This window comes from Tenrec ecaudatus, chromosome 6 (genome assembly GCF_050624435.1).
Source record: "Tenrec ecaudatus isolate mTenEca1 chromosome 6, mTenEca1.hap1, whole genome shotgun sequence".
NCBI classification, from domain to species: Eukaryota; Metazoa; Chordata; class Mammalia; order Afrosoricida; family Tenrecidae; genus Tenrec; species Tenrec ecaudatus.
Genome location: NC_134535.1, coordinates 79,035,280 through 79,104,804, shown reverse-complemented (window position 1 = coordinate 79,104,804; position 69,525 = coordinate 79,035,280). Strand labels below are relative to the sequence as shown.

The 69,525-nt window shown below is 52.3% G+C and overlaps 2 protein-coding genes across 2 annotated transcripts; one reads left to right on the top strand and one right to left on the bottom strand.

Moving 5' to 3' along the window:
• Positions 1-15,867: 15,867 nt before the first annotated feature.
• On the top strand, positions 15,868-32,308 carry PDE1B (phosphodiesterase 1B). The gene is made up of 15 exons (XM_075551537.1): positions 15,868-16,349; positions 21,542-21,655; positions 22,579-22,761; positions 22,951-23,017; positions 23,588-23,704; positions 26,009-26,149; positions 26,710-26,810; positions 26,921-27,046; positions 27,166-27,267; positions 28,304-28,424; positions 28,621-28,702; positions 28,985-29,093; positions 29,567-29,697; positions 30,359-30,481; positions 30,952-32,308. Exons 1-14 carry the CDS (start codon positions 16,297-16,299, stop codon positions 30,463-30,465), a joined length of 1,554 nt encoding a protein of 517 aa, XP_075407652.1. The 5' UTR covers positions 15,868-16,296; the 3' UTR covers positions 30,466-30,481; positions 30,952-32,308.
• A 460-nt stretch (positions 32,309-32,768) lies between these two features.
• On the bottom strand, positions 32,769-42,261 carry PPP1R1A (protein phosphatase 1 regulatory inhibitor subunit 1A). Its single transcript, XM_075553282.1, has 8 exons — positions 42,178-42,261; positions 37,830-37,890; positions 36,825-36,862; positions 36,440-36,503; positions 35,375-35,530; positions 34,378-34,484; positions 33,505-33,623; positions 32,769-32,844 (listed from the first exon to the last, which is right to left on the bottom strand). The coding sequence occupies exons 1-8, from the start codon at positions 42,259-42,261 to the stop codon at positions 32,769-32,771; spliced, it is 705 nt and encodes a 234-aa protein (XP_075409397.1).
• Between the last annotated feature and the right edge of the window lie 27,264 nt (positions 42,262-69,525).

The window sequence follows — 69,525 nt, the reverse complement described above, 5'->3', positions numbered from 1 at the left end:
TAATAAATTGTTTAAAAAAAAGGGAAAAAAAAAGAAAGGGATCTTATTGCCCTTTAGCACTGTTTGAAAAGAAGGAAGCAGCTGCGCTTTGAGCCTCAGGACCTAGGGCTACTGGACAGAAGTGAGGGAGGGTTAATCCAACTCATTTGCTATCAGGAGGCCAATACCTAATAGCCTGCCTCTTGAACGAAGTGGTCATTTAATGTTTCTCTCTTTGCCCTCCTCTGCCACCCGTTCTCCTCCCCACCCCCACTTCCAGGCTCACGTTTCCCTTCTTTGGAAACTATTAGACTCAGAGTGGTAAAATATTAGAGCAAGAAGAGAGCTTTGAGTTTCAGTCCAATCTCCTTATTTAACGGAAGTAGCAGGTACAGAGAAGTGAAGTCCAATGACGTATCTAGGCTTACTCAGTTAAAGCGGAATCAGGACGAGAACCTTTGTCATTTAACGTGCATGATTTGTTCCACATTATCAGAAGAGCTCAGTTAGACCAGCTCCAGAGCACTGGGAGATTACCACTATAGGTTGGCCCTAGTTTGGCCAGTTTCCATTTAGGGACCAGACCAAACCGATTGCCTTGAGTCTATTTTAGCTCAGGGCAACCCCGTGGGTATTACAGAGTAAACTATGTGCCATAGGGTTTGCAATGGCAGTGACCTTTCAGGAGATTGCCAGGCCTTCCCAGGTCGCTCTGGGTCGACTTGAATGTCAGCCTTTCAGTTGACTGTCCAGTGCTTAACTGAACCACTCAGGCAGCCTCGGCTAGGGGAGCCTTCTTAAATCGAATGTCCTCATGCCTTTGTTCGTTCTACTTCAACAAAGTTTGACTTTGGGAAGAAGCCACCCCAGGATTGAAATGCATTCGCGTGGTTGGGGGAAGACTTGTTCTTCTAGTCGTGCTCCCCACAGGGCCTCGTACCTGCCATCAAAGGAGATGAAGCTGAATCCCCCCCTCAGCCCCCACACCTCAGTGGGTTGTCAAGTCCTCGCTCCCTCCCACCTAAATAGGAAGCAGGAGCAGCAGGCCAGGTTGAGGAAGTCAGAAGTGAAGTTTGCAGCTGAGTTTGCAGCCCTGGAGAGACTAAGGAGCAGGCTTTTCTCTTGTCATTTTGGAAGGAGAGGATTGCGAGGCCGCCCCTTTAAATAGCATTTCCGTAGGAGGCAGATCACATCCATCCGTCACCTGCTGCCAAAGCATCATTTTTCGTCTCAAACTCAAAACTTGTTGGAAGGATTTATGGGGGTAGAGAGTGAAGAGGCAGGGGGCAGCTTAGAAGCCGAAGAGGAGAAAGAACTGAGGTTGGGCAGAAGGATACTGAAAAAGATGGGGGTAGGGACCAGAGGAAGAGACTATAAGAGACGAGCTTTTAAGCCTTTGAATGGAACAGGTTCACCCTGCTCTTAGCACTTTAGAGGTGGGGTATGGCAGAAATGAGATTGGACTGCAACCAGAGGATTAAGGTTGGGGGTAAATGCCAGGATTAGTGAGCTAAGAAAGAGCCACACCGTGGAAGAGGGGCTGGGAAAAGCTTGGGAGCCTCGCCTCTGGCGTTTTTTTCTGGACTTATTTTCCCACTTGGTAAGCAAAGGGAAGTAGACTGGATGCGCTCTGAGATCTCTCCCAGGAATAACAATGTGGTGTCAATTTCCCATTTTTTATAGGGCCGAGGTGAGTTGTAATCCACTGGGTGGCAGGGAGCTTGGTTTGGCTCTGGTTAGGAGTTGACATGGGAGGGCAGGGGTGAGGGCATGCTCCTGGGCTGACAAACAGGGCTCCTCTCTCCACATACATCTGTCTGCCTCCTCACTTCTCCTTTAAATACCTGCTCTAACCCCAGTCTCCTCATTAACAGATCTTTCACTTTTGTTCTAATTTGCAATTCTCTTGTAGTTCACCCAGCCCATTCTTTTTTTTTTTTTTTCAGTTGATAAGAAATGAGATTGCTCTTAAATTTCGAGGTTTGGATTGTGACTCGGGAGAAAGATGAAGCTTTCTGTTCCTGTAAAGATTTACAGCCTCGAAACTGGTCCCTATGAGTCAGATTTGAGAGCACTGAGAACCATCTCTTAGCTGGTACTTTTCCTCAAGCAAGGAAAGGGAAGGGGCGTGTTCTGAAGTTGGATGGGCAGAACAGGGAAATCTCAATCATCTTTCCACTGTTTTCTCCACCTCTGCTATCTCCCTTTACCTCTCTACTCCCTGGGAACTGGTTCACCTGATACTTCTGTCCTTCCAGGGCTGAAAGTCTGACCTAACTCGGCAGTTTTTATGTCGGAGTCTCAGCTGTAATAAGCCTTTTCATGTTGGTCTGCTAACAGCCAGGTCAGTGGTTCAAAACCACCAGTTGCTCTCAGGGAAAAAGATGAGGCTGTCTACTCCACAGAAAGATGAAGCGTTCTGCTCCCATAAAGATTTATATGCTCAGAAACCCACAGGGGCAATTCTACCCAGTCCTGTAGGGTCACTGAAGTTGACTTCTTTCCTCCCTCATTGCCAGGGGGTGTGCTCTCCAGATATTTAGAATATATAGCTTTTCTGATAGCCCTTTCTTCCAACCTCTAGAGTTCTTGAAGTTAAAATTTACCTTCTGAGATTCAGTATTAGTGGCCTGTTTGGACTCCAGCAGTTATACATACACCCCCACCTTCTGTTTACATCGGATTTTTTTCCAGTGTTACTAAGGAGAACACAGAGTCAGACAGTGGCATAGTGGGTTATGTGTTGGGCAGCTAACCACAAGGTCAGCAGTTCAAATCTATCAATAGTTGCTACTCTAGAAAAAGATGAGACTTTCAATTTCCCTAAAGATTTATAGTCTTGGAAATCCACAGGGGCAGTTCTCCCCTGTCTCATAGGGTCCCAGTGAGTCAGAATCAACCCAATGGCAGTGAGGTTCCTTGGGGTGGGGGTGGGGGGGGAGGTGAACAGTCCTAAGGAAGATTGGTGGCTTCTTCAATAGTCTCAGGTAGGACTCAGTCAACTTTTGCTGTGTTACAAGGTCTAGTTCATTTACGCCACACATATTTATTAGACAGGCCTTTAGCTGTTAGATTCTTTCACTCAAGACCAGTAAGAGGCAATGAGCCATAACAGTGCGGGAGGGAGGGAGATGAGTAGCAGGGATGATTTCAAGGCTATGTGGAGTCACGTGTACTCAAGGCCTGACCTGCAGGGGTTTGAACTTGGGATGAATCCCCACCTGGCAGAGGTGTCGTCATTGGAGCCCAAAGCAGTGGAGGCAGGTCTGAAGGTCTGGTTGGGGGAGCAGAGAAGAGGGGTGGGAGGCCATCACAGTCCAGAGCAGACCCTGAACTTTCCCTCAGGGCCTGCTCTGAAGCAGGGTTCACTCGGCCAGAATGTCCAGGTTCTCCTGGAGAGCTCTGGGCTCATCCCTACCCATCCATCACGGGAAGCACACGCGGCTAGGCACACGCGGATACAGGAAGCGCGCGCGGGGACACGCACGAATCCATACACCCCGAAGTCCTGCGCACCACCTGCCCTGCACTCGGTAACACACACACACACATACCCCCGCGCGGGGCACACGCAGCCACTCGCCCGGGGTGCACCGCTCGCCCTTGGCCTCTGCTGGGCAGTGTGTGCCCCCTGCTGCCGATCGTCCTCCGGGAGGGGGGAGGAGAGACTGTGAGGAGTGAGAGACGGGCGGGCAGGAGAGAAGGGAGGGGAGAGGAGGGAGGGAGGGAGGGGGACCTGGCCCGGGGAGGAGAGAGGCGAGGAGGCGGCTCCGGCAGCGCGCAGCGGTGGCGGCGGCGGCGCTGAGCTGGGACTGGGAGCCAGAGCTCGGCTGGGCAGCGGGGACGAGGAGCCGCAGACCGCAGCTCTGCTAGCTGGGGCCGAGCCTAGCGACTCCAGCCTGGCTGGGCCACGCCAGCCGCAGGTGGGAAGGGGCCGGAGGGGGGCGAGGGTCTCCGGCGAGGGGTCCGGCTGAGCCGCGGTCCTGTCTCCTCCTTGTGTTCCCTAGACCGAGGCTGAGCATGGAGCTGTCCCCGCGCAGCCCTCCGGAGATGCTGGAGGCGGACTGCCCGTCACCCTTGGAGCTGAAGTCAGCCCCCAGCAAGAAGATGTGGATTAAGCTCCGGTCCCTGTGAGTCCCTGACCGGGGAGCGGGGGGGGGAAGGGACCTTAGGGAGCCACAGAGGAAGGGCCGGCGGGGGCGGCGGGGGCTGTTGGTGTGAGCTGATGGATCTCTCGGGCACACACACTGGCAGGTGCAGGCAAACGCGGCCCTGACACGCATGGCCCGGCCACATGTGCCAGGCATGTGCGGAGCAAGCCAGCTGTTCCGAAGGGGTTTAGGAGTTTCAAAGCTAGCGATGCGTGCGCCTGCGGACCCCCGGTGACCCACGCACGCAGCGCAGCGGAGAGGCGGCACACTGTGTGCGGTGTGGCAGGACTGCAGCCGGGCAGCGTTCAGGAGGTGCCAGGCTGAATCACACGCATTCGTGTGTGCAGGGTTGTGCAGATGTGGCACACCGCATGTGTGTGCGTGCGTGTCCGTGGGTCACAGCCACGCGGAAAGTGGCTGCACACAGCCGCAGACCTAGTGCATGGGGCTACTTGCGCCAACCTGTGGGTAACAGCCATTGCCTCTGGGATGGGTAGTTTCTACCTCCTGCATCCGACAGAGGGTGGGGGCCCATACCTGAGGCCTGGGGACTCACTCTGCATGTTAATAATGGGGGACCACCTGGCAGCTGGCACTGGGGGTGGAGGTAAAGGTTGATTGACAGCATAAGAAAACTGGCTTAATCAAAGGCTTTTTGTTAGCGTGCCCCAGCATCTCCAAGCACATTTAGGCATCTTTTTCTTTTTGTTGAAAGGCATGTGGGAAGTAATATATGGGGGAAAGGACTTGGGCGTCCCCTATCCCAGCCTAGGGGATAGGGAGGAACTTTTCTTCCTGCTCCTTGAGGAAGACAAGCCATCTAGCATGTTTCTCTCTCACTCTGCTACCACGGGAATGTCCGCAGTCTGTTGACTCTTAATCAGAAAGCAAAGCAAGGGGTTCATCTCTCTCCCTGAGAGACGGCAGAAAGAGAGTGTGGATGTTAAGGGAGAAAACACAGTAAACTTAGTCCCTGAATTCATCCCCTCCCCACATCTCCTCAATAGACAGTGCTAATGCTTTCCATTTCTGGATTCTGGTGGTGGTGGAGACAGGGTCCAGGGACTAGCGGATGGATAGAGGCTTACGCCTGCTTTGCTGTTTAAATACGTCACCTGTGGCAACAAGGTGACACAAGGGTCTGATTTATATGACAGCTGCTCAGAGAGGCCTTAGGGAGAACTGAGGCACAGTGGGCACCAAGGCTTGGCCTGCAAACGTCTTTCTCCCTCCTTCCCTCACTGCCTCCAGCCAATGCAATTTAATGGGCTTTACAAAGCACCGCCTGGGAATGCGTTCTGGAATGAAGAAATGGAAAACCTGATGGAATTGCCTTTTGTTGAAAGGAGCTCTGGGTGATCCTTGATAGAAAAGGGTGCTCTGTTCAGGTTAACTAAGCCAGGCAGAAGGACAGTAAGGAAGTAGCTGACCGCCCACAAAGGGACAGTGTCCCGCTTTAGAAAGGGGAGAATCTGAGGTGTCTCAGGATGGTTTCCCCACAGCTCTAATAGGTCATAATTTACTGCCCTTGTTTCCATCTCTGATGAGCTGACTCTAAGAGAAGTGTTTGTTTTTTAATCCATTCCTCTATTTTACTATTTCCCATATCTTACCAGTCTTTCCTGAAAGCAAATAGCTATTTCTTCCTCTCTGAAAAGTGCCCCATGGTGTGAGAAGACACCCCCCCCCCAAGAAAGTATTGGAACCTGGAGAGAGGAGGCGTTAGAAGCAGCTGTCCCTACAGAGTGTGATAGCTGAGGTGTCCTTACATGAAATTAAAGTGGACAAGGATCACTAATGCTACTGATTTGATTATCCTGGTCTTCACTCAGTCCAGCTGTCCGTTTGCTCCTTAAGGAAGCTAGGTACATGTGGTAACTTGTCTGCTGATTCTTGACCACTAGAAACACAATCTCAGGTCCTCTTTCTCGGAGCAGTGAAAGATCTCCACACTAAAGTGGATCACAAATGGATGGTCCTGTCCCAATGTTGGGGTGATTTTGTCAGTCAGAGAAAGGGAATTAAAGGAAGTTAGGACTTTTGCTGGGTAGGAGGGAGAAGTTCCCCAACTCTTAAGATTGGGTGCTATCTGAAGAGAGGGGCAACCAAGGTTTTTATTCTTTTAAATTGAAAATAGAATCCTCCCATGATCACCTGTCCCCAAATGGGCCTGAGAAGGGATTGCTTAGTCTGGAATAGAAGGGTGGACATGATTATGTCAGGACTGGACAGCGAATAGAAATGAGGACAAATGGAATATATGTTTATTCCCCCTACTCAGCATATCCTATTTTCCCCTTCTTAAAAATTTTAATCTAGGACACCTACACTAACTTCAGGGCGGCGAGGCCTGGTGCTTTTACCTGTGGGGACCCCGCACTAATGTAATTGTGCAGGGCACTTTCTTGTTGGGAAGGCATCTAGAAATTCTGCTTCCCACATGAGGACCCTGCCAGGGTAAATTTAGAATCTGGAGCAGAGGAGGGAACGTATGAGCTGGAGCGAAGGTCTCTATTGTGCGGTTTCACCTGTATGCAGGAGGAAATTTTATTAACTAAGCAGATTCATAAGCTGAGGCATCAGAGAGGTCAAGAGAAGCAATCTGGAGGTGATGGGGCAGCCAGGATGATTTTCAGCATTTCTGCCCCTGAGATGAAGGCTTTCGCTGGCAGATCTCTCTTCTCTGGAGCAGGCCGTAGCAAGTGTGGGGGAGGGCCAGGAGAGGCAGAACAGACTTACTGTGTCCTTTGTGAATTGCGAAAAAATAGAAACAAAGATTGGGTTGTCATTCTTAGCTCATTCATCCATTCAACAAGCACTTACTGAGTGCCGCCTGGACCAGGTGGGACGCTAGATGTGCGGTGCTAGACAGCCCTTCAGGCATTGGTGAACAAAATGGTTATGACCCTGGCTCCATTGGCTCAACTCCCTCAAGTGGCTGTGTGAACAAGGGTGGTGGCATCCATTCCTCATATTCTGCACCCTGTCGAGTGGTGGGATCCTACCACCCGGAGTCTGCCTGTGGAGCCCTGGTGGCACTGTTAAGTAAGCCTTGGTGTGCTCACCAAAAGGTCAGTGGTTCAAACCCACCAGCTGCTCCATGGGAGAAAATTGAGGTTATCTACTCCCGTAAAAGTGTACGGACTCAGAAGCCCTGTGAGTTGGAATCGAGTTCCTGGTCATGTTTTGTTTTGTTTTCCTTCCTTTGGTTTGGCTTCCTGCCCGATCTTTTCCTTGGGGGTGGGGGGTGGTGGTTAGAGACTGGACTTTGCTTATCCTTGGGAATAGTAGAGACACAGTCAGTTCCTTTCTTTTCTCCACTCCCCACCTATACACACTCAGCAACCCCCAGGCCTACGGTCAATGTCCTGAGCTGTGATTCAAGGTCATTGTAGCTGAGCTGGCCCAAGGCCTCAGGTTTTTTCTTTTTCCTTTCATCCTGTTTTGTCAGAGGCTAGCATGGTACCTGGAGCATAACAGACATTCACTCGATGCTGTCGCTTACAGGAAAGAAGGAATGGGTTCATGAATATATGTGCTTTTCTCATGGAGCCCAGGATTTCTCTCTGGTCCTTTAGTGCGCATGTCTCTGTGAGCAGAGGGAGGGGGAAGGAATGGGGATGGCAGAGAGAGGATGTTGCTTTTGAAGGGGGATACCTAAAGAGTGTGGGGTCTGGAGATAGCAGAATAGAACCTGGAATGGAAGGAGTTACAGAGAGACCAGAGAGAGGCTGTTGTTTGGATTGTGGGAACACCATGTGCTAGGATATAATTTTGCATGTCGGACACGGATACATACGTGTCCGGGTATGAAAGGTTGACACATGCGGGCTGGCGACATTTTGTGTCCATCGTCCCTGATGGCGTCTCTTTGTTTTTGTATGCCTTACTGGCCTGTGTGATGATATGTGTGGCGGGAAGGTATGCACTTACCTGCAATTGCCCTCCTGTGTGAGTGAGATGATGATGAAGATGTGTGAGTGTAGGTAATAGGATAATACTTATGTGTGATCTTATTTGGGGGGAGGGGCACACTCACATTTTGGGGACAATCCTGGGGGGCGGCGGGGGGGGGGAGTCTGTGATCCAGAAGCAGCAGCTAAGGGGCTGGACTGAATGCCTGATTGAGTGTCCTCCTTTTGTATACGCTCTGTGGGCCTGACCAGTTCTGAGAGTCATGCCGCTGCCCTTCTCTGCACAGAGCCATGAGGCTGTGCAGTGATTGCGGGATAAACTCCCGGGACCTCCGGAGAACAAGAGCATCATCTCACCCAGGCCCTGCTGGGGATGGTCTTTAACGCCTGGACTAGCCCCTCCTCTTTTATTTCGGGCCATGCCATGACAGGAACAAGCTCTCTTCTCCTCACTACCTCCTTCCTTGGATCATTCTTGCAACAAGGTGAAGAGGAGAGAGAGGCAAGGGGAGGGCAAGTCCAAGCAAGTAAAACCAAAGGAGGAATCGAGCCAACCTCTGGTCATAAAAAAAGAACCTCGGTTGGTGGCGTTGGTTACGTACATTCATTGGGTTGCTAAGTGCAAAAGCCAGCAGCTCTTCCGAACCCACCAGCCCCTCGGAGGGAGAGCTGTGAGGGTCTGCTCCTGTGAGCCTTCACCCTCTACCCTAAGGGCAGTTCTCCTCTGTCCTGTGGGCTTGCTGAGCTGGAATCAACTCAATGGCCAGAGGTCTTTGTTTCTTTCTTTCTGGGTCCTAAAAGGATTAGCCGGCAGGAGGGATGCAGGTTGGGTGGGGGTGAAAGAAGGTAGGTACTGGAGCTGGGAGACTTGAGTTAGAATTCACGGTCTAATTATCAGCTGTGTGAACTTGAACTTGCTTTCCTCCCTGCATGTCAGTTCCTCCTCTGATGTCATTCATAGGAAGAATCCTCCAGCAGGGGCAAGGGATGAAAATGAATGGGAGACTACTGACTGGGTTGGAGGAGACAGATCAAGATTCAAGAGGGAGGCAAATACTTATGTAATAGGCTTGAGTCCTGGTGTCTGCGACGTGTTTTGGGAGAGATTGAACATGAATGGTTGTCGGGAGCAGTGACGCTGAGACATCGTAGGCGAGGCAGGGCTAGGTGAGGGCTTCTTACAAAGGGTGTGGGTCACAGAGGCCAAAAGACAAGAGAGCCACCTACTCCACACTCATCCACTAGAAGTGGATGGGACAGTCCCAGTTTGGACACATAGTGGGTGTCAGAAGTCTGAGGGATGTCATACGTGGGTGGTGTCAGTTTATCCCAAGGCCCTTGGCCTGGGGTTATTAGGTATGCCCCACACTATTTTAGGGTTATCAGGTATGCCCCCACACTATTTTGGGGTTATCAGGTATGCCCCACACTATTTTGGAGGCTCTTGAAAGGCCCTTAGAACCCAAATGCCATTCTGCTTGCCCGGGAGACGGGTTGAGGAAAGAGAGAGGCGATTCTACACTCGAGGTTGCCTCTGTCACTTGGGCAGGGGAAAGTGTGCGAGGCTGGCTGCTCTGGGCCTGGCAGACGAGGTGAGAATCCAGGAAGGAGAGCAGCCTGGATTCGCTGGACCCTTTTTGTCACCAGCTCCTGGCCCTGCTCTGGCCCAAGGAGTTCCTCACGCTGATGAAGGGAGCGGCGGCCTCTTCAGCTCCTGACTCTGTTCCACCATCTCCCAGATTGGGAGCAATGGATCTTCCTCTCTTTGTAGTCTTTAAAGAAATCCTTGAGGAATTTGTCGCCAACTCCCCTGCAGTCTTTCCTTCCCTCTCCTCTGAAGACTTCTAGGTCTGCTCCTCTGCCCCTTCCCTTCTTGGAGCTCGCCTTGCTCCGGTTTCTCTTTCTCTGCCAGGCTCTTTTGATTCTGGTGCATGTCCCGGGTCTCTTTCTGTCTCTCCCCTTTGACTTAGCCTCTTCCTCTCACCTTCAGTTCACCTACTCCTCTCTCCTCCTGCTGGGAGTCAGGAAATCCCTCACCCAGGTGCTGCTGTGGGGATGATGCAGGATCACTTGGCTGTGGGCACCCTTGGGGGCCTTCGGAGGAGTCCAGCCTCTGTTGCCCTTCTCCGCTAGGCCTGCCTCTGGCCTGTTCCGTGACCTCATCCTCCCAGCTCCTCTGGAGAGGAAGCCAGGTAATTGCCTTTGACTCTCAGGGGGCTGATTTTCTCAGGTGTGGGTTCAGTAGCTATTTCCCAACTCTCCTTGGGACAGTGGCAGAGAAAGAGGGACAAAAACAGGGCAGCAGATGGGGCGGAGGTGAGACGACTGGGGAGACTGGCAGCTGTGCGATAATGAAACGGGCTCCCAGGGGAGCAAGACGTAGGGGTCAGAGAGCATCCTGGGAAGGGTTATGGAGAGGGAAAGGAGACATTGGAGTTGTTATCCATTCAGCACAGGGGGGGTCTCTAATGCCAGCACTCTTGTCCTCCTGAATCCCCAGTCCTATTTCTGCGCCTCTTCCTGCAGTTCCTGCTGTGTCTAAGCGCTTATCCATGTGTGGGAAGAAAACATCAACTCAGGGTTCTACTTCTGCCTCCTGGACCTGGCTGAAGTCCACGGAGGGAGCTGGGGTGGGGATTAATGGAAAAGCAGGCTTGATGGGAAAAGGGCCAGAGCATAGGTCTGGGAACCTAGCTGGGGTGAGCTAGAAGGAGGGGTGGGTGGGTAGGCGGGTGGTATTTCAGGTGGTCTGTTGGATAGGGCCAAGCTCCCAGGTCAGTTGATTTTGCAGCTGCAATGAGAAGTCATATTTGCAAGTAATTATGGTAGCTTCAGTGGGGTGATTAGATTGCCAGCTGGTGTTGGCACCATTTTTCGACTGGGCATGGAGCTTGGCTGGGATGTATGTGTGTGGGGTGGGGGGAGTGGGGAGCGGGGGCTCAGCGATTCTCTGGCAGGCAGGACCCTGGGGGCTAGGAAGCCTTCTCTTTTCAGTTCTACGCCTTGCCTTCCCTTCTCCCCTGTTGATCAGCTCTTGCCTTTGGCTGAGGAGCTCCTCCCTGCTCTCTCCGGCATGCCCACATTGTCCAGAAATTTCTTGGGGCCTGGGCTGAGGGAGCATACACACCAATAGTGTTGCCAAACTCTCTGATCCCTGACCCCCTCCCTACCACACCCACCGCAGCTTTAGAAATTCCAATCTGAAATATAATCAATCCAATGGCACGAGCCTTAGCCCCCAAAGACTTCTTTTTCCTCTTAGTTGTTCCTTTTCTGCTTTTTTTTTTTTTTAAGTCAAGAAGAGCTGCTCTTGTTTTGCTCGCCGCAAAACGGATCGCAGACAGTGGTGCAGGAGAGCTTCTTGGAAAGTCCATAGAAGTGAGGAGGTGCCGTCGTCGAAGCTTAGGCTAAAGAAGATTGCTATCCATCTCCTTCAACGTCAGGTTAGCGAAAACAGAGAGCCAGTTAGAAAGGGTAGAATCTGGGCATGGAGACCGAGGCTTCTCACTTCTCACCCTGGCACTGAATCTGAGAACCATAACGTGCTTCAGATAAGGAGCACTCTCGAGGTCATGCGGGGTAAGGCGGAGGTTAGGGCTGAGACCAGAACCAGATCCTGTTCACCTGCGATCTAGTGCTACCCCTTTCACACCTGCAGCCTGTCCCTTGCCAAGCCTCCGACTTGCTTTCCCCTCCTAGGCTGCCCTCAACATCTGTTAGGTCCCCTGGAAGCAGTGCATCTGCTGGCAACATCTGTGGGATGTCGTTTGGAGAGCTGGGGAGGTGGTCTGGGTGGACGGTGGTTAATGAAGGGAATGAAATGGCCCAGGAAAGAGAGGGAGGGCCGGGAACTGGAGCCTCCTTGGCAATTTGTCCTTCTCTGACCACCTTCCTTTCTCTCCCAAGAGCTGGAGCCTGGGGAGAACGGATCCAGTTTGGGTGCTGGGACACCTGGGTTCTTATTCATCTGGGTGAGCATCCAAGCTGCTTAGAGGATCTGCTTCCTCCTCTGACCTGAATGGTGCTGGGCTGTTGCTGCAGCGGGAACACCTGTCAGAAATGTCTCCCCTCCCTGGCCTTTCGCTCTCATCACCATGTCCCTCCACGCTCCTGGTTTCTCTGGTTCACTCCCAATTGCTGGCTGCTAACCCCTTCCCTCAGCTCCCCCGTTCCTGGCTCATCCCAAGCCCCTCTGTCCAGTGTCTAGAGAGCTCCTCCTCATTCTGCCATGCCAACCTGAGCCCTGCCATCTTCCAGGATGGTACCCCAGCTCTATCACCAGGGGGCTATTTTTATCTCCGGAGCCACCCCCGCCACTCTGCCCAGCCAGCTGCCAGAACTCAGGCTGCTTGCATAGCCGTGGGAAGCCAGGGGAGTGAGAGGAGCTTGCTGGGAGGTAGAGGTCTGCTCATTCTTGGCTTCTGCTTTCTCCCCAGCCTCGGCTTCCACTGCCTTCCTGGTCCTTGTGGAATAAGGAAGCATGGAGAAGCCCTGGGCATCTGGAGTGAGGGTGGGATGGGGAGACCAGGGCTTTTCCACAAATGGCTCAGGCACCATTTGGAACTTGGATGGGAAAAAATCAAGGGTCTCGGGCCCCAGGGTGGATCTGTGGGACTTTGTTCATCGAAGATTCTTAGTGGACATTCGCTGAGATAACCAAATCAAGGATCGGACTAAGTAATACTCTTTTGTATTCTCACATTATAGTTCTTTGAAAAAAATCATTTTTTGGGGGGGGCTTGCACAGTTCTTATCACAACCCATACATAAATCCATTGTGTCAAGCACATTTGTTGCCAACATTTTCAAAACATTTTCTTTCTGCTTGAGCCCTTGATATCAGCTCATTTTCCTCCCTCCCTCATGAACCCTTGGTAATTTATAAATTATTTTTTCATGTCTTACACCAACCACTGTCTCCCTTCACCCACTTTTCTGTTGTTCATCCCCCTTAGGGAAGGGATTATATATTGATCGTTGTGATAGGTTCTCCCTTTCTCCCCCCCGCACCTTCCCCTTCCCCTCCTGGTGTCGCTACTCTCATTATTGGTCCTTATCTGTCTACTTTATAGTTAAGCTATTTTCATATGGCAGCTCATTGGATCCTTGGAAGAATTCTGAGAAGCATGAACTTTGTTTTAACCCATTTTACAGATGAAAAACTGGAGGGCAGAGGGATTTGTTCAAAGTCAGACAATGTGGGAAAATCTAGGCAAACATGTCCTGTTTTTAACAAATCTCATTTCCCCCCTGTGGGATTTAAGTGATTTTCCAGGTTTTTTTTCACTTTATATGATTTGGAGCTTTGGCATTCGCACACCTCCTCCTCCTCCCTCACCTCTCCTTTGGTCCCCACCTGAACTCCTGCTCTTCAGTGTGGGGCGGGGAACATTGTTAGATGGCCAGGGCATTACTGTAGAGGCATGCACCTTTGTGTGTTTAAGCTAAATGTAAGGGCCAGAGCAGCACCAGTGCTGTGACCCTTTGTTGGGGTCGTCACATCTAGGACCTGTCTCCCAGCCAGGTAACAGGCTCCTTGACTCAGACGAGAGTGTGGGGTGTGGGAACGTGTGTATAGATGGACTTTTTCTTTCTCCCCAAGAAGGACAGTGTCTGTCCACTGCTACTTCTTATTAAGAACATTTAATTACCAGTACACTGAGGTGTGTGTGTGTGTGTGTGTGTGTGTGTGTGTGTGTGAGAGAGAGAGAGAGAGAGAGAGAGAGAGAGAGAGAGAGAGAGAGAGAGAGAGAGAGAGAGAGAGAGAGAGAATGAGAGTAGACATTTGGCCAACTAGTTTTGGTTCTATTGAGCAAGATAGAGGAATGGCCAAGATATCCTCTTGTAATCGTCTAGGTATTTTAGAGAAAAAAATCCATAGAAACTCATGTATAAGAGATTTATATAAAGGGTAAGTGCACATCAAGAAAATATCCCAACCCAGTGCTGCCGAAGCCCATAAGTCCAACATTAACCCATATGTCCAACATCAATCCACAAAGTCCTCCTCCATCTCACAAAACAGATGCAATGATGCCGACTGCAGGAGGAAGGCGGAGTCAGTGAGTGTGTAAGCATCTCAGCACTGGCCCAGGGCTGCATCCGGGTAGGTCCATGTGGCTTCTCCTCAGGGATGTCTTGCAGGAAGTGAGCCTTGCCAACTGAAGCAGGAAACTGGCTAAGGCAGCTGCACCTTGGTCCGAACATCAGAAAGCAAGAGCCCCAAGAACTAGAAAGGCGAGGCTCACTTAGCCATTTAGCTCTCTGTCCTTCAATTAATCCCACATGCGTTTATCAGCCAGGTTGTCCCAATAAACTATCTCACCTCTCAAACACTTTTCCAGTCCCAGAAATTGCTACCTTGTGGGTGGGAGGGTTGAGGTTGGTGCCTGTGTCTCTTGTGGCAGGGCCTGGGGTGGGGGGCCATGGTGGGGAGAGGAGCCGGCCTGACTTGGAAGTCTTTGGTGCCCCAGGCTGTAGGCAGTATGCAGCTGGCTACCCTCTCACCCGCTCCACACTGGTGTGCGGGGTGGTGTTGAGGCAGAGAGAGAAAGAGGTGGCGGGAAGGAGAAAGGAGAGGCAGGAGACAGAATTTCCTTTCTTCCCAAAGCTCCAGCAGCCCTGCTTCATGGCCAACAGTTCACTGTAAAACAACGTCCACACACTTAGCCTCCATTTCTCGAGTGGCTGTTGTCGCAGCGTTCTGGGGAGCTGAGAAACAGCAGGTTTCCACACTTCGTTTGTTTATGATCCTTAGAAGCTTTGGCATAGTGACAAGGTATTTTAACCTCTCCCGCTTTGGGTGTGTGTGCGCACGCGTGCCTGCAGACTTTCCATCACAAAATCCCGGCCCTTCGCACTTCACTCTTGCTACGCCCGTCCCCGCAGTCCCTTTCCCTCATTTCCAGATCGCCTGCAGTCTTCCCCACTCTTCGCTGGCTGTGTTTAGCTTCACACGCGAGCCCCTCATTCTTAACCCCGCCCAACCCTCCCAATCGACCAATCGGGGCCCCAATCTATTCGGCTTTTGCTGATGTCATCTTCCAGCCAATCGGGAAGCTGGCTGGGTTGTGTGCGCAGGTCCACTTCGCCGCAGGGGCTGGGCTTTGCTCTCCAACCTTGGCTGGGGGGCAGAAGCTGAGCTTCTCCTGGGTTCTTCTCGTGGCACTTACTGCAGCGTCCCATCCCATCTCAGCTCCCCCCCTTATCCCCGCTCCCGCTCCGGCTGGACCCCGGCTCTTTAGTTAATCCAATCCCCTCTCCGCCCCCTTTTACAATTATTGGAGAAATGAGCTGGGAATGTTAGCAACTTGCTCAACTTCTCGATTTCCGTCCCCACTGCCTGGGGGAGGGCTCATGGGGACGAGGCAAGCCTCCTTGTTGGGTGGGTCTCTGGGTAAGCATGCCCTGATCCCGAGCTTCATCAAACCGTTCTTACAATTTCTAATTCTCGGTGGAAGTTTACTCTCTCTCTTGCATCCAGCCATCTATGCAACATTAAAACTCATTTTGCAGCATGGTCCCAGACGTCAAACCTGCTGTCTTTCTAGAGGAGGGAGTTGTATGAGCTTTAGCCTCTCTGGGGGCGGTGATGGTGATGGTGATGGTGGGGGTGGGGGTGGTAGTGGTGGGGTGGGAGGAAGCACTTGCCAGGAGACCTGGTCGTTGGTTCAAACCCACCAGCCACTCTGCCTGAGAAAGACGAGGCTGTCTGCTGTGCAGATTAACGATTGCGGGAACGCTTATTGAGGGCCGTTAGGAGTTGTAAACCCCTAGGTTTGGGTTTTTATTTTGGGTGGGGCATGGGTGGGTGGTGGAATCTTTTGGGGGCCCTATCCTTTTCATTCCAAATGTCATCCACAGATTCTAGTTCTTTGTCCCTCCGCCCTTAAGCTTCCTGCTAACCCTTTCTCCCCAAAGAGGAGCCCCACCTCCTGAGAGCAGAGGGGCTGGCCTGTGCTATTTCTGTCCTTTCTGGGATTCTTCTGAGAACAGATTCTTGTTTCCAGTCTGATTCAGATTGAAAACTTTCCCCTCGGCCTCTCACCCAGTTCCTCTAGGCTGGGTCTTTGCCTGATGCCTCTCCTTGCTCGGCCCCTCCTCCTTTGCTTCCCCCAAGGCTTCTCCTCAATTTACTCAGCTCTGTTGGGGCCTGGAGGAGGAAGTCAGGGAGCCAAGAGGGAGTCACTCCCATGGGCCCCAGGGGCCCCAGGGCCAGCATTTTGAACCTCTGAAGTAGGAAACTGATTTCCATGGCGGCTCCTGTCCCTGTGCAGAGGAGCCACCTTCAGGGCCCCATCCTCAGGTAGGTGCCAGGGATGAGGGAGAGGGGAGGAAGAGGTCAGGTTGCTTTTGGGTTCCCCGAGTGTTGTTTGGGGGAGGGGAGAGACCACCACCTCGCAGTCGTGTGTGTGTGTGTGTGTGTGCGTGCGTGTGTGCGCGTGCGCGTGTGTGTGTGTGTGTGACCATGGGTCAACATCTCCAGTTTCTACTCCTGTCCATCCTGCATTCTCCTATTTCCATCTCATTTCCTCTTGCCTCTGGTAGGTAGCAGCATGGTTTCCCTCCTTTGGACCCTCACCTGGTTAGGACCTCTCAATGCCCTGAATCCTCCTCTTGGGGTTTTAAGAACCTAAAAGCGTTTCCTCTTTCCTGACTTCCAGGCCTCTGGTCTGAAGTGATCTTCTTGGGAGTGTGGATGTTGGAAGGTCTGGCAGGGTTCTTCGGAAATCTCCTGAACATCAGCCACCTGGGGAGCTAAAGAAATGAACTGGGGCTGGGGCACAAGAGGGGGGAGGCCCAACTTTTCTAGGGTGTTGCGCTTCCTACTTCTCTTTCAGCTGGCTGCTTGGAGCTAGGAGAGGCTGGGGGCTTCCAGGGATCTGGATCCGAGGCATTTCCCATGGTGCAGGGATGGAAGCGAGAGGAGCTGGAGGTGGTGGTGGTGAAGCAGAGGGGTGGAGTGGAAGGCCGGTTGGAGGAAGCTTCCAGTTTCCCTTAGATCTGGCCGAGAATTGGATCAGCTCCTGTTCTTTGTGGAAAATGACCCTTCTGGTCCCAGATTCTGAGGGCTGACCAGTGGGGTTGGATTTAAACTTCTGTGGGTGAGAAACGACTTCCCGGTAGAAAAAGTTTGAGGGGTGAGGTGGGGTGGGTCTGGGGAGAGCCTGACTTTAGAATAAGAGAGACTCCTGCCAGGCCCCAAAGGGGGGTGGGGGTTACAGGACTCCTGGAGGATAACTGAGCCCTTGGGTCCTTCCAGCTCCCAGAATCCTGTCCCCTTCTCGGACTCCTCGCTTGTCAAACCTGCTTATGAATCTCTCTCTCCTTCCTCACCCGCCTCCTTCTGGTGTCTGGATTGTGTTGTGTTAAGATTTCAACAGAAGCTGTACAGGAGCTCCTGGTCAAGATCTCCAGTTGGAGTGTGGGGAGGAAGAGGAACTCGGAAGAAGGGTGTGCTCAGAGTCAACCCATGACCTCTGTCTCGTCCACAGGCTCCCCGTTACGGCTTCAGAAACCTTGGCTCAGAAATCTCAGTTGGCCGATAGCCTAGCACTGGATTAAACTGCTCCCGTTTGCCTTTTCTTTATTTACTGACCGTTTGCTGTGCACTTACTACGTGCCAGGCTGTAAGGAGGCCAAGATATACAAGGCACTGTTCGCACCATCAAGGCACTCAGCCTACGGTGGGGGAACAGCTACATAAACAGCTCATTAGGATGGATTGACTGATGCTGAAGAAGCTGTGGCGGCTGGATTCCAGCCTCTTTCTGAGTGACGCAGACGACTGGGCTAGTTTCACTCCAATCTAGTCCACACTCGGGGCTCAGTTAGGCTCCACGCGGTTGGGCCGTAGGCCTTGCTCACCCGACTGCCACTGAGAAGTTGTGTGACCTCAGGTCACTTAAACCAAACCAAACCACACTTGCTGCCATCATGTCAGTGCTGACTCACAGCGACTCTCTGTAACTGTTTACAGGAGTAGAAATCCCAGGCTCCCCCAGCTCCCCCCACCCCGAAACTGCTGATGGTTTTGAACTACCAGTCACAGCTGAACGGGTAACCACTACATCTCCAGGGCTCTCAACCACCTTTATAAGGTGGTTATAAGACTCAGATAAGGTTAAACACCAAACCAAACTCAAAAACAAAACACAAAGCAAAATAAACTAAACCCACCTCCATCAGTCAGTCCCGACTCTCCAGAGGGCTTCCAGGGCTGTATGTATATCTTTACCGGAGCAGACCGTCTCATTTCTCTCCCGTGGAGCGGCTGATGGGCTTGAGTCTCAGATCTTTTGGTTAGCAGCCTAACCTAAACTACAGCCGTGGGAGAAAGGCGAGGCGGGCTGCTTCCATACATTTACAGCCGTAGAAATGCCATGTAGGACCACTTTGAGTAAGATTTGACTGGATGGTGAAAAAAATCTAATTTAGAAAGGAGCTTCCAACGATGTAGATTATAGACTCACCAGGAGCTGGAATACTCTCGACGCTGTCAGTTTGGTTTGAGTATCTCACAGGTGAGGAAGCCCGGTAGCGTAGTGGTTACGTACTTAGCTGCCAGACGAAAGGTTTGCAGTTCAAACCCACCAGCTATTCCTTGAGAGGAGATCCTGGCAGTCTGCTTCGGTAAAAGAAGTCATGGAAACCCGGTAGGGCGTCTATATTCTGTCCTACTGGGTTACCATGAGGTAGAATTGACTCTGTGGCAGGAGGTTTTGCCTTGTTTTGATTAGTTTTATCTAACCTGGGAGTATGTGGGTGGGACAAGCAGTTAATGGGTTAATATGCTCAGTTGCTCATCAAAAGATTGGAGTTTGACTCTACCTGGAGATGTCTCGGAAGAAAGGCCTGGTAATCCCTTCCCCCAAATCAACCCTGGCAAACCCAAGGGTGCACAGTTCTACTCCGAAACACACAGGGACACTGTGAATCAGAATTGATCCGCACCCCACCCGACAACTGGCATCTTACCTAGACTTACTCACTCTTCTCCATCTGGACTAGGGCTGGAGAAAGGCCTGCGATATGGACTGGGGGAGGGGGAGTCCCAGCAGGGTGCTGGCAAGTCCATTCTGAAGCTTATAACATTTATGAGGACCCTCTGTATATATATGCCAGGTACTTTGGTTTACCCTTTGCACATATTACTAATTCATTGCCTTCCCTTAACCCTTATAAATGATCATCTGTGTATTTTACAGATGAAGAAAATGAGGCTTTACAATCGTGGTAGACTTTCAAGTGCATAAAACTCATCTGGGAGTGTTTGCTAAAAAGGCAGAGCCCTAGGCAGACCCTCAGGTGTCTTGGCTTAGAAGATATGGTGGGTGTAGAATCTATATCTTCAATACTCGGGATGTCTTTATCCCATGTGGTCCTTATGCTGGCGGTCTATGGGCCACAGTCTGATACTCACTGAGTAGTTAGTGCTTACTTAAGGGGGCAAGTTTGAGCATAGGATGCCTTCTTCCTCGATTGGTGCTCAGTGCATGGTTCCACAGATACTCCTGAAGCTTGGGTTTGGCCTTGGAAATGGGTGTACCAATTCCTTCCCGCCTCTCTCCCGCCTTTCCCAGGCAGTGGTGAGGATAACATGAGATGATGTAGGAGCAGTAGCTTTTTAAAATGTAGAGCTGGCAGCTTGGTTGGAGATTCTGTGAATACATGCAGATGAACACCGTGGGCTTGGCTGTTCACTTTGGGAGCCTGTGCATTTGGGGATGCGCGTTTCAAGCCGTGGGGTGAGAATAAAACTGATCGGTCTTGACCTCAAAGAGGGGAATGAATTGGAAGATTAGGACTGGCTTGGGCATGGGGGTGGAGTGGGGAAGGAGTGATTGGACTAGGGGCAGTCTTTGAGGCCTGCCTTTCTTCTGCGGTGGTGTCCCCACAGTTGCTGGCCCCTCTCCGAGGTATCGCAGTCAGGAGAGGGGAGCCCATGCTTGTGTCTGAGCTTGGAAGGTAGAACGTACTTCTTTGTTTTGTGATCTCTGGGAGGGCTAGGAAAATCTGATTATGTTGTCTCCTCTCTCCTCTGTCCTGGTGAAGCCTGAGCTGGGCCTGCACGGCATGAAAAACTTCCTGTTCACATCCTCCTCCTTCTTGTCCAACAACCCTCTGCCTCCACTCGGAGACACGGCAGCAGCAAGGCTATGCTTGAGGTTGGAAGAGAGCCCACAGAGGGGCCTGCCGTCTATTCCTCCAGCTTCTCTCACTTTCCTGGCTTCCTCCTTCCCTCCCCCCCCTCCCCCCATGTTTGTATCCAGGCCTAGAGGTGATAGGTGACCTGTGAAGCTTGGTGGTGGTGGTAGGGGGTCAACTATTTTGAGTATCCCCTGATTCCTGAGCTGCAAAGACCCCAGGATTCTAGAGCAGCTTCTGTTCAGGAATGCCATTGTTCTTCCTCCCCCAGCTTCCCGGAGTTGATGCTAATTTCAGCTCTGGTCCCTGACTCATTCTCTTTCTCTCCCTGACTCATGGGTGACCTTGGGTTTCGGAAGCCCCTCTTTGTGAGGAATTGTGATGGCCACCATTTCACCCCGTCTTGGTCTTAGAAGTGGGGTGGGGCTGGGAGAAGGAGCTGAGAGAGAGGGACATGCTTGACTTAAAAAGAAAAATCGAGTGTCAAAGAGCTTTGCTTGCTCTATGATGGTCTAGGCTGGACTGGCTAGACTTCTAAGAAGCCTGTGGGTTAATCACCAACCCCTAGAATTCACAGCAGAGAAAGCCTCCAGGAAATGAGAACCTTCCCATCTCCCTGGCTCCACCCCGACCACTTTCTCTTTGGAGAAAGCCGTGGCTCTGGGGCCAAGGCTGGGTCCAGGTGCTGTAGCTGCAGGCCTGGGAAGGCAGGGGTTAATCCTGCTTTGTCCTGGCTGATGGATTCTGGAATCATAATCCATTAGCTCTGCCTGGATGGAGTGAGGCTGGGTGAGCGCATTCAGAATGGTCTTTGTTCTGTGTCTTTGCTGTCCCTGGCAGGGGCAGCGGGGACCGGGGACACACACCTCCTCGTCACCTCCACGACTAGGGAAAGAATCCTGGGGTTTATTGTGGTTGCTGTGATTCCCCACATCCTCTCGCAAGGGAGACATCACGTTTAGCTTGTTATTGCAGACAAAGACACAGATCATCCTTAGCGTATCACCTCTGCTGTGTCTGCCCAATGGGACTGGGCCTGGGCAGTTTACCCAAGAGTTTGCAGGAAACACTGACAGAAGGGGAGGGGTTGAGGGATCAGATGGTGGGTGAGACAGTAGTCAGGAAAAGCCGGGGATTACATCTTGGGGAGTGGTAAGCTTAATACAGGCACTGGCAATAACCTGGGATCAAACACATTATCCACTGGTATTCTTGTTGGGATTATTCATTGTTTATGGAAGACGGACTGTCACTGCAAAATGCACCCTAGTGAGGAGGCTTCTGGTGTCCCCGGGAGGGAGGCAGCAGGGCCTAACTAAGCAGGAGCTAGATCCGTCTGCTCCCCCACAGGCTGCGCTACATGGTGAAGCAGCTGGAGAACGGGGAGGTCAACATCGAGGAGCTGAAGAAAAACCTGGAATACACAGCTTCTCTGCTGGAGGCCGTCTACATAGATGAGACTCGGTGAGCGTGGTGGTGATGCCGAGGTGGAGGAAGTTAGCAGGCAGACTCTGATCCAGAAACACCGAGGAAGACCAAAAGCCAGCGATAAGGAATGGTGGTGGCAGGGACAGAGGCAGGAAGAAAGAGAGCGGGTGGAGCAGCTGTAAAGGGCTGTTGGTAGAGCTAGTGAAGCTGAGCGACCAACAGAGATGCAGAGATAGAGACCCACGGAAAGCCAGAAGCCAGAGCTGGAAGGGATCTGGATGCTCACCTAGTCCTAGCCTTCTCCCTGGCACACGCAGGGAGCCCAGCGCAGCTGTTCTGCTAACAGGGGGAGCTGCCAACCGCACAGGGCAATTAAGCATTTGAACTGTGCTTAGTCAATTGACATGGGTATGTGAAATACACGCTCATTTTCTCCCCCATGTGTATGTCTTCTTTTTTAATTTAAATTATTTTATTGGGGGCTCGTACAACTCTTATCACAATCCATGCATACATCCATTGACACACTAGTTTTTGAAGTGTAACCCTTCATTAATACAGTTGGTATTGGTTTCACGTAGAAAGGACCGTACTGTGCATGGGTTCAACAGGAATCTCATCTGTTTGTTTTCACTTCATCATGAAGCTATAGGAACATTGACAGTCCTTGCTGTGGCTTGCATTTGACTTTTCCTGGACAGGGCTGCTCTGTCTCAGCCTCCTTGACAAGTGGTAGCTAGCTATCCCACTGCCCGCCTGAACAGGTCCAGAGTAGGGATGCTCACTGCCTTACAGAGAGACCGGGGAAGTGCCAGAGAAGCAGAAATAAAAAGGCAAGCTAAGTACGAGCACGGGAAGGGGGAGTCAGAAGCAGAAGGCCGTTGGCATGAGCTACTGAGGTGGCAGTGTGGCTGGCCACCTGCTTTCTCTCCTTCGTGACTCCCCTTCTGTGGTGCCAGGCAAATCTTGGACACGGAGGATGAGCTGCAGGAGCTACGTTCAGACGCTGTGCCTTCAGAGGTGCGGGACTGGCTGGCCTCCACCTTCACCCAGCAAGCCCGGGCGAAAGGCCGTCGTGCGGAGGAGAAGCCCAAGTTCCGAAGCATCGTGCATGCCGTGCAAGCTGGGATCTTCGTGGAGCGGTGAGGCTCTTCCACGTTCCGTTCAGCTCCCTCTGCCTTAGTTGTGCTCCTCTTTCCCAGCCACACTGGGCTCCCAGGCCTCCCTTTGAAGGATCCACACACCCTTGGCCTATCCCTACGCTGCTTTCTGGCCAGACCCTCCATTCTGAAACCTTCACATCTGGACCTCTCTGTCTTTTCCTTCCTTAGGATGTTCCGGAGAACATACACGTCTGTGGGCCCCACTCATTCCACGGCGGTCCTCCACTGTCTCAAGGTGACTGCTGGTGTGGGGGAAAGAGCAGGTTGGGGGAATGAGTAGCCATTGGAACATTTCAACCCAAACCCAAACTCATTGCCATCAAGTCCATGTTGACTTATTATCGACCTCGCAGGGCAGATGTGAACAGCCCCTGTGAGTGTCTGAGGCTGTACGTGTTTATAGGAGTAGAAAGCCCCATCTTCTCCAGCCAAGCTGCTGGTGGTTTGGAACTGCTGACCTTGCAGACCACAGCTCAGTGCATAACCACTGTGCTACCGAGAGGCACCTTGGGACTTCCAGATCCTCTCTGGCAGGGGTTCTGCCCTCCCCATTTAGCCATCGTGCCCATGTTTCTCAAGCCACTTTGGCCTGCTCGAGAGGAAACCTGTGTGTTCCTTGTCTCTCCCGGGCTGAGAGAGCATCGAGGATCAAAGAGACCCATCTTCTCACGTCTCTGTTTTTCTGCTTTCCACGTGGCTTTGGACTTGTTGGGAATTTTGCCTGGGAGGCTCTCATTTCAACCCTTCCTGCTGCTGAGAAGCCCCTCCTGAGCACCTGCCCGCCTCATCTGTTGTTTCTCCACAGAACCTGGATCTCTGGTGCTTTGACGTCTTCTCCTTGAACCGGGCAGCGGATGACCACGCCCTGAGGACCATTGTTTTTGAGCTGCTGACCCGGCACAGTCTAATCAGCCGCTTCAAGGTGAGGCACCGAGGCCTGCCCATGCCTCCCGGCAGCAGTCTCCTGTGACTCTTCTGAAAGCTTCCAACCAAGTAGATGCTGTAGACCAGTGGTTCTCAACCTGTGGGTCTCGACTCCTTTGGGGGTCGAATGACCCTTTCACAGAGCTCGCCTGATTCATAACAGCAGCAACGGAAATAATGTTATGGTTGGGGATCACTACAACACGAGGGGCTGTATGAAAGGGTCGTGGCATGAGGGGGGTTGAGAACCACTGCAGTATAGACTTTCTTCCCTCAAGCTCCATCAGGGAAGGAACCCTCTCCTCTCAGTCTAGCCTGCCTCTTACTTGATTTCCAGCGTGCGAGGAGACCACTCTGGGTCCAAAGCCACCTAGCCTGGGAGTCGGCTGGCACTCCCACTTTTCCTCCCTAACTTGCCCTCTCAGAGATGTCGTGCAGTTCCCCTTCCGCTGCCCTGCCTCCTGCCTGTGGAAAGGGAGACGCTGTCAGCTGGTGCCCTTTGGGACCAGAGTCTCTCAATTTGTTTTCCCAGGAGCCTCTGCTCAGGGGGAAAAAAAATCAAAATTGGCCACTTCCTCCCATTTCCCGCAGCTCTGGTCTCTGTCCACGGACTGCTATAGAGAGGGAGTTGCTCCAGGCAGGCCTGGGGTGGGACTGGTTGAGGGTGTGTGTGAACTCCATTTGTTCTGCAGTTTGTCTGGCCAGGAGGAAGAAGTCTAGGGGTTAAATTTCCCTCCTGATCCTGTGCTAGAAAGGGCGCATCTTTTGGGAATGGGGCCAGGAAAAAACACTTCTACACAGAAAAACCACATTTGGAAGGGGAGGGGAAGTTCACAGTAGGGCTATTTGGTCAACACTCAGGTGGGGGCAGGCAGGAGATGGCGGTGGTGAAGGAATGACAACCCCAGTACTCTAGAAGGGTCATTGGACCGTCTCCTCCCAGATGGGCTTTGGAAGGCTGCTTCATCCTCCTCCTGTGTCCCCTGGAACATAACAGACTGCACCACGTGTGGCCTTCTCTGCTCCCCAACTCCTTGCTTTTCCACCCCTCTCCAGGGTCTCCCAAACTTCCTGAGATGCTCAGTCAGGCTTTTTTAGCGTCTCCCTGGAGCCTGTCCTTCTGCAGTGTCCTTCTGTTCCCAACAATCCCGCCTTCTTCAGGAGGAGCATAGCACCATCTTCTGTTTGTTAAGACTCTCCCCAGCAACTGTTTCTTCTAACTGCTTACCAGTGAGAGTCAAGATCCCAGCTTCTTCTGAACTCTACTCCCCTACCCAGGACTGGGCTTTGGGTACCCCAGGAGTCACTGGCTATGTGGGGCTGGGGTTAACCTAGCCTGTCTACCTTGCTCCAAGGCGCTTAAAGAAAGGTGGCTTATTGATTTTGTTTTCTCTGGTGGTAGAGACCTTGTCAAGTGTCACATTCTCTTCCTGGGCATCTAGTCCCTCCCCTGCTCCCCCCTTCCCTTCCTTTCAGGGATGCCATGGCAACGCAAAAGCAAGGGCAGTTGTTATGGAAACAGTCCTTTAAAATTCCCTGAATTTGGGGCACAGCCCTCCAGGGGTGGGGGAACGTGAGGGTCTGATAGATGCCTGGAGCCTTTTCCGTGTTTTCTAACCCTCCTTTCTACAGATGCGCCCTCCCCACCGCCCCCCCCCCCAAGCCCTGACTCTCGGTCCATCCCAGCTTTGGGACAAGACCAGCCCTGCCCTCTGGGAGTCTTGAGTCTTTTGAAGGAAGCAGACATGCCCGGGGCACAGAGAAAGCTGAGCCCAGCAGAGAGAGCATGAGTAGCTGAGCACAGCTCTGGGCTGTGGGGCTCGCAGGGCATGTGCGTGAGTGCGTGTGGAGGGAAGGGGGCCACCGAAGGCTTCTCAGAGGAATCTAGTTGGAAAGGGCCTCTGCAGGTCATCTAATCTTGAGTCCCTCTCCCATGGAATTGGGTTGGGGAGTGGGCTCAGGTGGTTGGAAGGAAGGTAGAAGGGAAGCTTTCCTTTCCTTAAGATCCTCCGGGGAAATAATAATTATAGCAACTCTTTAGAGAGTACTTACTAATAAGTGCCTTGTACTTAGTAAATTCAAGGTAGGTATATTACCCTCCTTCTGCAAATTCCGTGTCAGGAGGCATGTGACTTTCCCAAGGTCACACGGTGGGCAGGATCTGAGCGCCAAGAGAGGAGCGCAGATTCACGAGCACGCGGGGCCTGTGCTCCCGGACACTGTTGACCACTGCGGGGCTCAGCAGCCTCCTGCCATTCCTGCCACCTCTGGATCCATTGCCACTTCCGCCCTCCTCTTGCAGATTCCCACTGTGTTTCTCATGAGTTTCCTGGAAGCCTTGGAGACGGGCTATGGGAAGTACAAGAATCCTTATCACAACCAGATCCATGCAGCCGACGTTACCCAGACGGTCCACTGCTTCTTGCTCCGCACAGGGATGGTGGTAGGTGCCCTGGTGATCGCTGCTGGGATTCAAGATCTTGTGGCTGTAGAATGGAGGTATATCTAGGCTGTGGTTCCTTTCTCTTGGTAGTTCTTTCCGGTCTCCTAAAGTTTTTAGAGTCAAGTTGAGTTGACTCAATTATAGAGGATCCCCTAACTTAAAACAAAATGATTCAACACCCCCCCCCGTACCCCCACCCCCACCCCAGTTACTGCCATTGAGTCTGTTCTAAGTCATAGCAACCATACAGAGCAGGACAGCAAGCTTGGAGCAAGCTGAGTTGCCCAGTGTGTAACCCACTACATTCCAGGGCTCCGCGGAGGATTCCCCAGGAATCTTATATGCCTGGGCTGTGCCGCGGCTGTGTGTTGGGCTGCAGGGGGAATGTCCCAGGTTGGCATAGAGGCGAGTGTGTGGCCATTCCAGGGACAGAGAGAGCTGGCTGCATTGGTCCTGGGAGTTGGCGCCACAGAAGAGAAGGCATGAGCTGACTGGGCTTCCCTGTGAGGGGAAGTGACTGGTCGAGCGTCAGCCCGCCCTCATCCCATCCTTCCCCCCAGCACTGCCTGTCAGAGATTGAGGTCTTGGCCATCATCTTTGCCGCCGCCATCCATGACTATGAGCACACAGGCACTACCAACAGCTTCCACATCCAGACCAAGTGAGGAGTGGGGCCGTGGCAGGGGCAGGAGGGGCCACGTGGAGGTGATGGGGTGCTTTCCAGAGTGTCCCCTTATGAGAGGCTGCACACAACAGCCTTTGACTCTGCAGGTCAGAATGTGCCATCCTGTACAACGACCGCTCGGTGCTGGAGAACCACCACATCAGCTCCGTTTTCCGAATGATGCAGGATGATGAGATGAACATTTTCATCAACCTCACCAGGGATGAATTTGTGTGAGTAGAAGCCAGGATCTGACACCTCTAAGAGACCCCTGCACCCCAACCCTTTGTTTCCACTTCAGCCGTGTTTCAGGGCTGGGGGGGTGATCCCTTCTCTGGTTCCGTCCACTCAGAGAGCTGCGGGCCCTCGTCATCGAGATGGTACTGGCCACAGACATGTCCTGCCATTTCCAGCAAGTGAAGTCCATGAAGACAGCCTTGCAGCAACTGGAGAGGTAGACCCGGCTGGGCTGGGCTGGGACTAGGACCAGGTCGGAGGGGGCTGTGCGCGAACTGGGGGCATGCATACGCTAACTGGCCTGCCAGGTCTTTGCTTGGACTTTCTTGGTTGCACGTGCCTGAGTGCTCTCTGTGTCAGTGTGTGTGTGTGTGTGTGTGTGTGTGTGTGTGTGTGTGTGTGTGTGTGATCGTCTTGGGTTTATGCACAGTCCAGGCAACCGCTGTATGGAGCGTACTTTGGACGGGGGGTTTAAGTTGGGTTTGCATCCTAGATTCAGGACAGACTTTCTCTGGAAGGTTGGGAGAGACACGAAACCTTTCTGCACCCCAGCTGCCTTGCCTGGGAAATAGTGAAAATAATATACCTTCCCTATAGCAGCCTGCCACACGTCCCTGCTTCAGTAGGGTTACTGAGAGAATTATATGAGTCAAGAGAAATTAAGGGACAATTGCCCTAACAGCAGACCATTGCTTAAAAGTAGGTGGGAGTGTGTACGTGTGTGCAAGTGCTGGCGGCGTGTGTCCTGAAGGTGTGCGTTGACCTCTGTGTGTGGCATCTCTGGGGGAGGGTGTGCAGTGTTCGAGCACGTCGCTGTTGGGGTGGCCATATCACATTTATAATGATAATTACAGACAGCATCTACTGAGTGCGCGCTGAGTGTCCGACAGGCTTCCAAGAACTTCCACTGAAAGAATTCCGTGGGGTAGATTTTGCTCTTTATTTTCAGTCTAGGATTGAGGGCATGGGTGTACAGAGAACTCAAGCACCTGGATCAATGTTACACTACTCATGCGCACTAGGTACACTGGGGATTCTGGTTGGCGCTCTGTGTAGCTAAGAGTCTGGGCTTTCCGCCACGAAGCTGTGCTGCCTCTTGTGTGTGTACATCTATTGAAGGCGCACTCTGGGTGTGGGTGTAGCATCAGAGGGTATTCGAAGGATGGGAAACTGTGTTTGTGTGTTTGTGTGGCGGGAGTTAGGTCTTTGCCTCAAAGACCAGTCTCCCTTGTCTTGTCACCTGCCCCTCCCAGGATCGACAAGCCCAAGGCCCTGTCTCTACTGCTGCACGCTGCGGACATCAGCCACCCAACCAAGCAGTGGGCAGTACACAGCCGCTGGACCAAGGCTCTCATGGAGGAGTTCTTCCGACAGGTGGCATGGTGTCTTTGGCTCCCCTGGCCCACGGGCCACATTTGCATGTCATTTGTTTATCACTTAGTTCCCCCATGAAAGGCTCAGAAATTCCTCTCTTTTCGGCCAACAACTCCCACCACCTCAGCTGGGTCCCAGATCTGGCTGGTCTGAGGTATCCTCTGGAGCTTTCCGGCCCTGTCCCCTTCTCCTCCAGGGCGACAAGGAGGCAGAGCTGGGCCTGCCCTTTTCTCCGCTCTGTGATCGGACTTCCACTCTGGTGGCGCAATCCCAGATCGGTGAGTGCTCTTTCCTGCATGGAGGAGAGAGTCCTGCCTGCCCCCCTCGAATGCCCCTAGCTTCCTTCTTAGGAACCCTGGGCTAGGGCGTAGAGGCCTGAGGTGGGGACTGCGGGTGAAGGGGCTTTCTCTTGGTCACAAGGACATCTGAAAGTCCGTCCTCCAGTGGATGACGTTTCAAGCCCTGGGCTACCTCTCTGTCCTGTTCAGCAAGCAGCTAGGGGCCAGCCACGCGGGGGACCATAGCCTGCGCCTCCCCTCCGCGGCTTCCTTGTTCTGCAGGTTTTATGGACTTCATTGTGGAGCCCACGTTCTCCGTGCTCACCGACGTGGCCGAGAAGAGCGTGCAGCCGCTGGGGGACGAGGACTCCAAGGCTAAGAACCAGCCCAGGTGAGGGTGGCCTGGGGTGGGGGCAGGGGAGGGCAGGTCTCCCCTTCTGGGGTTGGAAGGCTCAGCTCACAGAGGGGAGGGACTCCCAGGGAGGGGGTGCGTGCCTGTGTGCGCTTAGAGACTCCTGCAGCTCCAGCTCCAAGCTTGGGAGCCAGTCTCCGGCTTGCCACGCACCTGTGCTCTCCTCTGTCCATCCTCCATTTTCCCTCGATCCTTTCAGCTCTGTCTGTAGTGCGTTTGAACTAACCTGGTGTTTGTTTTCCTTCTACCACGAGGGGCAGGGTGGGAAAGGAGGGGTGAGATTGAGGATGGGTTTCGGGGTTTATATTCCCGAGGGAAAAGTCTCGTCTCCAGGGCCTGGGTGTCTGCTCTTCCATCCTCCCCCTCGCCTCCCCTCGGAGGGCTGTGAGGATGTTCCGGGGTGCGCTGGGCCCCTCACTTAGGAGTGACGGGAGAGTGGGGCCTGATTCCAGCTTCCAGTGGCGCCAGCCTTCTCTGGACGTGGAAGTGGGAGACCCCAACCCCGATGTGGTCAGCTTCCGCGCCACTTGGACCAAGTACATTCAGGAGAACAAGCAGAAATGGAAGGAACGAGCAGCAAGTGGTGGGTACCTTTGGGGGCGACGGGAGATCTTGTGGGCAGACGAGGAGGCCATAGCAGGTGCATGGCCCATAAGCCCCTGGGACAATCCTTTGTTGGAGCCCTGGCATTAGACCAACTCCAGCTAAATCACCAACCATGACCTTGCTGAGTGGCCTGGACCTTTCTTGGCTGGGGCTGGAGAGAAGATGCCCTGTTGCTTTCCAGCCAGGGCCACTCGCAGTGACCCCGAGGGCTGGGTAGAGCTGTGCCCCTGGGTTTCTAAGGCTGCGGAGGATCCACTCAGACAAAAGCAGACTGCTACCTCTCCCCGCTGGAGCAGCCGGCTCCAACAGCGGACGCCTCGGTTGGCAGCCAAGTGCTCAACCAGGGTCCCTGGGCGAGAAGATGGGGACAGCCGCAGTGCAGGTGCTGCTGTGTCAGGAGCCCCGCACAATCCCCCGCCCCCTGCTGTGAAATCGCTTTCTTTGTCCAGAGGTTAAGGCCTGGGAGTTTTAGCAGGCTGGAGGGAACCCTCTTCCCCCAAGTGGGGCTCCCGGTGAGAGGAGCTCAGTTGGAAGACACAGGGGTGGGTGAGAATTGCTTCTTTCTGACCCATCCAATCCTTGTTTTCTGAGGAAAGCAATTCTTGGCCCCACCCCGCTTCCCTCATGCCCCTCTGCAGGCATCACCAACCAGATGTCCATCGACGGGCTGTCCCCCTGTGAGGAGGAGGAGGCCCCGGCCGCCCCTGCCGAGGAGCAGCACAACCAGAATGGGAATCTGGACTAGTCCCGGGGGTGGCCCGGTGAGCATGTGGGGTAAAGATGGGGGAGTCCTCAGAGCTGAGCGTCCACCGTGACCACCTCCCGGCAGAGGTAGTCTGGGGGCCAGTGGCTGAGGTCTCCCCTGACCTCTTCCCAGTGGAGTTGTGGAGCTGAGTCCAGGCAGGAGTGGGAAGTAGGGAAGTCCTCCCACCTGAAGGGGGCATGCAGGAGGGGCTTCTCAGAGCGACAGGAGAGGTGGGATCCAGGCAAGGTTCCAGCTGCCCGCTACAGCACATGGGGGTGGGGGTGCAGTAGGCACAAGGAACCTGTCCAGTCAGTGTGACTTGGATTTCTGGTCCCCTCATAGTTCCGCGTCGCACACTCTTCTGCAGGGCCCTCTTGGTCCAGTTGCCTGTGGAACTGGGCAGGGCTCCAGCAGGACTGAGAGAAGGCAGGGCAGACCCCAGAGGGGAGCGAAGGTTGGAGCACTGACCCTTTCCCCCTTCCCCAGGTCCTCACTGAGTCTCAAGTCTTCGATGTCATCGGCACCATCCATCGGGACTGGCTCCCCCATCTGCTCTAAGGGAGCCCAGAGGTTGTGGACCAGACAGCCCAGCGACCGGGAGGCCAAATGCCAGAGACTGTGGGGTTGGGGGAAGGGCCCCTTCCCACCTGAAACCCATTGGGGCGCACTTTAATCTCCTGGCACAAGACTGGGCAACGTCAGACTCCCAGTGGTCACTGTGCCTACCCCCCTGCCTCTGGACACCTCCCGTGGTCACTTGTCTGGCTGGGAGCGGGGAGCTTCCTGAAGGTTTCCCAGGGCTTGGTGGGGAGGGTCAGAGATGCCAGCCCCCCTGGCCCTCCCCCATCCTTCTTTTTGCCTCCAAGTTTCTAAGCAATACATTTTGGGGGTCTCCTCAGCCCCCACCCCAGATCTAAGCTGGCAGGTCTGGGTCCCTCTTTCTTCCCCCCTGAGAGAGGCTGGCTTGGGATAGAAAGCTGGGGTTTCTCAGAGCCCTCAGAGGTGTGGGGAGGGGAGTGGACTCCTTCAGGGCATGGGACCTTTGTTGTGCCCGGGAATGGGGGCATCTTCTTTCCCCCAGACCTGAACTGCTTCAGTCCCACTCCCAGCCCAACTCCCCATCTCCCCTTCCCTCATCCTGACATGGACACCAGGAAAGAGAGGAGCTAGTAGGACCAGGGACTGAGGGGTACCCTGGTTTGGGATCTCGGGACTGGGTCACCTGCCCTAGAGGGGTCCTGAAGCCCCTTGCCTCCTCCCTCTCCCTACAAGGTGGGGGGGGGCAGGCAGGAAGCTCCCATCCGACCAATGTCTGTAAAGTGCATCCAGGTCTTCCCTGTAAAGCACCTTGGGATGCATCTTGAGAGCACGGGCAGACTAGCTGGGTGGGAGTCAAGGGTGCAGTGGGGAGGGTGGGGCATAAGCCACTGATCCTGTGTTGCTACAGAGAGGGCACCTCATCTCCCTCAGCCCCTGAACCTGCCCAGCCGTAGGCACCAAAGGCCCCTTCCCTGGGGAAAATGGAGAGTGGCCAGGTGGAAGGCCGATGCAGGAGGGGCTTAGGGCTGCGGCCGCCAGACCCTCTGAATGGAGCCCAGCAAGGCCCAGTGCCCCTTCCTCTCCTCAGGCTCCTCCCCGCCCCACCTCGCCCCAGGAAAGGCCAACATCCAGGTGACTGCCCTCCTCCTTGCTTGTAAATATCAACCATGCATTTGTACAGTGGGTCCTGTTTGTGTGAAGTTCATATCCATGGTCTCAGACACCTGTCCCTCCCACCCCACCCCTAGTGGGGCAGAGACGCATGTGACTCACCCCCTGCCCTTGGTCTCCCAGGCCCCTGCTATAGCCAGAGATCAATAAAGAAGGGAGACCAGGCCTGACTGTGTGTGGTGCTCCGGGGTGGGGGGGCTGTCACCCAATGACTTCATGTACACCTTCTCTCTTAAGTTTGAAGATGCCTGGTGAGGCATTGTGACTATACAGTGGCCAAGGGTGGCAGGGGAGGAGGTCCCAAGGCCACACAGGTGCATGGCAGAAGGGCCTTCCCCTTTTGGCCTCGGCTGCTCTTCCTCTCAGTCTTGCCTTCTCCCTTCCATTTAATCCAGCCTTTCACCTTCTCTCCTTGACCAGCTGGAAAATGCGAAAGCAGCCGGCAGCAGAGGTCTGGCTCTGGGGTCAGCAGAAGCCTCTTTACCTATTTATTACTGGGTTTTGCTTTTGCTTGGGCCCTTTGGTGTCTACGGTAAGGGGATCAATGGCCCTTCCAGGATTAGCCCAGGCCCCTTCTTTAACATCCACACGCTTCACAGTCCATTGTCATCAGTGGAGTGGGCTCTTGGGGCTGGCATAAGGATGTGGATGGACGTCGTCTCCTCATAGCTGTAAGGGGGACACAGCTCAAAAACCTCGAAAACTCAATTGTCATTGAGTTGATGCCGACTCAGAGTGTGACCCTACAGGACAGGGCAGAACTGCCCCTGTGGCATTCTGAGACTACATCTTTACGGAAGCAGAAAGTCCTGTCTTTCTTTCCTGGAACAGCTCATAGTTTCAGACTGCTGACTTGGGGGCTGGCAGCCCAACAAGTAACCCATTCCACCACCAGGGTTCCTGTCCCAAGCTTCTCACTGCTGGCAAGTCGATGCTGACTCATGATCCTATAGGATAGTAAAACGAGCCCTGTGAAGTCTCGGAGACTGTCAGTTTCAATAGAAGTAGAAAGCCCCAACTTCCACAGAACTGCTGATGGTCTTGTGCGGCTGATCTTGTGGTTAACAGCCCATCACGTAACCACTATGCCAACAGGGTATCCCAGGCTCAGAGTTCCAAAATGAAGGCAGTTGAAACGGGAGGCATCTACACAACCTCCCCGCTTCCTTTGCACCAAGTGGCAAGGTGCAGTTCCCTGTTTTTCCAGCAGGTGGCCCGCACAGCACAGTAACGGATGGAGAGGATACAAACCTTCCTGCACCACACAGCCCTTCCCAGTGATCCTGGAAGCTGGTTCTGCTACCTCACTGACCCTTCCCCCACCCTCACCTTTCCACAGCCCTCCACCTGAGGGGCGAGGAGACGAATACCTCACTCCTCCAGGTCTTGCCGCTTACCCTTATTTCTTGCTTCCAGAGGCAGCTGGGCAGGAACATGGGCATGGGGTGCTGTAGAGAAGGTGGTAAAATGGGAGGGAGGGATCCTCCAAATTGGGAAAGAAAGAAAGTGCCAAGAACCTGACATTAAATTTATCACATTTTAAAAACAAGAAAATTCTCCCCAAAGTGAAGAAATAAATCCAGTGTCCATGCCTTCCCAAGCTGCAGTCTTGAGTCCAGGGTGCCTCCGTCCCCCTCAGACCTGTGGCAGGGAGAGGGGACAGAAAGAGGAGGTGAGCAAGAGGCCAGAGGGTCTTGAAGGATCAACATGCTCTCTCCTCAGCTGGTCTGCTCAAACACCCCATGCATGAAGCATCGGACTTCTGTGAAGGCTGTTCTCATGTCTGATGCGAATCCCTGCTCCCTTGTCCAGTCTATGGAAGGGGAGCGAGGATGGCCAAGTCAAAACAGAGGAAGCTATTTCGTCAATGCGTCCAGCTCCAGAGAGGTTCCCTTTTCACCCACCTTGGACAGCGGTCCAGAGTGTCCTTTAGATATATATGACCCCAGGTCTACTTCCATCACCCATTCCACGAGCCAGAAGTCATCCACAAAATTAACCTCAGTCCTCCCCAGTACAGCTTCATCCCACTTTTCACTGTAGGCCCATCAGAGGCAAAGCCTGCCTCCTTACTGTCTAGGATAACTTTTCAGTAACCGATGCTGGCCCTTGGCTCTCCCTTTCCCTCACTCCAACTACTTAGTCCCTCTCCATCCACACAGCCTGCTCTCATAGTCCTGGCTGATCACCCTGGGGTCTTACCTCATTGGCTCCCTGGGAATCCAATGGTGGTATATGGGCGGAGGGCTCTTCTGTGTGGGGCCCCTCGCTGCCCCTCTCCTGAGTTTTAGGGACGGCTCCTGCAGACTCTATGGAGGAAAAGCCGGTGGCAGAGGGAGGGTGGCATTCACGGAGGCTCTGCTTCTGCTCCACACACCCTGCACCCGATGATCATGGAGAGAGGCTCAAGACCAAGCTGAGAGCAAGACCAACCGGGTTCTTGCTGATCACAACGTCTACAGGCTTACTGTTTGGTTGGTTTGTTTTTACTACGCAGTCAGAAACTTAAGAACACAACAACTCGGAATTGTGTTTTCCATTTGGGTACCCAATCGCTCCGTGGCTCCTGACCTGAACGGATTGGCTATTGAGTGTCTTTATTTAGCCCACTTAGTTCTACCATTCATTTGCTGGCTAACAAAACACAAATCGATTGCAGCGCAGAGGAAGTATGCAGCGTCCAGCATGTGCTCTCCACCACCGCCCTGAGGCCCAGAAGGTTCTGAACCCCACCTGGATGCAGGACTGGGGTCATGTCCTAATATGTCCTAAGACCAGCAGCAGCAGCAGCTTCCATCCAGTGCCTGCCTTCTTCATGTCAGATGCTGGGCTAAGTAAGAGCCGTCTCATTTGACTGCGAAGTAGGCGCCCTCCTCGTCATTTTATAGACTGGGGTGGGGTACGCTGAACCAGGACTCTGGGTCAGATTTTGGCCCAGGAGTGCTGCCTTTTCCTTAGTGGGCCCTCCCAATACGGATACAGAAGGGAACTCCAAAGTGCAGCTTGGGAAGGCCTTGTGACCTTTGGTAAAGACATGAAGCGACAGGACTATGGGCAGTACATGGAATGCCTACATTCCCAGGAGCGTTGCTGGACACTGTTAGACCTCTCCCAGGCTCCAGCCCCTGCAATGGGCGAGGCCCGCCTCCTCCCAGGCTGGGGAACAGGATGCCTGAGTTTCTTTCCAGCCTGAACATACTTTGTGTTGTTTCCGAAGAGCTCAGCCTGGCCTCTGCTTCTGTGTCTGTGATCCCGGGGGGGCAGGACTCTTGGGGCCCCGTTCTCGCCGCAGCTCCCTCAGGTTCCTCTCCCTGCTGCTGTTGCCCTAGGTGATGTTCAACCATCATCTGGAGCTCTGGCGAGCGAGCAAAGGAGAGAGCACTGAACTTGACTGCCGGAATCAGCCCTGTGCCTCACCATCCCCCCGCCCCCCACCGAGCCAACAGCCCACTACAGGGTCATCACACCCTGCTGCCAGTGTTGGGTGGACTTTCCCACCTGCTGAGATTTGGATGAGGAGGGGGCACTAAAGCTAGACCAAAGACATTGGGCGAACATGCTAGGCTGCTAATGGGTGGTTGGAGGTTCGCGTCCCTCCCCACCCCGAGAGGCCTGGAGAAAACCAGCCCCTGGAAAACCCTCTGCAGCACAGTTCTCTGAGGCCCGCAGGCGGGGGGTAGGGGTGGTGGTGGTGGTGGTGAGTCAGGCTCTGAGGACAACTCCTGACTGGCAGAAGGTGCCCGCCCTGGTGGTGCAACAGAAGGGTTGGCAGTTTGCACCTACCAGTCACTCTGTCTGTTTCCATCAAGACTGACAGCCTCCGAAACACTACGGAGCAAGCCTACCCTGTTGTCGAGGGTCGCTACTCTCTAGAATGGGCTCCTCAGCAGAAGTTTGGCTCTATTTAGGTTGGGTTAGTCGTCCCTGGCAAAGCTGGGCCACACGAGCACTTCTTTGAAAGGGAATGGAGGAGTCTGGGAAGAGACTATTAGGAAGGGTATCCTACGCTGCTGAGATACAGGTCTCCCTTGAGGGCGGGAGAGAAGACTCACGTGGCCGAGATCTGGGCATCTCCCTGAGCTCCCGGAGTTAATATCCATTGCTTGATTTAACCCTCAAGGAGTTCTGGTGGCAGAGTTGGGATTCGAGGACCAGGTTCACACTAATAAGGCGGATTTCCTGACTTCCCAAGGACTTCTACTACAGGGGTCAATGACAGCCTCAGACATGGGACCAAGGGGCGGGGGGAGAGGCTCTTCCAAACCTTTCATTGTGGGGGTGGTCCTCGTCACCTTCTTGCGCTGCCGCGGAGACATTGACAGAGTGGACTGTTGAGGAAGGCAGAGCAGAGGTGGGTGCTGGCCCCCCTCCCCGTGTTCCCCTGCCTCATGTGCATTGGGGCTGGGGACGGGCAGGTGTGGGCTTCAGGAAATGGGGGAAGAGAACCCTGGTTTCCCCACCAGTAATGGTGAGCAAAGAGAGGGGGTGTGGGGAGGCACGTGCCAATACGTATCCACTCAGGAACCTTCGGGGGTACAGGAAGGTTGTGTGTGTGTGTCACAGTTTCAATGGGTGGGAGGAGAGGTTGGGGAACAATTCCCTGTGAGTCTGTGGACTCCAGGCTCGGCCAAGTAGAGGGGCTGGCTCACCTTAAGAAGTGGGTTGGGGATTCGGTCTTCATCGATCTCTGAGGAGAATGGGGGATGAGGGAGGTGGTGAGGACAGGGAATTGGGTGGGGGTGTAGTTCCCAGCTAGCTGCCTGTCCAAGGGGAGGGGGCTTTGCAATCGCCTTTCCTGATCTAGTCCCTTCCAACCAGCTTCTAGGATTTGGGTGCTGATGGCCGCTGGAGAGCTCCTTTGGCGCCTAGCTCTGCTCCTGCCCCACCTCAGCCTGCTGTGTCCGGCCCTGCCACCCCTCTGGGGCTGGGGGCAGTCTGCGTTGTCTTCCTCCAGGTCTAGACCTGCCCCGCACCCCCCAGGCAAAGCCTGCCTCACCTCTGCTCTTTACAGCCCTTAGAAATAGCTGTCTTTTTCTGCCCGCCCCAAATCCGGAACAGAACCCTGCATGGGAGGGAGGCTGGGGCAGAGAAGAGCAAATTTGCCCCGTGTAGGATCTGGGAGGAGACACTCAGTTCTGGTGCTGGGAGGAGAGCTGGAGACAAACCACCCCAGGCATTCTGACTCCAGGAGCAGTCCTCCACATTCCAGCTCCTCCAGACAGACAGACGTTCTGGGAGAACGCTGATGGGGGTGGGCGGCGGCTCCCGGCGGGCCCTCCCCCTGGCAGCTGTCACTACCTCTAGGGGTGGGGCGGCAGCAGTTCAATTGCTGGAGAAACAACCAATGAACTACCGCTGCTGGGGAGCAGCCAGCACTTCAGTGACCACGGATTCCTGGAGGGTGGGGTGGCGGTGGTGTCATGGGAGCCAGGGGGTCGTTTCCCTCCTCTCCTAGCACAGTTCTGTCTTTCCACAAGCAAGTGAAATCCTTTGGCCCAGTCAGGATTAGCTGCTTCTTCCACCCCTGGGATTGAGGTTGCTTCTGACATCTATCAGCCCTGGTCTGCCCTTCGGGCTAGCACCCACATCCTTTCCCTGGGACCTAGCAGTCTGTAGGAGCCCCACTCCATTCAGCGACCTATCCCTTGGGTTACCTGGGGAGGACTGGTCACTGGTCAGCACGAGGGTGGCAGGCGTGGGGCGGCGCCTCCGAATCTGGAGGGAGGAGTGAAGGGGAAGAAGTCAAAGGCTGATGGAGGCATCTCAGGCACCTTCTTGAAGCCCACACCCCTCTCCCAGGACTTGGCAATCCAGGCACCCCCCCACCCCAAAGACCATGTTGTACTGGGCCCACTCTCCCAGGGCGGGCATCCTTGGGTGCATCCTCCTACCGAGGGGACAGTTCCTCCTGAGGACCTACCAGGACCCCCTCTCCTGTTCTGCCTTCCTTCTGCCCGGGGCCTGGCCTAGGCTCCCCATCTCAGCAGCGATATCTACGCGGATGCATCGATCTCTGGCCTGCTGTCCTTCCGTCCAGCCCGGATCAATGGTCAGAAATAACCTGAGAGGGCAGAGGTCTCTCTTCCCTACCCAGCCTGCTCGCCAGATGGACGGACATTAATCTTTAGTGGACCAGCACCTGCAGATTGTACTCCTCAATCCCCACGCGCGGGGGACAACACAGAGAAAGAGCCCTTCGGGCCCGCGCCCCTCCCCCACCTCGTGGCGTCCTCGGATCCTTAATGATTTGTCAGAAAATAGCGGTGGGGGGACGAGGGGCACGGGAGGGTGGGGAAATCCTTGTCGGGGTAAATGTAATAGGAGGAGGAGTCCTGGGCAAGACGTCTGCAGTCAGCGAGTAGTTTAGCTGAAAAAAATCCTGGGCTTCCAGGCACCTGCTAAGGAATTTGCATATAAGAGCAGACCTACAGGACCGTTCTTTTGTCATGCTGCCAATAAAGTTTGTTGTTGTTGAAGTCAGTCCAAGGACTCTTGGGACGGGTAGTTTTATTCCCTCTCTCTGGAGGCTAGGGGTTTGGAAGTAAGGACTTGGAAGCGGCTGGAGTCCCTGCAGCTCTCTCCAGGGCAGTCCTGGCAGGGAAGGCTAACGGGCCAAAATGATCCGTGCCTGAGAGGAGTAGGGGGAGGACGCTGAGTAATCAAATCTCCATCCTTCAGTCTCCATTATTCAGTCACCATGTGGGGTGGGAGGTAGAAAGACACCTGTCCTTAGCTGTGCCTAAAAACTGAGCGCGGCTGCAGGGGGAGGGGGAGGTCAATGTTCGTCTGGAGAGGGGGTTCTCCCTCAGGTAAGAAATAGAAATGGATGCCTAGGTTGGGGGGGGGGGCGCTGTAGGGGTTAGTCATCTCTCTCCCAGGAGAATCCCACGGCATATGCTTTTGGTGACATTTCAAGGTCCCTGTTGGTAACAGCCTCCCTCCCCTCCCCATGCAAATGTGCGTATGTTTGTGTTTCTGGGATTGCATAAATACTGGCTGTGATTTCATCTCTAACTATTCCTAATGTTAATGTGCTGGATGCTGGCATGTGGGCACGTGTGTTTCAAATATGTGGGGTAGGGGGCATCCTTTTATTAAGAGAGGCACCCCCCTTACTGCTTTCCTACCTGCAAGGTCAAAGAGAGGCGGGGAGAGAGTGAACTGGGATGGGTGGGTTGGTTGAGACAAGGTCTTTTGGGGGAGCCTGCGGAAGAGACTGCACAGGTGTGACAGAAGGGGCATCTGAGAAGGCAGTCGGGCTCTGTGACTGTGGACAGGTCCCCTTCCTTAAACCATTCCCTTGCCTCAGACAAGATTTTTAAGTGCTCAAAAGTCCATGTTCTATAGCCATCGGATTGATTCTGACTCCCAGTGACCTAATGGGACAAAGTAAAACTGTCCCATAGAGTTTTTGAGACTGTACATTTTAATGGAAGAGGGGGGCTTCATCCAGCAGAGCTGAGTGGCTGGTGGGTTTGAACTGCTGGCCTTTAGGTTGGCAGCTCAACCCTTAACCCACCACACCACCAGGGCTCCTTTGTCCTCCAGCGGAAGGGAACCCAGGGAGACTTCCTGAAGCATTGCCAGTGTGTGAGGTACTAGGATGCTGTAGACGATCTCTTCTCTTTCCCCACACAGATCCTGAGTACTGACATTTCAAGGACACTTGGTACCTCCGCCTCTGATTTATTTCCAAACCAGGATCTGATCGTTGTGGGCACTACTCCACCCCCTGCCACTCTGCTGCAAAACTCCGAGAGCTTCCAAACCCTCTCACCCTCCCATCTCGGCCTGAGCCCCTGCCAAGCCTGGAGCTTTCTGCCTATACACTTGGTAACCCAGCAGAAGGGGCTGAGGTTAGACTGCATGTGGAATCTCTGGCCTAGGAGTCACTGACTTCTGGAGATCAGAGCATAGCAGGCCTGTGTCCCTGCTAGATTTTTCCTCCTGGCCCCTTTGCCACTGCTTCAAGCTCTTGCCCCCAAACCCTTCTGTTCTTAGATCCCTGAACCAGCAGCTGGCCAGCTGCACCCCCTCTCACACACCTACACCTGCCTCCTTAAAACCCAAACAAATGCAGGTGTCAGCCACGAAACCAGTCTGTGCCAGTGGGAAGCAGTTCTGCTCAGTATGTACCCCAACTCCCAGAGCGCCATTTTTTGGGTGACCTTTTTTCCCTGGGTCTGAGGTTATTGAGTAGCTGGAATTCTTGGGAGGTGCAAATGGTTAAGTGTTCTACTACTAACCCAGAGATTGGTAGTTTGAACCCACCAAGAAGTACCTGGGAAGAAGGCTTTGGAAACTTGCTTCCAAAGTCACTGCCTTGAGCATTCTCTGGAGTTGTATTTTACACAGTAAGGTCACCAGCGGCTGGAATTGGTTCAAGGACTCCAAAACTCACGGCTGTGAGTTGATGAATACCCACAGCAACCCTACCGGACAGGGTAGAACTGCCCCTGTGAGTTTCCAAGACTGTAATAGGAGTAGAAAGCCCCATCTGTCTCCCACAGATACCTAGTGGATTTGAACTGCTGACCATGCGGTTAGTAGCCCAACACATACCCATTATGCCACATGGACAGTGGGAAGTTATTTGAGCTCATCTCCTGTCTCCAGGCAGAATGGTCTTCCTAAGGGAGCGCCCATGCCTTTGGCTCTCTATTCTCCACTCAGGGGGTGTGTGAGGTCTCACCACAACTGTCCTCCTCATCACACCTTTAGAAACCTGGAGATTTGGCTCACAAAGGCCAGGGAGAGGATGGAGACACAGGTATCTAACCCTCACACCGCCCCCCCCAACTCAAAATCATAGAAAGAATGTGTGTTCGTATCCTATCCTATCCGTTACACAGAGACTTTATTCTACTAAACAGCTGGGATAAGCAACAAAAGAAGAAATTTCCTCCAGTCACCCTGAGGTCTCTAAGTTGTTGTTTCAGGTGGGGAGGTCCAGTCAGAGACCTCCCGGACAGCTGGCTGAGAGATACAGAGGCCTGACCTTGCTCAGCACATAGTCTTTAGGAACAGGGAGCTCTACACAAATGGATAGACAATATCCCGAAGGATGGAACAATGGGCAACTATTTGGCCAACAGGCAGTAGTAAGGACTGTGGGTAGTCACCTGCTCCACACACATGCTCACGCGTGCTGAGCCACACACTTGCCCACACACTCTCATACACAGCCCTTTTCTGCCAGGCTGCTCACAGCTAAAAATAGGCCAGGCCAGGAGGCTGGGCCAGGGCCCTGGACTCCCACCCTTTGAGCAGAGGCCAGCACAGTGCTGCTCACTTGAATCTTGCTGAGAATGGACCCTCCGCCTCGGAAAAGCCTTCTTGCTGGCCTTTCAGCAACACTTCTCCATCCGCCCCTAACCTCCTCCTCTCCCAAAGGCAGGAGTTGTGAAGAACGACTCCCGAGTATCCATACTCCATGATCCCCTCCCCAAAGCCCCAGCCCTTGCCGTTGTCCTCAGCCCCTTCTAGTTAACACTCTCTGAAGCTCTCCATGCCCCTCCTCCACCTGCAAGGTGCGCCCCAGTTCGGGTGGGCACTCCTCTTTCAGATCCTACAGTACCACGCTCCAGCCATCACCTCTACCTCTCTGAAGCCCTCTGCAAGGCAGCTATTACCCCGGCGCGCTCCCACCCGAGCTCAGAAACTCTGGCGGGGGCTGACTGGGTGGAGGATGCAAGATGAGTGAAGGGGGAGGGGTCGTGTCTTCAGGCTCGCCCTTTCCCCCCGGGTTGGGGACACAGAGGACGACTCTGGAGACAGGCGTCTCGTGGAGGCGCTCAGCCTTCTGTCGGTTCCGAAGAAGCCCCGATGGGGAGACGTTACTCCAAGGATGGGGGAGGGACAGAGGACCCCCAAACGGAGCCTCTTCTTCCTCCCAGGAGCGCCCTGCTTAGGGAGGGTGGGGCAGGGAGCTCAGGTCTCTCTGTCCAGGCGTCCCTCGCCCCGAGCTAGGCGAATCCTTTCCGGCTCCACCCAGCTCCTCACCTGCTCGGCCGCCTCGGGGTCAAGGTGCGGTTCCAGGAGCGGGACCGTGAACTGGATCTTCCGGGGGCTGTTGTCTTGCTCCATGGCTGGGGCGGCGGCCTCGGGGCCCGCGCTGCGGCGGCAGCGAAGTCGGCAGGACTCGGGGCTGGGGCGGGCGCGCTCCCTCTCCGCTGCGCTCCAGCCCCGGCCCCAGCCGGCGCGCTCCGATCCCGGCTCCGCGCTCCCCGCTCGCCGCTCCGGGGACTCTGCGACTGCTGATTGGCTCTGCCCCCGCCCCTCCCGGGCCTCCCTTCTCTCCCTTTCCCCTCCCCCTTACTCCCCCTCCCAACCTGACTTTAACCCCGTCGTGGCTGCGCAGCTGGCTGCGCGCCGGGGGCCACCGTCCTGCGGGCGCAGCGTCCGGGGCGTGGCGGAGTCGGAGTCGCAGTCCACTGCCGGCGCTGGTACCCGCGGCTTCGGAGCGCTGACCCGCGGGTGTGGGTGGGGAGCGGCTACAGACTTCCTTTCGGCTCTGGGGCAGAATTAGAGGGTAGGAGGGTGGAAGAGATCCTTCGGGGGAGGGGTCGGCAAACACGGGAAGACTTCCTTTATGATTTTAAAGGAGTTCCACTCAATGAAGGAAAGGGGTTTTCGGCGTGCAGCAGGAGGGATTAAGGTCAGACATGGGGAGGAACTTTCCGTTGAGAGGATAACAGAGCCGAGAAAACCTGGAGGGGAGGTGCAAGTTGGGAGCGCCGCCCGTGTGCACTTAGCGGTAGGGACTCGAAGATCTTCTTGGGGCTGGAGAGGCCGAAGCGTTGCTCTTGAAACGCTGGGTCATGGCAGGGCAGAAGGAGCAATGGGGTGAGGAGCCAGTAATGCTTGTGAGATAGACCTCTTCCTGCGTATTATCTGATGGGGAGCCTAAGGTTGGCCAAAGGTCTGACAGGGGAGAATGTTCTAGGGTGGAGAGGGACACTCCTTTGGCTGGTGGCTTGTTTACTGAAGAACTTACTTGGTGTGGGCACCAAGGTATGTCAACATTAGCAAGTAAGGGAGCTGGAAAGGTATTCAGGGGAGCTGGAGGGTTTTTTGCCAGGCAGTGGGGAGCACTGGGCGGATGGAGGGTGGGTGCTGGGGAAGGGGCAGGGCTGGATGATCTGGTGGGGAAGGAAAGGGAGAAAAAGGGGGAAGGGACTGTAGGGGCCAGGGGGAGGAAGAGGCAGGACTGTGTGTACTGCGGAAGGGGCAGGGGCCACAAGATCTGTTTCTTTAGCCGTAAAAGGAGTATCTGGTGAGTTCTAGATAGATTCATGGGAAGCTGTCTAGGAACCCCGTGGTCGTGCACATTTTCTCCTCTCAGGGGCCAGCCTCAAAGCTCAGTGGCCTCCTCTCCTGGGCAGCCCTTCCCTGACATGCATTGCACACGGTCTCTTCCCCTATTGCCTCCCAAAATAACCTCCCTGCTGCCCTCCCAGCCATATCTCTTTACACAGGCTAGGACCGGCTCAGTTTTCTCCTGGCAAGGTGGGGGACATAGGGACCCAATGGGCTCTGAAAGCTCCTGTCAGCTGGTCCACCATTTGCATGTGGACTGGTCCCTATTTTCCCTCACTGGCCCAGCACCCAACCTACCCCTTGCCAGTCCCCTCACCCCACCCTTCCTCCCTCTAGTGAAGAGAGGGTGTGAGGGCCCTGCAGCAGAGAGAATGAAGGTGGATTAGGGGGGACACAGGGCCCACCAGGGCCCAGGGACTGGCTCTGGTCTCCTCTCCAGTCACACTCTTCCCAAGCACATGCTCACTGAAGAGGGACCAGAATTGAACTCAAAATAGGCGATTCTCACATCCCTGGCCTTTCACGGAGCGTCCTGATCACGTAGGGTGTTTTATCAGGAAAGGTAGTTGAGCTTTATCAGAAGGTCCTCAAAGAGTTGATAGCTGCTGTTGATTGTCATGTCATCTCCTAGCCGGACAGCACCACGTAGGCTCTCAAGAGAAGACTCCCCACCCTCGCATCCTCTAATTTGCCTAGACCTCCTTGGTAGGTCTCTTTCTCTCTGGAAGTTAGTATGGTCATGGAAAGCCTTCCCCGACTCTCACATGTACCCTCACGAGGCCTTCTTAAGGTCCCAGCTGCTAGGTCCCTGTCTCCCTAAAGCCACAGCAAAGCCGGGGGGTCAAGAGATCCTAGGCAAGGAAGCGATGACTGATGAGGGGATTTGTGGGAAGAAGTGTCCTGGCAGCAGCTGGTGCTGGGGTGGAGGCAGAAGAGAAAGCTGGAGAGGGAAGAGTGGCAAATGCCTGGTGCTGGCTTTGGAGAAGAGGCTGGGGGCTGGTGGGCGTTGCAGTATGGGCTGAGGGGAGGTGGCGTGGGACTGGGTGCAGCCTGGGGCCTTGGTGTCTCCAGGCGTGCTGGAACAGGCCTGTGGGGGAAGGTACAAGTCTACCGTTTGACCTTTACACCCAGAACAGGGTGTGGGGGCCTGCACACGTTTATAGACTTGGGGGTGACAGAAGGCGCGGGCTGCTCATTGTGACAGGGCTGGGGAGGCTGAGGAGGGCCCTGCACCTGTTCTAGGAACTTTGCTTAGCATGACTAAGAGTCAGGGCCTGTGCCTCCTGCAGCCCCTTTCCTGTCCGAGTGAGGTGTGCTTGTGGGTACAAGGGTTGACATGCCCGTTGCAGTCTATCCTGGCAGGCGGTGCGGCAGCTGCACGTCTGGGTCCATGAAATATTTAAGGTGACAAGGATGTGACTTAGTGAAAGAGTCCCTTAACAGCTCCCATCCTCCCTTGCTCCCCACAGGTTTCTGGTTAATGAGGCCCAGCTTTGTCTCTGTCTCAGCACTTTCTGTCTTTATTTATCTACGCTCCTCACCCCACGGCCCTTTACTTTCGGAGCATTAACTCATGGGCTCTTACAGCCACTGGGGGGGCATTTGTGTCTTTAACTTATTTTTCAAAGGTGAGGGGGTGCAGGGGGTGCTGGTGCAGGGGGTGCTGGGTCCTCTGGGCTCCATTTTGGGAGCTTTTTTTGGCTCTCAGGGTGAGTTTGGGTACAACTGCCCTCCTCATCTGTAAAGAGGGGAACAGGTGACCATGCAGGCCTCCTCCTGTCTTAACCATCACTTGGGTGCCTCAGCCGCACACCCAAGTTAGAAGCTAGGAGTCAGAGACCCATCTCTGTCTTGGCATTGGCTTGTCGAATGCATAGAGCATGCATGGCCTCTCAGCTTTGAGGGATGGGCGGGGAGTGGTGGTGGTGGTGCCAGAGACTGATGTTGTACACCCAAAGGAACAACTGCCCCATCTAAGTGGTCCCTGGGGAAAGCCATATGTTCCCAGCTGGGATACATCGGTTCCCCAACCTTTCTGGAAATGCCCTTGGAATCCATCATTGCTTGTGGCAGGTGCTCTGAGAATCACCATTGGGGAGCAAAGTTTTAGTCTGCTGGGGTGGCTGTGCTCCTTAGGAGCAGATTGAGCGCTACTCGGGGTCATGCCTGGAACCGAGGGGGGCAGTGCTGGAGGGGCTCCCCAGCTCAGCTTGCAGGCCTCTGGGCAAGAGGACTTGCCCCAGCTGCTTGTGAGCCTGGCAGTCGAGCTAGGCGTCTGGCCTCTCTGGGGACAACTTGGGAGGCTCCTCCATCCCCATCTGTTTATGTCCTGGTTTGTCTGCGGGGGGGCTGAGGGGGGGGAAGCCCATCATTACATTCCTGCCAGGCTTGGGTGTGCAGCCCCTGCAGCTGCACTCTTGGGAATGGGGCCAGAGCTGGTGATTCAAACAGAGAGGATGCTCACTTCCGAAGGGGTTTGCTTCTTCCCGAGGCACGAACTGGCAGGTGTGGAAGAGTCCATCCAACCGTTGTGAGGCACAGAGGAGGAACTGAGGCCACGCGAGAGGAAGCAACTTTCCCGTGACGGGAACCACAGCCAGTGTATTCTCTAATGAAGCAGTTTGGGAGGTTGTGGCAGGGGGACGGCTGAACCCGATGAACTGGAGGCCTGGGTCTGAAGAGCTAACTCTCGAGATGATTGTAGCCCTCGGACCACCAACAGTCCAGAAGCTACCACTCCTACCGGGCCCCGACCTAGCGTCTTCCAGTCCTCACCTTCTGACCGAGTTGGTTGATCCTTTCAACACGTCTTTCCTGGGTGTTTATGTATATCCGGAGTTTTGCTAACCAACAATTATAAGAAGGACCCCGCCCCTCTGCCAGACAATCCAAAGAGAGCAATCGCAAACTAAACCCACAGCTGTTGAGCCAATCCCTTGTGTCCCTGTGATTTCTGATCGGCTTCTCACTCTGAGGTCGGTAGTTTGAACTCTCAGACACTCCACGGAAGAAAGGCCTGGCGAACCCCTCCTGTAGAGATTACAATCACCTCACAGCACTTCTACTCTGCCACTGGGGGGGTCTCTGTGCCTGGGGAGATGAGGTGTGCACAACAGATCCAGGGCGGTGGGGCCAGGACAGTGGCAGAGGGACCGAGGGATAGAGGGACCGAGGGATAGTCCCAAGGGATAGATATTGCCAACACATGGAAGTACATGTAGCAATGGAATGAGGGTTGTGGAGGAAGAAGTAAGGTGAATGCGACCTCAGGCTGCCAGACCTCATTCTTCACCCTCCCCCCCCCACCACCAGCGCTTCTGGCCGGGTGGCTGAACACATGCCTGCATCTGAATCCCCACTTCTGCTGCGGTGACCTTGGGCAGGTTGTGGAACCTCTCAGTCTGTTTCCTCACCTGAGACACTTGGTCGAGGAGTACTCCCAGGCAGCCCTATTAGTGTCCGATTTTAGAGTGAGGGGTGGCATGAGGTGAGGTTCAGAAAGCATCCCGTTCGGTTCCTGTCACCTACTAAGCTGTTGGTGGGTGGAAATGAGTAGGGAGGTGCTCTTCCTCCCTATGAAATGAGTAGGGAGGCAGGAGGGATGAAGAAACAGCCCTCCAGTTCATTCCACCACCATTTTCAGCATGGAGGAAGAGGGGATGTGGGCCAGAGAACACCCCTGCCTCGTTGCTGCCAGATTCTGTCCCTCCCCACTCTGTCAGGTCAGCTGTTCTTGATGTCCAGCTGTCTCCTCATTAGCATGGATGCTCAGCCACCCTGTTAATGATTAAATCCAATGACTTTGACTTGGGGCAGGGGGATGGAAAATTCCCCAGGCACAGGGCAGGATGGGGGTGAGGTTGTCAGGAGAGAGGGGCTCTGGGGCTGTTGCCGGGCAGCTCAGGGAGTGGATGCTTGGTTTTCTCCTGGGGAGGCTCAGCAGGGGAGTGGGGGTGTCATTTGAAAGTGACAGGCCCATCTTTCCTCTTGACTTCTCCCAGGCTTTGCAGAGGGTACTGGGCCCCAGCCCAAACCCTGGCCTTCTCTGGTCAGCAGGTGGCCAGAGGGTGGCGTGAGATGGTGAGAATAGTTCTGGGGAAGACGATGGTGAACTTGCCAGGCTGGCCCTACTTAGGGCCTGGGCTGTAGCTATTCCAGAAGGCCCAGGGCAGAGGGTCTCTCCCCTCTCCCAGCAGTGGAGGAAGTGTTCAGGTCCCTGGGATGGGCTTGGGCTGCGACTCATGAGGCCAGAAAGGGGGGCGGCTGGTGGGAAGGAGGGAAGGGGATGGCCCTAGATTGGAGGAGAAGGAGGGCATTTTGAAGGAAAAAATCTTGGGTCCTTGGAATTTAGTCCCCTTAGAGGAGTATGTGTAACCTGCCCGAGGAATACAACTAAAAAAAAAAAAAAAAGAAGAAGAAAATGCAAAACAAACATCCATAAATCCTTACAGAACAGAGAACTTCATCCTTCTCTCTTGGAGTAGCTGGTAGGTTTGAACTGCCAACACTGCAACTAGCAGCCCAACAACTTACCCATTGCACCACCAGGGCACTTGATGAGCCACAGCGAAATGAAGCACTGATGCTGCCTTTTGGTTTGCATGGTGAATTTGATCACTTGACACTTTGCTACCCACTCTTCCTTTTCCAGAGTGGTGTAGGTGCACAGGGGTAATTTTTTCCCTCGCCCTTAGGTGGAAAGCCTTTTAACTTTTCTGCGTACTATCAGTTAAGAGACGGCCGTGGTTCAGAAATTAGAACTGCTAGCCCCTAGAATTGCTCATTGTACAATTGCCAATGCCAATCTCCTCCAGTCCAGTGGGCCCTGCTTCAGGTGTCTGGTTTTGCTGCCAGGTCCTGACCCCTCTCCCTGTGACCCCCTTGACTGGAGTTCCTCCTTGCACCAGCTGGTATGTCCTCCGCTCTTCCTCTGTGCTGCCTGGGGCCTCGTCTTCCATGGGTGCTTCCTGGTTCCTCTGAGCTTCCACACCTCTGAGCTGACAACTCCTTCCTTAGCCCTTTGCCAGTGCCCTGCTGCTGGGACCCATTTATCCCTTGAGGCAGCTCTTTCTGAAAGCACTGTCGATGGATCATGGGGAGGCAGGCTGCCCTTTCCTTGCAGGCAAACTACAGGAGCCGCATCACCCCAGAGCAATACCTCCTGCAGTCTCTCAGTCCTTCCCTCTCCTTCTAAACTTCCTGGTGGCACCCGGACCCTGGGACAGGGTCCTATTAAGGTGACCAGGCATCCCACTTTTGGCGGGACAGTCCCAATGTTTAACAATTTTTCCTGCATCCCGCGGCATTTTAAAAAAGTCCCGTTTTTGGAAAGAATGCACGACAAGCTAGGGAATACGGTTTTCGGCTGCCATGTGGCTATTTTGCCAGGATATGAGTTTTATCAATGGTGTCCCGCTTTACCAATGTTAAAATCTGGTCACCTTATTAATTGTAGGAGCCACAGCATTCGTTCAGTTTTGGGGATGACTTGTGCCAGTAGGTTTATTGTAAGGCGTTCTACAGTCCCCTCTCTTCCATGCGACCCACAACACAGCTTTCTCCACATACTCATTCCTCCCTAAATCGATCTTGGTCTTCATATATAGACACCTTCAGTTATTGACAGATTTATTAACCTATAACTCATGTACCACACAGTTCATATTGAAACATATTGAACATATTGAAAAGAGTTGTGTAATTAGCACAATCAATTTGAGAACATTTTCTTCATTTTGGCACTCATTGTCATTAGCGCTCCACACCCCCTCAGCTTCCCCTGCCAGAACCCTAGAAAATTATTATTTCTAGTTACTGTCTCTAGAGATTTACATAGCCTGGATTTCACATAAAGAGAGTCATACCACCTCCCTCCCACCACCAATAACCAGAGAAAACACAGAAACACCTCAACCCAAAACAAAGCAGAAAATAATAAAAACTAGAAGAAACTAACAGTAGGCCAAAAGGGAAAATGAGTGATACAATGCTAAAACTTAACTATGTTTGCATTAATTTACTTTCTCATCCACTCTGTCTGGAACGTAAGGCATCCACATCCCTTGGTGAATGGTCCCCTGGAAGTCAATGGAGGTTTAATCCCTGTGAAGGTTCTGTAAATGGATTTTGGGATTTCACTGTCATCCATGGCCTTCTGCACACTATTTGCTCAGAATTTAAGCTCTCATACAATTCCCTCCTTTGATTATGGTTTTTATTATTTGTAATCTTTAGATCACACAGGCTAGTATGCTTCTTCCGTGTAGGCTTAACTAACACCTCACTTATATAGCTATCTGTTTTAGACAAGCTTTTACAACCCAAGACGCTATTCTTTCTGATAGCTGGGCACCATGTCGTTTCCCCACTCCTCCCCTCTTATGTTCTTGATCTGGCTGAAGGGAACAGAAATTAGTTCTTAAACTTTTCCATTGAAATTCTTTGTGTCGTGATTTGGCGCCTTACTTTGAAATTTCATCCACCATGTCTTGGTATCTAGTTGAAACTAATTTTAATATCCTATTACATGAGCAACTGGAGTAATTAAGATTATGCCAAGAGAGAAGGGTGTCAGTCTCTGAGTAACTTCTCTGCCCAGGAAAGAGAAGACACGGCACAGAGGACGAACGACCACCAGAGGGCAGCAGATCCCGCTTCAAACCCTGGTTCCTTCCATGGCTCAACTGGAATCAGGTTCTGTTTCAGTCCCCAGATGCCAGGTGCCACTAAAGGACTGGGCCACTCAGAGGGGCTCGGCTCTCTTTAGCCCTGCTTCTGCCTTTCTAACCACAGATTTTCCAGGTTAAGCCTCCACAATGAATCTGTCTCCCCTGGCGAAGGAACAAACACTAACTAGCTACCTCTATCGGAATGGGCACAGCGTTCTACACCCCTGTGAAGCAAAGCCCAGGAGGGAGACACGTGAACAGACACAGTGAACTGCAGACTAGTAAGTCAGTTGAAGGATTTCGGGGAAGAAGAGGCATGAGGCTAAGGAAGAGGTTGGCGGGGACATTCCTGGAAACAAGGAGGAAGGGATCAGCAGACACGGATAGGGGCATCAGGGTGTGTTTGTGGGGTTGGAAGGCCCCGAGGAGGGCTTTGGGAAGATGTCACTTTCTGCTGTCAGCAGGGGCAGGGCTGTGGTCTCCTCTCCGTGGTCTCCTGGAGGAGGGTTTGAGGCTATGTGGCTGCACGAGTGTTGTTGAACTTGGAGGTTATCAGCGAGCTGGAACCTTTGGGCTTCTTATAGAACAAGGCTGGGAGGATTTAAGGTTGTTGAGTTGAGAAGTCAGCAGGTGCTGCAAGCAGTTGGGGATCAGCTGATGGGGCTCCGCCTGGATGGTGGTATTTTGAGCGGTGCCACCCAGCGGGAACGCAGAAGAAAGGTCTGGCAGTCCACTTCCCTGAAGGGGGTAGTGGTTGTTAGTGGCTGTAGAGTCAGACCAGACTCGTGGTGTCCTTGTGCGTGCAGAGTTGAACTCCTTCAGAGGGTTTTTCAAGAGTGTGACTTATAGCCAGGCCCGGGTCCCAAATCACTCTGGGTGGGTTCAAACCACCAATCTTTCAGCTAGTTGGTGAGTCATTACCTACTTGTGCTACCCAGGGACTCCTCCAGTGAGCTGACAGCCAACAACAACAACAACAACCCAACCCAACCCAACCCAACCCAACCCAACCCAACCCAACCCAACCCAACCTAACCTGACCCAAGCCCTCTATAGAGCAGCTCTGTCTTTTAACACTCAACCCCCTGCTATCAAGTCCATCCCAACTGAAAGCGACCCCATGGGACAGAGTCGAACTGCCCCTGCAACTCTTTATGGCAGTAGAAAGTCTTGTCTTTCGCCCACAGGTCGACTGGCAGTTTTGAACAGTCGACTTTGTGGTTAGCAGCCCAACATGTAACCACTACACACGCCCCCAGGGCTCCGTTTTGTAACCCATGTTCATGCTTGAAGGCGAAACAACGATAAGAAGGGGAAGCAAAGAAGACTTAGTCCGGGGTGGGGTGGGCTTGGTACAATTGGAGTGTGTGTGGCACACAAAGGGAAGAGCTTTGGAGTCAGACTGACTTTGGATGTTTGCAAGGTCCAGTTCCTTGGCCCCTTTGAGTTGATTTCACTCTCTATGGAATGGGAACACCTGTTCCTCCCTGCTAGAGCTGTTACAAGTACGGCATGAGATAACACACCCCGAAGCCTCAGCGCAGAGCCCGGCAAGCACTCGGCAAACGATAGCATTTATTATTAGCTTGCTAATTGTCTTCAGATGTTTCAAAGGTTGTTGCATGGAAACAAGACCTGACTGAGCCAGGCTGCTCCACCAGCCTCCACCAGGCTCCACCAGCCATGGGAGTTAGGAAGAGACAGATTTAGGCTGGCTGTGAGGAAGAATTCTTTTTTGCCTGTGGCTAAATGACTTTTATTTTATTTATTTATTTTTATTTTACATTTTATTAGGGGCTCATACAACTCTTATCACAATCCATACATATACATACATCAATTGTATAAAGCACATCCGTACATTCTTTGCCCTAATCATTTTCAAAGCATTTGCTCTCCACTTAAGCCCTTTGCATCAGGTCCTCTTTTTTTTTCTTCCCCTCCCCACTCCCTCATGAGCCCTTGATAATTTATAGATTGCTATTTTGTCATATCTTGCCCTATCCGGAGTCTCCCTTAACCCCCTTCTCTGCCATCCATCTCCCAGGGAGGAGGTCACATGTGGATCCTTGTAATCGGTTCCCCCTTTCCAACCCACTCACCCTCCACTCTCCCAGTATCGCCTCTCACATCCCTGGTCCTGAAGGTATCATCCACTCTGGATTCCCTGTGCCTCCAGCTCCCATATGCACTAGTGTACAACCTCTGCCCTATCCAGTCCTGCAAGGTAGAATTCGGATTCTGGTAGTTGGGGGGAGGAAGCATTCAGTATCTGGGGGAAAGCTGTGTTCTTCATCGGTACTACATCGCACCCTGACTGATCCATCTCCTCTCTGTGAGGGGATCTCCAGTGGCTGACAAATGGGCTTTGGGGCTCCACTCTGCACTACCCCCACTTCATTCACTATGGTATATATATATATATATATATATATATATTTTTTTTTTTTTGCATGATGCCTTATATCTAGTCCCTTTGGCACCTCGTGATTGCACAGGTTGGTGTGCTGCTTCCATGTGGGCTTTATTGCTTCTGAGCTAGATGGCCGCTTGTTCACCTTCAAGCCTTTAAGACCCCAGACACTATCTCTTTTGATAGCCGGGCACCATCAGCTTTCTTCACCACATTTTCTTGTTCACCCACTTTGGCTTCAGCAGTTGTGTTGGGAGGGTGAGCATCGTAGAGTGCCAATTTAATAAAAGAAAGTATTCATGCATTGAGGGAGTGCTTGAGTAGAGGCCCAAGGTCCTGAGGAAGAGTTCTTATATAGCCAGAGCCATCTAAGCCTGGGAAGTTGCCTCATAAGGTAAGGCAATCTCCGCTGCTGAAAGTACCCGAGCGAAGGCTGCCCAGGAGATGTCGGCCTTGGACCCAGAGCAGGACCTTGAAGGGGCTCTCCCTAAGGTCGGGCTTTGGGATCCTGGGTCTTCTGAAAGGGTGCTGATTCTACCTGCAGGACCCAGGTCCCCTAGGTTAGTGGGGAGGGAGCTGGTGAGCAGTGGAGAGAATCCGTGCCCTTGACAATTTAGGGCCAAATCAGCAGAGGTCTTAGCTGTGTGTAGAGGAGGACCTGCAGCGGGCGGGCGGTGCTGCCCCTCCTGCGGCTGTTAAGATGAGGGAAGTTTGTGGTGATGGGTGGCCTTTCTTCTTAAGACCCTTTGCTACTGCCCTAAGCAGGGAGAGCCTCCAGTCCGGGGTCTTCCCACGTCGACGTTCACTAAGAAACTTTTCTTGAAACGTGGTGACTTCAGGCTTTCTCACAGCAGGACCCGGACCTCGGATACCATCCAGGGTCGTCCAGGGTTGTCAGGCTTCTGAATGGACTGGATGGCAGGGGCCTTAGCTTGGGATAGCATGTCATGTTCTCTGGGAATGTAGCCTCTCCCTTGCTGTCACGTGGATCCTCACTGGGGCTGGGCGTACCAGGCAGGTGAGCAGGTCAGCTTCCTGGCGCTTGCTTCTGTTCCCTTTCTGTCCAACCAAATGTGTCCATTTCTCCTTGGCGCCTTTTTTGACAAGGTGGCTGAGTGGGACCTTCCAGCCTCGCCCTGTTCTGTTGCCGCCCAGAGAAGGAGTTAATTTCACCGATCACTTTTCATCCATTCAATTTGCTCATGAATTCAATCCACGTTCTTTCATCGCCCCCCCCCACCCCCCCACCCCCGAGGCCCAGGGATGGCTGCTGAAGGTGCTGGGGAGAGATTGACAAGTCCCCAGGGTTCATGGGGCTGTCGGTTTTGGGAGTGGGTGGTGGGATAGACAGTAAGCAGATCAACGAGTGAGCAAATGGACACATAAGACCATTTCAATGCATGGGACAAGCAAGGAGGAGATGAAACAGACAGCAGGTGTTGGCAGGGCCTGGTGGTGGGCGCTGGGTGAGGGTGGTCTGGGAAGCCTGAGAAGGCCGACGTGTGAATTGAAACCTGCGGAATGGGAGGAAATCAACCACGCAAAGACCGCATGGAAGGAGGTTCTCAGTAGCAAGAACAGCAAGGCCCAAGGCCCTGAGCGGAGAGATCTTAAGAATTCTTCAACGCGGGAGGGGAAAGCAGAAGAGAGGGTCAGGGAGCTGCAGGATAAGAGATTCAATAATCTATAAATTATCAAGGGCTCATGTGGGAGTGGGGAGCAGGGAGGGAGGGGGAAAAAAAAGAGGACCTGATGCAAAGGGCTTAAGTGGAGAGCAAATGCTTTGAAAATGATTAGGGCAAAGAATGTATGGGATGTGCTTTATACCATTGATGTATGTATATGTATGGATTGTGCTAAGAGTTGTATGAATCCCTAATAAAATGTTAAAAAAAAAAAGAGATTCAGCCTGGCAGATGGAGGAAGAGGGCAGAGAGGTCCACGTCCAGGCAACCAGGTTCTCCCCTGGAGCCTTCCGAGAGGAATGCTGTCCTGTTGACATCTCTGTTTTCGCCCGTGAGACTCCTCTTGGACCCTGACCCACAGCACTCTCAGATAGTACACTTGTGTCTTAGTGACCCAGCGTGACTGCTTGTTACAGCAGCAGCGGATACTTATGTGAGATGGAAAGATCGCCCCCTCTGGCGATGGCTCCCTCCCGCAGGCTGGGGGGCCGTGGCGGTGGGCGGGCGGGTGGGACCCCAGGTACAAGGGACAGAGTGAATGCAGTCACCAGAAGGCTCCGTTAGAGCACTGGCTCTTGGCGTCCTGCCCTCGGTCAGGATGTCAATACACACACTTGCGCTTGGCTTTCGCTCCCCACCTCCTTTCTGGGGTTGCTGTTCCCTCCGCCCTATTGAGCAGCTCTGACTGGGAGGCAGGGGAGGAGGCCCCTGGTGGAGCGGTGCTTCCATGCCAAAGAGGTTGCAGAGTGTGGGGTTGCTTGGTACTTAGCTGGTCATTAAGAAAATGGACATTTTGGGTTCCTTTTGGGTCTTTCTATCTCGGGGGCCTTTCTCTGTTGGTCAGACTCAGAGAGGGGGAAGACTGGCAAGCTGCTGGAGCTCCCCAGAGCGGGTTGGATCCCCCAGTAAGCAAGGGTTACTTTTACTTGTGCTTATGTACTCATCTGTCGTGAGAATATCTACATTTTCCACCACATCAAAGACTCTCCTTCTAGGTATGGCTGGTGGCTGAGCTCCTACCAGCCTACTGGGTTCTCTGCCCTGGAGTGTAGTTGTTACCCTCAAAACTGGCCCTGGAGAACCCCCAGCACCAGGCCTCCCCTTTCCCTCAAAAAAGAATTGATTTTATTTTCTCTGATATTGAAGACCTACAAAGCAAAAACGTACACCAATTCAAGTTTCTACCTGCACCATTCAGTGACAGGACATATATTTTTTGAATAGCGCGGCCACGAACACGCTCCTTTCCCTGAAAGTTTCCTTCCCCAGGAACAGAAACTCATGGTCTCGGAAGCTTCCCATCGAATCCTGCGAGTGGCGTGGGGCATTCAATCCCATGTAGCAGGTGCAGACAGAGCAGTAATGCGCAAGCCGTCATTCTCCAGGACGGTGGCTTTTTCACCAGGCGGAGCTTCAAAAGAAACGATGGACCAGCTTTTTCAGGGCAGGAGGCTTAGACCACGTGGGTCCAGCGCCCGAGGCCATGCAGTATGGGCTTCACACGGTTTGTGTTAGTATTTAGTAGGTGACGCTCGCCTGGCAGCTTCATGTTGAACGGCTTCTAGGGTAGCCGAGAGAGCACGAGAGCGAATTTCATTTAAGGCCTAGAGGATTTCATTTAAGGTCGCCGAGAAGGATTCCGGACCACATGGTCTCACATTGGCTTGGGGTTGTGCATTTCAGAATCGCTGGCCAGGGTGGCGGACTTCGGGTTGTGGAATCTCACGTGTTCTGCGGCTGTCAGTAAGGTTGCTGGTGGAGAATGTTCTACATACCATGGACGGCCAGAAGAGCAAACATATCTACCTCGGAAGAAGTGCAGCCTCGCGCTCCTTAGAGCAAGGAGGGCAAGACTTCCTCTCATGTGCTTTATCAGAAGAGGCCAATGCCTAGAAAGGACAGCCTGCTTGTTAAAGTCCAAGGGCATCGAAGAAGAGGAAGGCCATTGACACAGTGGCAGCAACAAGGAGCTCAAACATCAGAACAATTGCGAGGCTGGCGCAGGACCGGGCCTGTCCCCTCTGTTGCCCATACGGTCGCTGTGGGTAGGAGCCGACTTGACGGCATCTCCCAGCAACCAGCCAACATCTCAACCATGTCACGTGGACTCGGTCAGCAAACAGATGATGAGGATCCATTTCCCTTTTCTTATACAAACGGGACTTCAAAACCTTTGTGGAAACGCGGAACGAAAAGATCAAGGAGTTTTCTGAAGAACTTTTTGAAAGGCAGAAGTGTCCACATGGGTGGGTGTAAGTGGAGGAAAACTTACAGATGTGAACGATAAGAGACATGAAAAGACAAGGCCTATCTTGGGACACTCGGTCTCTAGAAACATGATTTACTCTGAGAAGTGAGGCGATAGGGGATCAATGTACAAAGACAGGTCTTGGTCTCACAGTGAGAAAGGGGAAGAAAGGAGAAGATCATTTGTTGGAGCTGTGTGGTAGGAGGGTATTTTCTTGGGAGAACAGTTGATTTCTTAGAATCTTTGCTGGATATATATTGAAAAAAAACCCTAGAGATGTGTTCATACCTAAGTACTTTTCAGGATGGATCTAGGAACAGTAGGTTATTTGTTTATTTCTAGATCCTGGTGGGTGGAAAGGGCCTAGATTGAACAACGATGCAAAGCAGAGTCACACCACTAGAGGGAGCCCGGCTCCAGGGACCTATTGCAGACAGTACCTCGTAGGGTGATGCAGGGAGGAAACCCACTCTGGGAACATAAAGTTACAGAAACAGGGTGTGTAGTTACCTGTCAGGGGAAGGCAGCCCCTAACACATTATTACGGGTCCGGTAGGCGCAATTGTACAGCGACAATAAGTAAAGATCATAGTAAAGTTGTAGAGAGCATGAGAGATAGAAGTATTGAAATGAATGGAGTCAGACACGATTCATGGTAGCATGCTCACCTCAGCCCCGCTTGATGGTCCACGTGGAGGGAGAGAGAGAGTTTAATGCTAGCCCAGGCTTTTTATATTCTCTGGGGACATGCAAGCCCCCCAACTACAGGTGAGGACATATGTCACAGGAAGGGGCTGTGCTATAGGTAATACAGTAATGAGAGGGGGTGGTCTAGGGACATACATGCAATAGGAAGAGGAGGGATTGGGGTATACATGTGACAAGATGGGCGGATCCTAGGTTTAGGATGGCAGCTTACCTTTGACCTGTTCTCTGGATCTCCATAGGATCCATCATCAGTAGGGTGTAAACCCCACCTACAGGAACCAAATAGATGACTGCAGGCGTCCATTGTCTTTAACAGCAGGGAGTGGGGCCCACTGCAGTCTGGCAACTGATCGCCCTCAGGGAGGATGTTTGTGAGCATCTGACCTCCCCCCACAGTTACCCTCTCTCTTCCTATCCAGAACTTTTCCTGCCCAACAGCTGGTACAACAAAACAGGATACTCTCTCCAGTCCCCCCCTGGAGACGACAATTTACCACCACCCCCACCTCCCACCCCACTGGAAGGTGACCTAATAAGTCCTAACGGTTGCGGAAACAGAGCTGGCCTTACGGGCCATGGCTATTCTGTAGGAAATGGACAGGCCTCAGAATGAACAAAATAAGAAATTGGGCAGGGAAGCATTTCAGACGTGTCTCTTCAATTTCGTCTTTTTTCCTTTTGAACTGTAATTCTTTGCATTATTATTAAACCGAAATAAAACCCTGACTCACAGCAACCTCATAGGCCGGAGGAGAACTGCCCTTGTGGGTTTCTGAGACCGTCACTCTTTTCAGAGTTGAAAGCCCCATCGTGCTCTCACAGAGCGCTTGGTGACTTCAAACTACTGACGTTACTTAGCAGCCTAATTTAGTCCCCACTACGCCTGCAGTGTAGACGTGGAGTTTATTCCCATTTTTTTCCTTTGCTCCCTTTCGTTTAGCAATTACTTACAACGGAAAACCGAGCTTTCTGCCATTGAATCAATTCTGATTCACAGGTACCCTATATACAGAGTAGAATTGCTCCTGTGGGTTTCCAAGCCTATAAACCTTTACGAGAGAAGCAAGCCTCATCGTTCTCCGGGGGAGTGGCTGGTGGATTTGAACCATTGCCCTTGTGGTTAGGAGCTCAGTGTAACTTGCAGTGGCACCAGAGCTCCTTCCACCAGCCACTAGGAGGCTGTCAATTCAGATTAAAGGAGCTCTCGTGGCACACCGAGTTAAACATTAGGCCACTAACGGAAAGGTCCGTGGTTCCAACCCACCAGCTGCTGGGTAGGGGAATAAGGAGACTCAGCTCCTGTGAAGATTTATAGTCTCAGAAATCCTAAGAAGTGTTCAACTTTATTCTGTACCCTCAGACGATCTTTCCTAGACGGTGTCCTGGGCTGTGTGGCTGGCTGACTGCAGAGAGGACCTGGGAGAGTCCAGGCTGGAGTTCACTAGAGTCCTGTTTGGATCCAGCTCAGAGGCGTTGGGAGGCACCGGTAAAATTGGACACATGGGCTCTAGGAGAATATCTTTTTTTTTTAGAAGGATATCTTGCATCATAATGAGAAGCCATATCTTACTTTCTCTGTCTGATGATGGGGACAGCCAAGTTCAGAAGTCTTTGGCAAGGATAAAATGAGCCAGTATGTACCAAGCAGCCGGAGAGAGGGCCAGCCACATAACGGAGATATATAAACCAGCCAGCTGGATGCGCTGTCAGGTTATCCGCTAAGCAAGGTAAGCACTGACCCCTGTGCCCACTCACTAATCTGTGTCGAACAGTTGCACATGTTTTCACCACGCCAAAGATTCTGTTTCAGGTTATGGCTGGCAGCTGTCTCTCTTCCAGTCCCTCAGCCCCTTCCTGCAGAATCAAAGCCTCTTTTCAATGTACGCTCCCTGACAGCATGGAGCGAGTACCCAGCCAGCAAGCTAAGCGTGGGATTACTTATGAATCTGTAGTGAGCAGTATCACATTAAAGAGAACAAACAAAACAAAACAAAAAACCCCAAAGCAAAACATAAAATCAAATACCCCATGTCCAGGAGAAACGGCCACTACAGATTGGTCAGTCAGCACACAAGTAAGCCTGTGTTGATCTTGCTTATTGGGTAAGCGTCCCCTGGCTGTGTGAGAGAGCCACTTGCAGGGATTTGACAAGGTTGCCCTCTCACGTGTGAGAGCAGGTGAGACTCAGCTCGCTGCTATTGAGCCCAGGCGCATGCGCACGGCCCCCTCTGGGTTTCTGAGGCCATCACTGTTGATTGGAGGAGAAAGCCCGCTCTTTCTCCCATAGACCTGCTGCTGGTTTCAAACTGCTGACCACACGGACCGCAGCCCAACGCACAACCATCACACCACCAGGGCTCCTGAGAGGATAGGATAGAGACCTACTTCCCCCTAGGAGCGGTTAGAGAGCATGCGTTCAGCTCCCTCCTCTCTTCTGTACTCACTGCTGTCTGGAGGCACAGGTAAGAGCCTGACAGGCGCGCTTGCCTGGTGGGTATGGTGAGTGACACTGCTCAGGGTGGTCTCTCTAGCCCCCTCTGTTTGTTCCTCGAATCCTGGGGGGTGGGAGGGGGTAGCCTTCAGCTTGAGGTCTAAGCTGAGGCCGCCTGTCCGGCTTCAACAGAGAGCCCGAAGATTTGGGCTTTGATGGAGCTGCCTGACCATCAATACAGTGGAGGCGGCCTGGTTCCTGGTGAGTAGTGCCGCTGGGGTCCTTGTCTTTATTGGCCTTTATTGGTCAGAAGAATGAGTCTGAGGCTTCTTCCTTTCCAAGCGACTTCAATTTTCTCATCTTCGCAGGGATTCCCAAACGTGGTCCTCTTCCTACCATCCTGCACAGGCTTTTTCTCACTGTCCGCCCCCAGCATTTTGGGGGAGAATTTGTGCCTCTCTCAAAGCTCCAGCTCCAGGAGGAAATACGATAGAATTTCCCATTTAAGTCAGGAGGGGCGGGTGGCAAATTTAGATACCAGGCAAAAGCAAAGCAAAGGGAAAGGGAGCTAGATGGTTTCCTCTGCCTCGTGCTCTGAGCTCACCCACAGACTTTTAATTTAATTTAATTCTCAGACCCGACAGCACTGGTCTTGAAATTACTCTGTTGATCCACAACTCATGTTGGTCCCACTTCCCCGCCCTCTGACCCTGACCCTGAGCCTGAGCCTGGGCAGCTTTTCACTCTGAAGACACAGGGCACTTTCCCATGTGGGAAGACAGAGCTTGGCGGATGCAAGTCTGCTTCTGGCTTGTAAGTGACGAGGAAGCGGTCCCCTCAGGAACAGGTGGGATGGCCGAAGGGTGCTGTCTTTGACCTTGTTGTCTTGCTTATGTAAGAGGATGCACTCAGGCCCATGTGATGATTCAGATTCCTGCCCCCCTGCTGCTCTTCCCCAGTTCCTACTGTGTCAGGCCCGGGCACCTGGCAAGGAAATGATAAATAAATGAATGAGCAAGACATGGTCTTTTCTGGAGGCGAATGACAGGGACACAAGTCATCTTCCCCATGTGACCCCTGCCTTGACCTAGCTGAACAGGAGAAACTCCATCTGGTTTCAAACTGCCTCAAACCCCTGCTAGCAGCTAGTCTTCTCTTCCCCCTCCCGGCTCTCCAGAGGAGACCTTGACCCTTCTGAGACGTCCGAACCCTGCCTGCCCAATTAGCAAGAAATGGACACTCTCTTGTGAGACCTTGAATCAGCTGTGCTGTTTCCCTTAATCCCGTTACCCTGCCAACCCCATAAGAATGCTAACGATTAGAATATCCCTCCCCTGAGCCAGCCCCCTATTTTGAACTAGAAAAAGTTTGGCATTTCTTGGTTCTTGATTGAGAGGTTTTGCAGGCACTAGCCTGCTCTGGGTCGAGCTGTTGAATCCAGGCTTCCATGACGAATACAATGGTGAGGTTGATCTGATGGAGCACAGCCATGGCGGTTGTTCACATGGAGTCTGGAGGGGGGAGACTGTATCCGTAGCCTGGGAGCAGCCCCCAAGCCCATGTCTCTGAGCCTTATCCCCTGGAGGTGAGCATTCAGTCTGTGAGGGGGTGTGGGGGTGGGGCTGGGAATTTTGAGCAAGCACCTCCTGTAAAAGACGGTTGGTTTAGAGGAGCACTTAGTGGCCCTCGCCCCTGTGCAGTGCTCACCCCCTGCCAGGTATTGTTCCCGCATGTTAAAGGTGCTAGTGCATTTCTTTCTCACGACAGGCTTAGCAAATATGACCAGACTGTTCCTTAGAAGTGATGGTAGCGGGAGTCTGACAGGCTTACTTTGCACACCTCATTAGGGAACACCAATTGTTAGAAACGGACTTCATGTTTGGAAAAGCCAAGGAAAGCGAATGGAAATGAGGGCACTCTTCAAAAAACTGGATCGACACAATAGCCAGACAATGGACTCACACAATGGAAGAGGGGCCAGGGCTAGGTGAAGGGTCATGGGGTTGACTTGCAGCCAATCGGATGGCCATGACAACTGCTATTGCCATTGTTGCAGTGGAAACACGAGCCACAGAAAGGCTAGGTGATGCGATCGGGCCATGCAGCTTGTAGGCGGAGAGCTGGGATTTGCACCAGGTAATCTGGCTCTAGAGCCGGCGCACTGAGTCATCTCTTGCCACACTGCACCTGTCACGACAACAGCAAAGATTTCTGCATCAGGACAAAGGTTTGGCTGGCTGGCTTTTGAGGAGTGTTTTAGCATTTTGTCATTCTAAGCCAGGAGCGGAAGGGGTTTGTAGAGAGGGAAGGTTTGCACTGGCTCATGGTGCACTCAGGTTTGGAGACCTTGCCTCTGGGGAACTAGTGGGATGACTGTGTGGAGATGATGGCTGGATTAGGGGCACGGAAGGAGATATTGGGATGAAAATATGATTGAGAGGTTTAAAATGATCTGAGCGTAATATAACAGACACTGCTGGCTATCCACCGAAAAACCACCCATTGCCCTTTCCTTCCGCATTGGCATGTCTCAGAGAAGAGGGATGAAGAGGACTGCTTCTTGCTTTTCCAGATTCCCTTGTAGCGGGACTTGGTATTTGACCCTGTTATGTCTAATGAGGTATAAGTCAGTTTCTTTGGCTTGAGATGAAACAAACAGCCATCCAGCAGGGAAATAAGAATCCACATGGAAGAGGCATACCAGGCTGTATGTTCATGAGGTATTGACAGGGGTAGGTATCAGAAGTTCAATAGCAAGCAATAAAATTGACTTGAAGGAACGTGGACAAAGTGGAGATCCAAAGCTCCCCTGTAAGATAATTGGACAGCCCCTCAAAGAAGGGCCACACAGATGGGATGATATTTCTAGGCTGTGGTATAACACTGATGAAACACATCAATATCCTCTAGTTTTTAAATATTTCCTCTCCTTACCATCATGGATGTTGTTTTGCCACATTAAACTTGTTAGAGCTGTGTAGGTCCATTTGTGTACTTAAGACCGCTTGATGCATGAAAGCCAAGATAGATTCACTCTTAAGAAACAGTAATGGGAGTAATGATTCCCTGGGCATACTGGAAGAGGTGGGGGGGTGTGCAGGAGAGTGGGAAGGGGGCACTGATAGTACTGATGACTGTATAACTCTACGTTAGGGGAATGAACAACAGATTTACAGGTGAACAGATACATTGGTTGATGTAAGATATAGCAAAACAACAACAACAAAACCAAGAATATCAATAATATATGATTTAATAATAAGGGTTCCTTGGGGGTAGGGTGGGGGAGGGAGGGGACAAAGGAGAACTGATATCAAGGAATTCAAGAAAAAACAGCATGTTTTGAAACCGATGGTGGCAGCATGATGGAATTACGAATTGTTACAATATCTGTAAGAACTCCCAATAAAATGATTTTAAAAAAGTTAAACTAGCTTAAAAAATATGTCCTTGGATGCCTGAAATTGTGTGTGGTCAGCGGATCATCTAAGGGCTGTTGCACTGAGTCCCTTCGGTAGTGTGACAGAAGAAAGGGCTGGCAAATTTCTTTTGCAATGATTACAGACAATCTCAGGGGGCAGCTCTACTCTGTTACATGCAGGGTCACGGGAGTCAGATTCAACAGCAAGATATTTATTTATTTGGCAAAAAGAGGGAGATGTGTGAACAGAACCACCTCTCCCAATTCCTATTCCTGCCCCACTCCTGCCTTTGTAGCATGTTGTGGTTCTTGGGGCTCACATTTCGGAGTCACTGGGGAAGCTCCAAGAGAATCAGAGACACTGATCTGAGAGCTCTTTCTGTTGCTAAAGTTCTGACTTGACCAACCTCGTCAGATGGTCTGTTCCGTGAGACAATAAATCACCTCCAGGACTCACTTGTAGCTGAAATTATCCCAGTGGAGGTAGTCTCAACCTTTCTACTGCCATCAGTGCCCAGCAAAGCAGCAGACATTCTGTGGACGCAGGTGTCATCTGCCCTGAGCTGAAGCAGAAGGCCCGGGAGATGAGGGTGCAGAAGCATGGGGTAGAGGGGAGATGAGAGGGTTCGTGAGGGCACCATAGAATCACAGGGTGTATAGGAGCTGCCAGGAAATGTGCAGGTAAGAGACAGGGAGGGGTCTCGGAACATGAATGTCATGGAAAGTTGGGGAGGAGAAAGCTCCCACAAGAGGTAATTGTTTCTAGTTCTGCAGGGAGAGTGATGAGTCAGGACTGGGGAACTGACACTGAGTTTGCTACTCTCAGTGACTTTGGGGAGGGGTGTGAGAAGGCAGAGCAGGGCTGAGGAGTGCATTGGAGGAAGGAAGTAGGCCTAGCAGGGCCTTCAGTGAAGTGGAGGGGCAGCAGCGGGCCCAGACTTTGCAAAGGAATGTTTGAGGTATGGAGACTGACATGGGTTTTTAAGTGGAGAAGGAGGAGGCATTTATGGTCAAAGGGCTAGGATAACTCAGGAAGAATGTAGGAGAGTGGAGCATCTGCCCTCCCTGCCTGGCCCAGATGTGGGAGGCAGGGCTTTCATGTTTGAAGGGCAGTGAGATGGCGGTTGGGGCGAGGGAAATATAGATGCTGTGGGCTCTTCCCTTGGCCACAGATGTTCTTGTCACCGGGGCCTCATGAAGGAATAGGCATTTCCGATAGCCCATGGTTTCCTGCCCTATTTTGTCCTGAGTTGATAGCTGAGATGGGCTGGCTGTCCCTGGAGATGATTGTTAGAGAATTTTGGAAGAGAAATGTCCAGGTTAGTTGGGCCCTACCTCTCACCACCCCGCCCTCCAGGGTTGGCATAGGAAGCAGACTCAGCTGAAGTCCATCAATGTTTCATTCTTCTGGCCCTCCCCACCTTCCTCCTTTATCATCCCGCCTCTTTCCACCCAGGTTGCTTCCAGCCCCTACCTTATTCGGCTGCATTCCTCCCCGCTCCCCTGGTTCATACCAACTCCAGGAGTGGCTTCCGTGGTCTCTTCTAATTGAAGCTCAGCATTCCTGAAACTGTCTTCTGAGGGGCTTGGACTGCTGACACGTTGATCTCCTCGTGGATTTTTGTAATAACATCCTCTTTGGTCTTCTCTGGAGATGGGAAGCATCTTAAAGAGATTCTCATTGGAGACATGGTACTTCCGGAGTGATGAATAAGGACGAGCTGGGAAGCTGGGACCAAGAAGATGGAGGGAACGAGGGACAGAGAATGTTAGAAATAGCTCACTAACTCGAACTCTGACTCATGTGACCTTCTAGGTCAGGATAGATCTGCCCCTGGCATTTTTCGAAATGGTCATTCTTTTAAAAAATCATTTTATTGGGGGCTCATGTAACTCTTATCACAATCCATACATACATCAATTGTGTAAAGCACATTTGTACATTCATTGCCCTCATCATTCTCAAAACACTTGCTCTTCACTTAAGCCCTTGGCATCAGCTCCTCATATTCACTACTCTCTTTGCGCTCTCCCCTCCCTCATGAACCTTTGATAATTTATAAATTATTATTTTGTCATATCTTACATTATCTGATGTCTCCCTTCACCCACTTTTCTGTTGTCCATGCCCCAGGGAAGAGGTTATATGTAGATCCTTGTAATTAGTTCCCCCTTTCCACCCCACCCTCCTGGTATCCCCACTCTTGGCACTGGTGCTGAAGGTATCATCTGTCTTGGATTTCCTGTGTTTCCTATTCCTATCTGTACCAGTGTACATCCTCTGGTCTAGCTGGATTTTTAAGGTAGAATTGGGATCATGATAGTGGCGGCGGGGTGGGGGGGGGAGGGGAAGTGGAGGAAGCATTTAGGAACTAGTTCCTACATCACACCCTGACTGGTTCGTCTCCTCCCAGAGACCCTTCTGTAAGGGGATGCCCAGTTGCCTACAGGTAGGTCTTAGGTCCACAATCTGCACTCCCCCTCATTCACAATGATTTGATTTTTTTTGTTCTTTGATTCCTGATACCTGATCCCTTCAACACCTCATGATCACACAGGCTGGTGTATTTCTTCCACATGGGCTTTGTTGCTTCTGAGCTAGATGGCTGCTTGTTTACCTTCAAGCCTTTAAGACCCCAGACATTATATCTTTTGATAGCCGGGTACCATCAGCTTTCTTCACCACACTTGCTTATACACCCGTTTGTCTTCAGCGATTGTGTTGGGAAGGTGAGCATCATGGAATGCCAGTTTAATAGAACAAAGTATTCTCTGGAGGGAGTACTTGAGTGGAGGCCCAATGTCCCTCTGCCACCTTAACATTAAACATATAAATACATGCACATAGATCTATTTCCCATCCTTATGTATAAATATATCTACATGCCTTTATTTAGACCTCTATAAATTCCATTTGCCTCCTAGCTCTTTCCTCTATTTCCTTTTATTTTCCTCTTGTCCCACTATCATGCTCAGCCTTCATTTGGGTTTCAGTAATTCCTCTCAGTTACATTACCCTTGATCACAACCTACCAGGCCTCCTCCACCCTCCTCCACACCGATTTGGATCACTTGTTGTTCCCTTGTCCCTGGGTTTGTTAACACCACTTCCTTTCCCTTTCCCTCTACTTCCCCCTCTCCCATATCCCTTCGGTCCCATTGTTTTCTCCTCCAGATTGTTCATCCAGTCTATCCAGACCTGCAGAGATAATAACATGCGAAAAACAACACAGAGAAAAACAAAGCAATAAAAGAAAACAACAACAACAAACCAATGACAAAAAAAACCACCCAACAACCAACACCCCCCCCCCGCCCCCGCCAAAACCAACAGCAACAAAAAAGAAAAGCCTGTGGTTAGTTCAAGGACTGTTTGTTGGTCTTTAGGAGTATTTTCCAGTCGAGTCTGATGGGGTGCCAAGCACTGGCCACAAAGTCTATTTTTGGTATTCCCTGGGGACTTTGTTGCTCTGTTGCCCTTGCCGTTCTGTTGCACGCTCTTAGTGTTTTGCCTCGGTGTGGTGGGATCAGATTGGGTGCAATTCCCACACTGTGTCTCCAGTGTTGTTTCCTGTGTGGCTATGGGTCAGTGAGGGATGTCATGTCTCATTGTGGGGCCGGCCATGTGGTCTTCTCTGTGGATTGGCTGCTCTGAGCATGGATATCGTTCTCAAGGCTTGGTGGACCAGGATGTGCTCCACTCTCTCTTTCTCCCCCTTCATTTGCTCCCATGTGCTCTGATCAGACATGTTCCTCTCCCTGAACTGCAGCTTCAGTGCTGTCCTCTGAAATAAATTCTTCTAGGGGAAGGGCAGCTGTCGACATAGTTGGGATTGGGGCCAGGCCCTCAGACCTCTCCACTGATTCCCTACTCCATGCCAGCATGTTGCATTCACATCTTGGAGCACCTGGTTGAAGTCTGGTCCCTCTTTTCCTGTGGAAGTATAGACAATATCCTCCCTTTGGGCGGATTAGTGTCCTGAAATGGTCACTCTTTATTGGAGTAGATGGTCCAGTCTTTCTCTCACCGGTGGCTGGTGTTTTTGAATTGCTGGCCTTGCAATGAGCAGTTGAGCTTGTACCCCGCCCCACCAGGACTAGCCCGTCATATCGCACACCCTTTAACAGGTGGACAGCATCAGGCTTCAGCCATTGCCTCATTAGTTTGCAAGAGGATTGCAGTCCTACACTAGAATCAAAATCCTTTGAGCCTCCAAAAGGCACAGTTTTGATTTTGGGTGCCATTAATTAGTCATCCCACTTCTTCCAGAAAATCCATTACCCACCCCCAACCCCACATCCTACCACAAAAACAACAAGAACAAAAGGAAACACCTTGCTCAGGGCCTAGTGCATATGAGAGGATCAATAAATATTAAGATTTTAATTTTGCTCTGAATTTTATTACTTGAGTTCGCCTTCTCTGGCTCCTACTAGGTAAATTGCAAGAAGTCAAGCTTTCCAGTGGATCAAAAATCAATGGCATTGAAGGAAGAAGTCTACGATGCATTGAAGACATGAATTAATAGACTATGAAGGAAATGTTTCTATAAACTGAAGCAGTGCTGGGTGCACTTGCTAGTCTATGCCAAAAGTGTGGAAGACAGTTACCTGACCAACAGACTAGGAGAGACTTATATCTATGCCCATTCCAAAGAGGAGTGATTCAACTACATGGAAATTATAAAATAATATTATTGAAATCACATACAAGTAAAATATTGCTGAAAAATAATTTTAAAATTAAATCAGCAGATTCAGAAGACTGGACATGGAAGGATGGATATTATTCTTGATGTCAGTGGATCTTAGCCAAAATCAAAGAATACTAGACACATATTTATTTATGTTTTATTGACTATTAAAAAGCTTTTTGATTCTTTGGATGAAAACAAACCATGGATAACATTGCAAAGAACAGGAATTCCAGAACACTTGATTGTTCTGTGAAACCCGTACATAGAGTAGAAGGCTCTCATTCGAATGAACAAGGTGAGACTACATGTTTGAAATCAGGAAAGGCGTGTACCAGGGCTGTATCCTTTCTCTGTATGTGTTCAATTTGAGTAAACAATCTTAGGGCTGGACTTCAGCAAGAAGAATGAGGCATCAGGATCGGAGGAAGGATCATGAACAACTTTTGATATGTGGATGATATAACCTTGCCTATTGAAAGCAAAGAGGACTTGAAGCACTTACCGATGAAGTTCAAAGAATCCAGCCTTCAGTATGCATTACAACTCAAGCAAACAAAAATCTTTACAATTGAATCAATAAACATCACGATAAACAGAGAGAAGACTGACCTTCTCGAGGATTTTATTATATTTGGATCCACAATCAATGCCCGTGGAAGCAATAGTCAAGAAATGAAATAATATCACACTGGGCAAATCTATGGCACAAGACTTATTTAAAGGGTTAAAGAGGACTAAGATGTGCCTGGTCCAAGGCACAGTGTTGTCAGTTGCCTCACAGAAAGTTGGGCAGTAAATAAAGAAGACAACAGGAGAATTGATGCATTTGAATCATAATTCAAACTATTGGTGAATGGTATTAAAAATATGGATTTTGAAAACAGCAAATTTATTTCAGAGGAAATATAGCCAGATATTCTTTAGAAGGTAGGATGGTGAGACTTGATCTCGTGAGGGACCAGTCCCTGGAAGAGGACATCATGGTTGTTACAGCAGAGGAGATGAGTTGATACAGGGTCTGCAGCCATGGGTGCAAGCCTAGCCACAGTTGTGAGGATGCCACAGGGCCAGGTCGGGTTTTGTTCTTTGATACTCAGGGTTCCTAGGAAATGGCATCCACTTGGTGGTACGTACCACCACCAAGTCGACAGGTGTCTACAGATAACACCAAAGGAGAATCTCATCATGTTCATGGCTTTTGAACTATATGGGGGGAAAGCCCCACCAGAACCTTCCCAGTGAGCTGTTGACCTTTATCCATGAGCATCCAAGTGCTGGACATTCATTCCCACTCCCACCTCCAATACCTACCCATCCTCAAATTGCTCCTGGCCCCAAAGTCAGGAAGGATTAGAACTCAATCAGAAAGGAATGTCTTTCTCCCATTTCTTTTCCAGATAGAGAAGTCCCTGGGCAATGATTTAATGCCTTCACTACCATCAACTTAACCTATAGGATGTCAGCATGAGAATACAGATTGCTGGGCATTTGTGGGTTGAGTCTCCAATGAGAGCTCATATTCTGCCCCCCAAAAGAAATGAAATTATCCAGCCATCCCTATGTGTTCTTCTCATGCTTTAAGACTCTATCTTCCTTATACTGCATTATGTCTTTCTTCCTACTTCTAACACATGATATGATTTATTTAATACATTTACCACGTGTCTGCTTTTTTCCTGTTAAAATGCAATCTAAAACCTCAATGATAACGGAGGTCTCTATTTTGACCAATAGTCTATCCCAAGTACCTAGAACTATGT

Coding starts and splice junctions, on each gene's coding strand:
- PDE1B (XM_075551537.1), top strand. CDS start 16,297: ATGGCGGCTCCTGTCCCTGTGCAGAGGAGCCACCTTCAGGGCCCCATC. Junction 26,150..26,709: donor TGCTCCGCACAGGGATGGTG/GTAGGTGCCCTG, acceptor CCTTCCCCCCAG/CACTGCCTGTCAGAGATTGA. Junction 26,811..26,920: donor AGCTTCCACATCCAGACCAA/GTGAGGAGTGGG, acceptor TTGACTCTGCAG/GTCAGAATGTGCCATCCTGT.
- PPP1R1A (XM_075553282.1), bottom strand. CDS start 42,261: ATGGAGCAAGACAACAGCCCCCGGAAGATCCAGTTCACGGTCCCGCTC. Junction 36,863..37,829: donor CAGTGACCAGTCCTCCCCAG/GTAACCCAAGGG, acceptor CATTCTCCTCAG/AGATCGATGAAGACCGAATC. Junction 32,845..33,504: donor AGGTGGAGGGCTGTGGAAAG/GTGAGGGTGGGG, acceptor TCCCCCTTACAG/CTATGAGGAGACGACGTCCA.